This window comes from Lissotriton vulgaris, chromosome 5, assembly GCF_964263255.1.
Source record: "Lissotriton vulgaris chromosome 5, aLisVul1.2, whole genome shotgun sequence".
NCBI lineage: Eukaryota > Metazoa > Chordata > Amphibia > Caudata > Salamandridae > Lissotriton > Lissotriton vulgaris.
Genome location: NC_141693.1, coordinates 259002486 through 259074574, shown reverse-complemented (window position 1 = coordinate 259074574; position 72089 = coordinate 259002486). Strand labels below are relative to the sequence as shown.

The 72089-nt window shown below is 46.3% G+C and overlaps 1 protein-coding gene across 1 annotated transcript; it reads right to left on the bottom strand.

The window, feature by feature from the left end:
* Positions 1-20263: 20263 nt before the first annotated feature.
* On the bottom strand, positions 20264-51351 carry LOC147710644 (somatostatin-2-like). Its single transcript, XM_086920043.1, has 2 exons — positions 51060-51351; positions 20264-20654 (listed from the first exon to the last, which is right to left on the bottom strand). Exons 1-2 carry the CDS (start codon positions 51159-51161, stop codon positions 20430-20432), a joined length of 327 nt encoding a protein of 108 aa, XP_086776169.1. The 5' UTR covers positions 51162-51351; the 3' UTR covers positions 20264-20429.
* Positions 51352-72089: the final 20738 nt, after the last annotated feature.

The window sequence follows — 72089 nt, the reverse complement described above, 5'->3', positions numbered from 1 at the left end:
TTTAACCTGAGAGGAGGGAGCGGGATCTATGATTAAAAAGCCAGGTCTTAAGTTGCTTACGAAAAGACCAGAGAGAAGGGCTGGCTTTGATCAAGTGGGGCAGAGTGTTCCACAGCTTTGGAGCTGACACCAGAAATCTTCTGTCACCCCATGAGACAGTTTTAGTGCGAGGAACCACAAGATCAATTAGACTTGAGGAACGTCCAGACGTCTATTGGAGTTTTTACAGGAAAGGGGTCTGTGTGAAAAGCACGACTGAGTTACTCTAGTATCTAGCGTTAAATTATCGCCTTACCAAACGTTGGGCGCCATGTAGTGTAGTTCCTATATTCCCAATAGGCTCTGCGCATTGGAATAACATCAACGATAGTTTAGACGTATGACTGAAGTCGACTAGGTCTCTATTGAATATGTTAGACTTAATTTGTGAATGCCAGCTAGCTCAGAGGTCATTAGAAACTTTCTCGAATACACAAGAAGGGATTCGTTTCTGACAACCATATAACATGACAACTTTGTTCCCCAAGAATAAGGAATATATCTCCAGAGTCGTGGAAACAATAGATGGCTATTTCACTCAGTCAATCGTGCATGCTTAGTTTCACCAGAAGTGCAGAGAAATAGAGAGACGGGCAATTTCAATAAAAAGGTTATTTATTGAGCAGTCTTCTTTCTCATGCAAGAGAAGTGAATTGCTACAATCGCAATACTTGTCATAAAGTAAAGTGCGTACAGTAAAAAGAGTATTATGAAATAATACTGTGAAAGCATTTATATGGCTTCTAAGCCATAAGATACTTAAAATGGATAAAATACATACAATGATAAAAGATGACTAAACGTACTCAACTGGTGCTTCTAAGATACGCCTACCCCGGTGTACCTAACCTAAGCCTAGTACATGGGAAGGAGTAAGTGAGATGTAGCTTGAGTTTAAATAGTTTCTGCCAAGAATCTATCCAAGAATTCTCTAAGGGTCTAATCAGCTCCGTACCTTGTTTATAGAATGTCGGAGGGCTTGTATCTCTCTCTCAGGACTCAATCACCCAGTAACCCGCAAGGGTAGCCGGGAAACACCGGAGCTGGATTTCTCGGCAAGAGAAAAGACAGTGTCTCTCTCAGTGCGTCAGCTGGAGGGTCGGCTTCCTTCGGCACTCGCTACAGCAGGGCGTCGGGCAAGTAGTTCGTCGATCTGCTCCAAACCACTGTGTGTTTTGCTAGGGCAGATGCTAGTATATTTATACCTGGAATGTGCTGAGTTTGACGTAAGGTTGGACATAATACATCACTAAGAACTCGCAGTTCTTTTAGGACTCCAGGAGTTCTAGGACAAATCAATACAGAGCAGGGGAAAGTCCCGGACTGCTGGAAGTTTGGTCTCTCCAAGAACTCGTTGTGATTTCTAAGAATCTGTGGAAGTAGCCATGCCTTTTTTGCATACATTGGCTGTGTCTAAATATGGTTATGATTCTGATACCTATATAAGGATATGATAAGTTATACATATATAAGGGCATGAATCGGGAAAATTACACTCGAGCCCTAGATTCGTCTACAACACCATTTTCTCTGGGGCAGGCCGGTTTGCCGCTTTGTTGTTGACCAGAGTAACTTTATTTGTAGTTTCTGTAGGACTCCTAAAAGGACATGACAGCTGTGCAATGTGTGGATCAAGAGAAGCCTACAGAGGCACAACTTGTGCTTAGATGAGGCCAAAAGAGTAAGACTGTCTTAACTTGAAGCTGATGGAACTATGATTGGTTGATTGAAATATAACGCTGACACATGCTTTGCGCAATCGGGATTTGGTTGAAGATTATTGTTTCTATATGAAGAATCTTTCTTCGCTTTGCTTTGTTACATAAAGCCTTCTTAACCCCGAACTGTATGTGTGAGAAGAGGCCCTCTGAGATTTTTCATGGTCCATGCTTTTCACTGCTTTCCGATGTCCTTCATGCAGTTTGTCTAAGACTGTTTTCATGGGTTGGTATTGGTACACGTGTGTGTAGTGAAAATGTAGTGCTAATTAATTAAAACCATATAAATACATAGAAAAGAATAGGTTAAAATAGATAAAAGTGACATATCTGCCCTAGGTTTTGACATTATTTCTCGTGCAAATAATTTATATTGGGTCATTAAAACGTTCATAATTTTTTGCACACCTCCTTTTTAGCTTGCGGTCTGGGCTGTTAAAACAATAATGAATTGTGCGCTTGGAAATATATAGCGCTAATGGGCGATGCAGGTTATTATTGGTATTTCTGTGGCTGAGAACTTCTGCAGCTAGATAAAGCCACACTGCTATTCTCAAATTAGGCCATAATATTTGCGTTTGAAACCGATCCAATATGTTTTTTAAACCATGAGGGTCAAACCTTGCTCCCAGGCTGTCTTCAAGTTAAGGTGGGACAGAGATGAGTCAATGATCAAATGCCTACGCATTGAGCTTGCATGTGCAGCAAATTCGTGAGCATATATGTGTGCATGTTTTTTGTGTTGGTTGCATTTTAGGATGTTATATGTGTAGGTGCACGTGTATAGGTTAGAACGTAGGGACGTTAGTGGTTTGTGCATGTTTATGTTTGTATATGTATGTTTGAGGGAGGTTTGGTATCTGGATTTTCTGGGATATTTTACAAGAATTGTATCAGCTCTAGATTGAATATCATTGCCTATTGCTCAAATCCATCCTGCATAGGGTAATATTCCTGTCTCTGAGATTTCTTTTATTAATTCAACATGTCAATCATCTACTCCAAGTTTAAGAGCAGCTTTCTTTGGTCCCTCTAATATGTGATTTGTCTTTGGCTTCACCTACTACTTATCCTTCTTTACTGTTTTTAAATGGATTCTATTTGTTCATGTATAATTTATCATTGGCCTTCTTTTCCGATTTCCTCTTCACAATTTCCGTGGGGTCCCACAATGTCAAGGGAAGTCCCAGCATTGCTGGTGAGGCCCATTGTCAGGTTTCCAGGACTCTTGTTTTAACACTCAAGCAGTGTTGCATGATTTGTGCCTACTAGTGATCTTACCCAGGCCAGCCTCTAAGTCTGCCGAGCTGCGTGCACAGCGCGCTGCATGTAAATGTAAATGTAAATGTATAGGCATTTATATAGCGCACTACTTACCCGGAGGGTCCCAAGGTGCTTCGACCGCTGCGAAACCCTTCCTGGCTTCCCTGAGAGATGGTCCCTTAATGGGTATCTCCAGGGTGAGTCCAGGCATCCCCGGCGGTCTGGTGGGGTCGTTAGTGAAGATGAGGCAAGCTAATGCCCAGAGTTGCCGAGTGTGATCGCTGATCAGAGTGGGCACCGAGGCGAGAGAATTATCGAGTCCGCTGACCCTGGTCCAGAAACCTGCCGCGCCGGGATGTGCCACCCCATTAGTAATTATACAGGCAAGCGCTTGACCGCAGCACATGACAGCTGAGGCCCACAGGCCCTAATATACGTAACTTGGCATTTCAGTGAGGTGATGCCGCCCACAACACTGAAATGCGTTAGTATAATGCCTGATGCGTGGTACTTTGCAGGGCTGCAGGAGGTCACTAGCTCTGGAAAATTAAACATTGACACTGAGACAGGCTTACACTAATACTATGACAAGGACAAACTGACATTGAATCAAAAGTCATAGATATAGACACTAGGTCAGAAACACTGTGCCACTGAGACAGGGCACACTGCTATTGGACTAAGGACATGATAACTACATGATAATGTCACTCTGACACTGAGACAGGGACAGTGTTGTGACTTCAAGATTGCTCTGTTTTCTCTGTGGTGACATTCAAGGACTGTCAGTTAGATCTAAGCTAGCCTCCTGGACACACCACAGGGTTTACATTGGAATAAATCATCCAGCTTCATCACCCTGGCTAAATCATTCTACAACAATTTGGCGACAAGAATGGGAAGAATTGATTTGAAGGGTTTGAAAACTATCTAGAAGCACTTGGTAGAATTAACTTTCCACCTGCCTGGAAGAAGTCATTGTTACTTAGCGCTTTTGGCAGGGATGGTCAACACATCTTCAAGTACTTGCCAATTGTTATGGGAGCTCAATGTGTGGATTTTCCTGATGTCTATAAGGAAGACAAGATGAGGCTAAATATAAGATATGCAAAATCAGTTAAGATTGCAATGACTCGGCACAAGCTCTACACTTCCCCAAAAAGACAGAGGGAAAGTAATGATGAATTTGAAGCCAGACAACGAGAGTTTGTGATAAAATGTAAATTTGGTCCTATGTACAACAATTTGATTAACAATCAGTTAAACTTCCAATTTGTTAGCAAAAAAGGGTGAAAGAATGTCCGTCGGTGGCACATAATCACACCTTAAAGGAAGCTATTACAATTGCCTAGATTGTAGACGAATTGGAAACATGAATGAAGGAGATGTGGTGGATGGAAGGGCTCATAAAATCGGGAAGAGGCAGACTTGAGAGAAGGTTCTACAGATGTACACATGAGCAAGATGAAACACTTCCTCAGAGTAGAAATTCTGCCATAAAAATCAGAGAAGGAAGAACTCACTCCAATAGTATCACACACGTAGGGCAGAACAATTGTCCCATGTGTGCAGCTTTTACCATGGTCCTGAATGAAATACTGTTTTTCCCTTTAGCAAGGTAGGGTGGAAAAAGGGCAATTTGATCATGTCTGTTGTGATAGTTACAAAGTAAAAGATGCTATGTTCAAGGGAGATGAAGAACTCTCACAAAAGATCTTGAGTGTAAAAAGTGTAGAGGATGATTTAGACATGAAGTAGCTCTCATGGTGGACTCCGGTACATTGCACACTGTAGTTCCCAAATAAATATTTGATGTTACTTGACCTGATGTTAAGTTGTATCCCAAAGGTAATAACTCAAAAGTATAGCATGCAGCAGCATAGATGTGAGAAGTTTTATTTGAACAGACATCAAGTTCTTGAATCAAGTTATCAAGGGAAAAGCCTATATGGTCAAGTCTGCCCTGCCTATCTTAGGTTGGAGGCGTCAATATGATCACATATATATCATTTTTTTATCTAAAAGGCATTGACTAAGTCATGGTAATCAGTGACACAAGTGTGGAGGAAATTGTGTCTGAAACTCAAGGAGTGTTTGTATCCAAGTTGGGAACAATTGAAGTTACATGCACAAGATTATTCTTAAGAAAGATGCTACTCCTGTTAGACATAAAAAATAAAGGTGCATTTGATGGTGAGACAGGAGGTGAAAACAATGCTCAACTAAATGTTATCTTAACCGGTTGGTTAAAGCACTGCAGTGGTTGTCTCCTGTTATGATCACTAAGAAGGCTGATGAAGGCTTATGGGTTTGTCTATACCGACGGTGGCTAACCCCAAATATTGTGATCCATTATTTTCCCTTTCCAAGCATCAATGAGATGATGTTATTACTCAAGTATTGCTCGTACTTCTGAATGTTAGAATTGAGAAATGTTTACCATCAGATCCGTATTCATCTTGATTCCAAAGAACTCATAGCATTTATCAACCTCACATAAGGTATTTCAATTCACTTGTTTGCTGTTTGGACTGGCCACTATTGCTAGTTTCTTCCAGTGTATAATGATATGGGTGCTGGGTGAGCAGGAGAAGTTGCCTTTTTCCAATAAGACGTATTTGTTTGCTGCATGATTGATGAACATATTATGCTGTTGAATAGGGGTTCGAACAAACATTGGCCAGTGTGGGAATGATGTAATGCAGAGGTAAGTGCTGGGTTTTAGAAGAGGGGGTGGAATATTTAGAATATTATATCTTTGCAGCAGAGGTGAAGCCTACGGTAGATTTATTCAGTATGGCAACCGCTGTTGACAAGAATCAGCTCTAAGGGTATCTGGTGGACCCCGACTTTGAAGATCGCATATTATTATACGCGGACGACATTCTCCTTTACCTTACTTCCCCTCGGAAGTCGCTGGGGGTACTGTTTGATGTCCTCAGCTCCTTTGGTAAGAACTCTGGTCTGGTGATCAACTGGAGTAAGTCCTGTGTCTACTCGCTTACTGATGATACTCCACTCGTGCCGCGTAACTGCCCGATACAAATTTCACACTCCGGCTTCAAGTACTTGGGAATATATATCTCGCTTGACCCCGCAATTAGGTACCAGCGTAATTTGCTCCCTCCCCTTCTCCGGTTGAAAGCCGATGTGAAAGCTTGGTGTAGGCTGCCGCTGTCGCTTGTGGGCAGGGCAGCCCTATTCAAAATGATGTCCATGCCTAGATTTTTGTATGCACTCCAAAACACTCTTGACCTTGTGCCCACCAGCTACTTCCATGAGATCGAAAGCCTTCAAAAAAAGTTACTGTGGATCGGACGACCCCGTATTGCCTTGGCTAAGCTAACACTGCCTTGGTATGATGGAGGCATTGCGTTGCCTGACATCAGACGTTACTACTGGGCCTCCCAACTAAACGCGGTCAATCACGCTATGTATGGCCCGGTATCCAATCCGGCCTTCGCCATGGACAAATGGTTGCTCCCGGGCGGGAACTATCACAGGGCACTATATTCTAAGCAGTCAGGCAGGACATTAACGGGACCCACCAAGGTGGTGGTGCGGATTTGGTTTAGTGCGAACGCAGCTATGGGCTGGTCGGACATTGTTACTCGAGCGGCTCCACTATATGTTACTGAAAAGCTAGGCAATTTATGGACCACCAAGGGCTTTGAGAAATGGGACCTCATCGGGATTAGCAAGGTGGGGGATCTCTGGATTAAAGATAGGATAAAGACCTTCGATGAATTAAAAACTGAATATGGGCTCAGCGATAGGGAATACTTCCGGTACCTGCAGGTCCGACATGCGATTGGCTCGGTCTTCTAGACCGGTACCCTCATCCCGGAATCCTCACCCTTGGAAGACAGAGTGCTCGACAGTCACGTCCCGGACAGTACCATCTCTCTCATATATAAAAAACTGATAAACGACCGGACAGACCTTCTTCTACAGCTGCGGGAGGCCTGGACCAGCGATGGACTGGAGCTAGATGATGAGGATTGGCAGGCAGCGATATCCTCTCCTAAGGAGGTGGCTATCCCGGCCCGTCTCCGACTGGTGCAACTTAAAATTTTACGCCGCGTCTATGTGACAGGCCCCCGATTGTTATGTATGGGATACTCTGTGGATGGACTGTGCAAGCGTGGGTGTGGAATGATGGGTACCTTCTTCCATATTCTCTGGGAATGCCCCGAGGTATTATCCTTTTGGAACTGTGTGCATGATGTCTTGAATGAGGTGACGGGAGTTTCAATATTGCCTGAGTCCCGTAGGTGTTTGCTGAATGTGTGGGAACCCAACGATTACAACGTGGCTCAGACACAATGGGCCACTTTGGGGAATATGATCGCCAAATGAGACATTGCACAGATGTGGGGGTCCTCGAGGGCACCCAGTCTATCCGCTTGGTCAAAGAACATGGATTGGTGCATGTTTCGAGAAAAAACGGTGTATGTCGCATGGGGTAGACCCAAGAAGTGGGGGAGAATATGGAACCAGTGGAATCAGTACCGCGGAGAGATCTGTACTCCCCCTTTTGTAAATCCACCGGAGGTGCTGCAATCCCCTTAGCCTGATGTTCCTTCTGTGGTCTTGATTTTAGTTGATACACTATTTGCTTGCTCTCCCCTTCTCCCCCTTTTTAACTGCTTATAGCTTCATCTGTTGACACATAAGATTTTTTTAGGTGCGGTTCTCCCCATTCCGAAGGGATTACACATGTATACAATTCCTGTCTTGCCTTGTCAGTTATATATAATTTTTTTCTTTCTTATTTATTTTGTTGGTTTTCCCTTTTATAAAACACAAAAAAGAAAAACCTTATTTCTCCTATATCTCAATATGCATAGATATGACATGTAAGCTTAATCGCCACCGGACCCCCGGGTTGCCGGCTGAAGTGCTGTGTAATTGAATTATCCTATGCATTTGTCTATATTGAAGACAGCCGGCCCTGGGAGTTGTATGCTTCCTACTGTATTGTTATAACTGTCAATAAAGGTTTTTAAAAAAATAAATAAATAAATAAATAAAAAAATCAGCTCAGGTCCTTCATGGAATTGATCAAATACAACACAAAGTTTGTAGAAGACTTTGCATAGTAAACTGAAGATTTGCGCGTGTTGCTTAGAAAGAGTGTTCCTTTCTCAATGGCAACCGCTGTTACCAAAAGACCCAGCTCAGGTCCTTCATGGTATTGATAAAATACAACACAAAGTTTGTAGAAGACTTTGCATAGTAAACTGAAGATTTTTGTGTGTTGCTTAGAAAGAGTGTTCCATTCTCATGGGCAGTAGTTCAGCAAAAATCTTTTGACACCATCAAAAGAGCAATAGATGAAGCTAGGATTTTAACTACTTTTGACATCAGTAAGAAGACCGTAAGGAACAAGGGTCCCTAAGCGTACCTAAAGGAGAGTAATACTCTGGGTACACAATAAAATGCCCAGGGAGAATTCAATCAATATGTTAACCACTGATTTATTTGTATAGAAATTAAAATTGTTTAAAAGTTAACTCTTTGTTTCAATGTTTTCCAAACAGCAGGCATCTTGCTCCCAGTGACTGGTACAGACAGTGTCATATTTAATAGCTAAAAATACAGTTATTTTCTATTAAATGGAAGAAATTTAAGGTGAAGGAAAATGTTTCTATGAAACATTGTCTTAATATTTTCAAATATTAATACTTTAAATTAAGCCAATTAAGTCCTAATGTTTATGAAGCAAGTTTCTTCACTTTAAATTCCTCACATTTAAACAAATTGCTTTATTTTTCTGTTATAAATATGGCACCATGGCTACTGGCTACTTGGAGTGTTATGGTTTCTGTTTATAAAGACACTTTGACATGAGAGAAAATTAAACTGATGAGCGTTATATAATGCATCTATACTAATATAATAAAGAGAGAGCCCAAACCTTTGAGGCGGGTAATCTCAGGAACCACAGCACCAATCACAACACCCAATACAGTGTTGGAAAGGGCAGTTGCAGCAGAAGGACATAGGCTATGCAGACGCCCACCATATACATTTAAAAGTTAAAAGAACCATTTCAGCAAAGTAGTCCCTTGTGGGCGTGTCTGCGTTGTGCTGTGGGCGTGTGCTGGGGGCATGACAAATGATGGGGGCGTGTGGTACGTTCCGCCCTTCATGCCATGTCTCATATCGTGTGCTGGGGTCGTGGGCGTGTGCCGGGTGCTGGATTACGGGAAAAAAAAGCGAGCGTTGTGCCCAATATTTCATTGTTTTTTCTTCCCAGTTTCTGTACATTCCATCTCCGGGTGTCCACCCTGCTCCCTTTAAATACCCCTGCACCCAATAATCATAACCCACCCTTACTCCTTAAAGTACCCCAACACTCTTAAACACTAACCCATCTTAACCCTATAAATATACCCTGTACCCCAAAACCCAAACCTATCCCTAAACCCTAAAAATACCCCTGTACCCCCAAACCCAAACTTAGCCCTGAACCCTATAAATACCCCTGTACCTCAAAACCCAAACCTACCCCTGAACCCTAAAAATACCCATGTACCCCAAAACCCTAACCTAGCCCTGAACTCTAATACCCCTGTACCCCAAAACCCAAACCTACCCCATAACCCTAAAATACCCCTGTACCCCATAAACCAAACCTAGCCCTGAACCCTTAAAATACCCCTGTACCCCAAAACCCAAACCTAGCCCTGAACCCTAAAAATACCCCTATACCCCAAAACCCAAACCTAGCCCTGAACCATAAAAATAACCCTGTACCCCAAAACCCAAACCTACACCTGAAACGTAAAAATACCCCTGTACCCCAAAACCCAAACCTAGCCCTGAACCCTAAAAATACCCCTATACCCCAAAACCCAAACCTAGCCCTGAACCCTTAAAATACCCCTGTACCCCAAAACCCAAACCTACCCCTGAACCCTAAAAATACCCCTATACCCCAAAACCCAAACCTAGCCCTGAATCCTAAAAATACCCCTGTACCCCAAAACCCATACCTACCCCTAAACCCTAAAACTACCCCTGTACCCCATAACCCAAAACTATATCTGAACCCTTAAAATACCCAAACACCCCAAAACATATACCTCAGTACCCCAAAAATATATACCCCTATACCCATACTTACCTTATCCAAACATTAAAAAAAACATGCTTTTACCATTCATGCATATACAACGAATTTTGTTGTAAATGTATGCGTGGTAAAAGCATATAAAATGTAATGCCATGCATTATAATGACATTGCGGAGTCATGGTACTTTCGTAATGAAAGTATGCGGAGTCATGGCATGCGGAAAGAAAGTTGCGGAATAATGGGTGTTTACCCTCCCCCGGTAAGTACATTGGTGGCACGGCGGCCCACATCTCCAGCAACATACTCATATTTTTTCACCACCGATTTGAAAAATGCACAGGTCTCTCTCATTGATGGCCAGCACCGACATACAGTTTTAGACACATCTCCCTCCACAAGTTCTAGAATTGCGAACTTTAGAGCTGGGGAGCTACGTTTGAATCTCGGCATCAGCTCAACATCCTGTGATTCCAGGCAAATAGCTTTGTCTCCCCGTGCCTACCACAAATTAATGTGTTCTTCTGTAATGTAAATTGTGCTCATGCCATGTTGTCGAGTTTGCGCTATATAAATTTGCAAGGAAAAATAAAGTAGAGAAACTCGAGTTCACACACTATTGAACGCGCACTCTTAAGTGCATCAGCAGTGAACTGTGAATCGCAGCGTTTCACAGGCCTGTTACAGATAAGAAATGCTATCAAAACGAAATCCTACAAAACAATATACTACTGGCCGGCAGCAATTCATACCCGTACAACGTCGGGACGGGCTGCTAGTATAAACATAAAGTTAACTCTTCAGTTGTATTTTCTCCCAGTTCAAAGTGTTGCATTTACACACAGCAGGCATCTTGCTCCTACTGGCTCATAGACACGCTGCCCTATTTATAACTAAAAAATGCAACATTTATTTTCTAATGGGAGAAATGTAAGGTGCAGAAAAATGTTCCATCCAGTGCAGAAAAGTGTTCCTTGTTAGGAACATTTCTGCACAAAATGTTCTGCACTTTAAATTTCTCCCACTTAAAGAAAATGCTTGTCTTGTGCCACAAGTACATACTACACAGGCTCTCAGCCACCCATACACATATATCCCATACATCCCCACACAGTTCATACATCCCCACCCACCATGCACTCACTGAGGCACATGGCAGGACTCAGAGAAACTAAAAGCCCATATTCCTAACATTAATAATGCAGGTAGCAGCCAATGTACGCTTACAAGGAAGCCGGGACAAGGCCCAATAACCAACCTTCTTAACCCAGGTGCTCAAAGGCTATGAGAGATGCCCAGTCATAACCAGCCCCTCACACATCTGCTTTCCATCGCTCGTCTAGAGAAAATACATCAGCTCCTCCCCTCGAGTATTTGTAGCCCACACCTCGGTGTGAGGAGGGAACCCATATGATGAAGCGTGTCACCTAACGGTGAGTGAGGATTCTCATCCTGAAAGGATTGCTCCCTCCAGCTTTCGCTGACATTACATCACTTTCTTTTCTCATCCTCCTCCCTTTCCTTCCGCAGTCAGCTAGGCGTACCTTATGTGTTATTGACTTAGAGAAAGCTGTCATGTTAAGGGGGTGGGGCGTTGTTTTTTTATTTTCAGAAAAAACGCTTTGGTATTTTTTTTGTTGAAAATATATATTTGTTTTATTTTGCTGTACTGCTCCGTCGTGTTTGACCGAGCCATCCAGCAAAGTTACTATGCAGTCACAGGATTCACCTTGACGGCAGTTACTGTCAATCCTTGAAATGTCTGCCGGGCCGACAGACACTTCAAAATTTGCTGGTCGGCACCTCCACCAGGACAATAGAGCAATTTACTCCATCACCCTGGAGGAGGACAAGCTGACCTTTCAAATATATATCGACTTCTAAGTCAGAAGGCAATATTTTTGACCACGATGAACCTGGTTGGTGTATCAGATCCGCGCTCCATCATGGTTAGACTCAAATTGCGCCTTGTTCCTGGTATACTGCGAGTATTGATTACCATTGGTACTTTGTGCTTCTTGGCACTACTACTACTTAAAACTTAAAATATTCATATCTCCAGTTCTCTTAATTGGATTGTTATCATTTCGGTGTCGTTTTGTTTCTTAGATTTTACTCCAGTTTTGTAATTATGTTTAGCATTTCTATAGTTTTGTATTTCGACTTTATTACTGCTTTGGTTCTACATAAATGCTTTGCCCATTGCCCTAGGCTGAGCTTGCTCTCCGTAACCACGGATAGCACTCTCAAGACTCTCAAAGATATATTTTATAGATTGCATATGGTTACTGATGCCAGCAGTGAACTTACCTCAAGAGAAATTATAGAGTTTTCAGAGGGGTGTGCTGTCAAGCATGTTAGGACTTCTCGCTATAATATCAAAGCTAATGGTTAAGTGGAGCGGGCAACCAAAATGGTTAAAGGAGCAATGGAAATGGCTTTGTGCAGTGGACTGGATATGGAGAGTGCACTAAGAGATTTAGCCTGAGATTGTCACACTACTGTTAATCAACAAACACAGTATATGGTTTTTTTCACTTAACTTACTGCGCCACAACTGGTGCGGGCTCTATGGGCTTTGCTGCAGCCCCTCTTATCTGGTGGGTTTCCCTCAGCCTTTCTACCACTTCTTGTACACAGCCTCTTTTTCCTGGCACCATATTACCTCCTTCGAGGATCTTAACACTATCGAGCCCACAATATGTATTATGGGACGACTTCCTTTCCACATGTTGTACCCAGCAACGCTGCATGTGGGAAGGGTTATATAAACCAGAGTATTTAATATTCAGCATTGCTCCACAATATATATATTTCTGTTTCATACCTATTGGTCCAAAGAATTATCCAATGTAATGCCATCTCTGGTTTTTTTTTAATATTAATATATTTTCTTTTGCCTACCTAAGATGCCCAGTGCTTCTCTTTTGAAAAAAGACATGCACTTTATTTTACCAACAAGCTCAATACTACAATTAGATACTTGATGCTCGGGTGCGAGTTTTATGTGCTTCAAGGTGGGTTCTGCTAGGCTGTCTACCCCTCTACGCGTCTCTCCATTCTAGGGCTCAGTTCTTATGGAGTAGTCTCTAGATGAGGTGCAGAACTTCCCTCTTCTCTTAGCAAACAGTCACTTCTTGGGTCTAAGGAGCTCATATGGTCTCTCACCTATTCCTTTTCTGGCGGCGTCGGACCTCAGTACTCCTTCTTGGGGTGGATTAATCGGTTTTGCGTAGGGCCAAGCATATGGTACATTGCAGTCCCACTCAAGTAGGGTGGCTGCAGGTCATGTTTTGACTCTTCGGAGGGCAGTAGTGGCTTCTGGCGGTAGCCCTCATGCGGGCTACAGTGGTTTCCCAGCGCAGATGGACCTTGCGTGCTCAGTTGGCTTGAATCCTCAGGTAAGTGCACAGTCACAATGGGGCCTTCCTGCATGAAGGCGGCTTGATAGTCCTTTTCTCCAGAAGCATGGCTTCGGCAGCGACAGAGTCCTAATCATGGCGTACTTCTAGCCACTGTTTGGGCGGCGATGGCAGCAGTACCATCTGGTTCTAGGATCTTCAATGCCTCAGTTGCCAGGGGCTGATTCAACAAGCAGTGCCTCGAGGCAATGACCTCATTCTTCAGAGCAGCATAGTGCACTCTGCAGCCTTGGGGTCAGTGCAGGGCTAGCACTCACTCTGTGATACCCTGCAGGGCTTTAAGTGACCCGGGTCTCACCAGGTCTGAACACCAGCAGTTTTTTTAAGAGGGCCTCGAAACGGGTCTCTATTGGGCTCTGTTTTGTCCCCTGGCACCGGCGGTCCGTTTTTTTTCCGGACTGCAGTGACAGCAGGTACCTCGGTGTGAGCGTTGCAGAGGAAGTGAAATCCTTTAGAGAGTCATTTTCTCTCTGGATTTCCCTTCTCTTTTTGAAACTCAGGAGCAGCAACATTGTCGTGGTGTCACCAGGGCTTTATGTGGACGTTTTTTCAGTATTATAAACAAGCCATAGTTGCTGCTTATTTATCTTATGCAACTAGTAACCAATGACAAAGCCAACAGTCCTGACTTGTAGGTATGATGTGACTTGTTGTAGCATATATCTGGACGCAATGACAGGAACAGCAAAATACAAGTTGGGTGGCACACTATGCGAAGCACAGATTTTTAGCTTACGTGTTTTTAAGCCACGTCCTTAATTACATTGACCACGCCGATTTGAGAGACCACCAGCCCCACCCCAACCCAGTTCCCCACCCCCCAGTTTTTTCATCCCACTTAAAGCCCTGGTACCCTGGGCACAGGCTTTGTAGTCTTCACTGGGCTGCCAGGACACAAGGCACAGACTTAGCAGTCCTGCGGTCACGCTGTTCAGGGTTGCAGGCATGCTGCAGGTGCAATGGGACAGATGCTGATCCCAGGTAACAGTCGAGCCAAATGACCAGGTACACTTACTCAAGTGCAACCGTGATGCGGAGGTCGCTCGAATATGCCTCACAACGGCTGTGGTTACTCCGAGTACCTCTGGAACTGTTCTACAACTTCAATTATGCCAGTAACAAGCATTGAGATTCTCTGATGGATTCGTTTTTAGGGGATGGAAGGGGTTCAATGTAGAATTTAAGGGGTGGGATTCGTGTTAGTTTTTAGGGGTTGGGGGTTCGTATTAGTTTTTACGGGTTGGGGGAATTTGTGGTCGTTTTTTACAGGGCCGGTCCTAGCCATGGGCGGTATGGGCAGCTGCCCAGGGCCTCGTGCTCAGGGGGGCCCAACCGCCGGCCCCACAGTTGCGGGCAGCGGGAATAGCATGACAGCCATTAAATAGCCCTAGTGTTGCTGAATGGCATGAATGAATAACTGGCTGTCACAAATTCAGGATCATCGTCACTTCCAACTCAGGATGTAACTCGCACTCTGCCTACCAGGATGGGGCCCCACACAATGGCAACACCCCACCAGTCCTTGTGTACCCCTGCCAATCAAAGTGAAAGAAATACGTCTCTTTACAATTGGGCTCATGGAAGGGTGCCCCCCTCCTGGAGCCTCTAAGGGATGGCGTGGGAAGGCCTACGGGAGGGAGACACCTATCGGGCTGCCCATTCAGAGACTCCGCAGGGTGCCCATTGTCAGCACTTTAACCCATATAGGTTTAACTCAGCCCCCAAGCAATTGTCACACCTTCAGTCTGAAATGGGCTGTACAAGAGGTGTTTGGGGTGGCTTGGAGGAGGAGCTGAGGCCCAGTTGGAGTCTGCACAAAGCAGCTTCCCGAGATCAGTAGGTGTCACTTATGTAAATTTCAGGGGCCTCGCACATACCCTTTTGCCCAGGGCCCCGAAAATCCTAGGACCGGCCCTGGTTTTTTAGGGGTGGGAGGGGTTTGTGTAAGTTTTTAAGGGGTGGGAGGGATTGGAGTTAGTTTTAATGGAGTGGGGGTGTATTCGTTTTTAGGGGGTGTTCCTGATAGTTGTTTAGGGGGTGGTAGGGGTTCGAGTTAGATTTTAGGAGGCGGAAGGGGTGAGAGTTAGTTTTTAAGGGGTGGGAGGAATTAGTGTAAGTTTTTAGGGGGTACGAGGTAGATTTTAAGAATAGGGAGGGGGTTGATATAGATTTTAGGGGTTGGTTAATCATGCATTCCTTTATCACGAAAATTTGTGTTAAAAGAATGCGTGGTAAAGAAATTGTTGTTGAGACCGGGTCATAGTACAGACCGAGTGGTTTATGGATTCGTTGTTGAGGAACCTGTTATTCCAGCATACAACCGTCAGGGTTGCTGAATGTCAAGGTTGACTAGTTTTAATTCCATCAATTTGTTTTTCCTTCCACCACCGTACAATTCCTGTCTCTTTATCTCACTCTTGTCAGGTTCTATTCATTCCCAGCTTTCTCTATTCACTAAAATGTTTCTTTGTCTTGCTCCTACCTGCACCCTTTGCAGCCTTTCTCTCTCCTGATCTAGGTCGAAATCTGATGATGACAAATAAATCTTGGTCCCCAAAAACGAATGGCGGTGTGCATCACCTGAAACCACTGGCACAAATAAAGCACCGACTTCTGGCACTCAAATATATAACTGCAAAACAGGCAATCCACTGATTTCAATTCCTCAGCACCATAGGGAATCCAGCAGCTAGCAGCTGTTATTCTGATCGGTGGAGACAGATGAGAGCTCCAAGCGGCCCTGAAAATGAAAGGCATTGACTTATCCAAGAGCCGCATAACATAGCTATATTCGTAAAATATTAAGTGCTTTGATTGAATAGGTGACTGGCAGACATTGGGAAACAACGGTTGCCATGGCTACCAGCCTCGGTACCCAAATGATTTGGAGTTAGGACATTTCATTTCTGAGAGCTCGGAATGGCTGGAGGTGTGAAGTGGGAATCAGACACTTCAGAGGGGTGTAAAGACATGCAGTTAGGGAGATGTCAGTCTCCATCAGTCCAACCCTGTGGTGATGCCCAGTCAAGCACATGAGACACCAGCTGCGCTTGATCTTCAGATAGGTTTGTAGGAGCGGGCAAGGAGAGACTTACCAGTGTCAGCTGTCGACACACAGGGACCTCTAGTGAGTCACTTTTGAGAGGGGAAGGAAATGGAAGTGGATGGTGCACCACCGTGAGATACGTTGAGCCTCCTGGACAATTAGTTCCGAAATTTTAAACATAGGAACTAATTTACAGTTTGCTTCGGGCCTGTCAATCTCGTGGTGTCCCGCCCTATTTAGTGTATGGTGACTGTCAACAGATACCCATGCCCAGAGTCAGAGTAGTGGGCAGGGATACCAAAAACTACTTAGGGATTTTGGTTCAGTAAAATAAAAAGTTTGCCTAACCGGCCAAAAAACTTGGCAAAAGACTTGGCAAACTTCTCTTCTTTCAGTGTACACGCAGCTCGTTCACCGAAGGCACAGAGGTCCCTCCTTCCCAGGTCGGGGGTGGTGATCTCTAAACATGGCAGGCGCTCCTGGGTATGGGAGTCACGGCCAAAGTTTAACTGAACTCGTTAGTTACTGATGGACAAGGACCAGTTGGTACCTATTCAATGATTTGCCAGCACGTGGCACATGGTATTGCGAGTTGCAATGAAAAGGGGACCATCCCCTTTGCCTTTCGATTTGTTCGGATTTGCAAATATGTGCCTTTGCGAGTTGAAATTTCAATTGTACCCTGCAATTCTGGCTGGTCATAGAAAATATTTAAACATTATGGGGGATATTTACTAAGATTTTGTGCTGTGTTTGTGTCACAAAAGTGCCACAAATCGGCGCATAATCTTTTTTTCCCAATTTACTTTCCAGTGCTAACTTGCTTAGTCCTGAAAATAAGAGAAAAGTAATGCAAAGCAGCGCGTAGATCTGCTTTGCATTACTTTGTGCCATGGGGCGTACCAAGGGGGGAGCATGGGCGTTCCCTTGCAACCACCCAAGGTTTCTCACGCTAAACCCAATTTACTAAATAAAGTAGATTGGGTTTAGCGTGAAAACGACGCCCTTTTCAAGTAGGCGCAAGTAAGGAGGAATGCTTTCATTTCTCCTTCCTTTTTCGACTTGGCACTGTGCAGCACACATGCAAAGTGGCAAAATGGTTAAAGTGAGTCTGTGCATAGTATTTTGTACTGGAAGGGTTCCTTCCAGTACAAAACCTATGCTGGACTCACGGAGACACGCTTGCACCATGGCGCAAAGGTGTCTCAGTGACGCACAGCAGCTGATTTCAGTGCTGGCGCTAGTGAGAGGGGATGAGAGTGCCTTATTTTAGTAAATAGACCGCTCTCATCCTCTCTCCTTTGTACATAGAGCAGCATTTGCGGCTGCTGCAGTGCGCTACGTGAAAAAATAGTAACTCTGCCCCTATATACCGGCCTGATTGTCAGAAGATCTGAAACTCACACCCGCCAATCTTACTGACCAAGCTATGCCCCTGGGTATATCTTCTTAATATTTGGCATATGCAGATGTGAGAGTAGAACCCCCTTACTCCATGGCATTGCCAAAGTGTGCGTGGAACCGTTACTGGGTTACAGATGCGGATGTTGGAGTTTCAGCTCTTGGTAGGAGGCAGATCTAGGTGTGAGCATGGAACCCTCTAATGAGTGAGAAATCCGAATGCCGTTGTTGATTCCCTTAGGTTTAGATATGAGATGCTCCTGCTCACAGATAGATAAGACTGAGATGTGAAGGTAACCATGTGCTAAATTCACAGTTCTCTATTGGATTTTCAAGAATAAAGTTTGTTTATGTGTGTCCGGGACATAATTGAGATCCTATTGTGAGATTTTGGTCTATGGAAGAATGTTAAAGACAATAGGGGAGGGTCTTAGATACATGTAAAAGTCACACTGGGCAGAATGAATGTGAATATTAGACTCAGTGATGAAGCCTAAAGGGGGAACCTGTATGTTACACTGGTCCTAGGTAATGAGTAGTCAGACTCCTCAATGGCGCAAAGAGCGAATGTGAATAATATACTCCGTGATGGAGGCACTCAATGTGTCGGACTGTGACTCTAGGTGGTGGAGGCTAAGGGTGAGTGTGAATGTGAGAGATGGTCATTGTATGTGGCTGTGAGGCTCAGCAATGGAGGCCATAGCTGAATTTGAATGTAAAGATTATCCAAAAGAAATGTGTGAAATGTGAAATGTTGGGCTAACCAAGGGATGTTGTGAACAAGTGTAAATGTTAGATTCACCGGTGAAGGCTGTAGGTGACTATAAATATGTTGCTCACCTCCAGAGGCTGTGGCTAATGGGAACAATTTCCAAGTGTAGGCTTTGGGTGAATGCGGATGTTAGACTCAGAAGTGGACATTGTGGGTGAATGTCAGTGTTAGACTCACCAGTGGAGGATGTGGATGAAAGATAGACTCACAAGCAGGGGCTGTGTGTGTATAGGGAGGTTGGACAAACCAGTGGAGGCTGTGTATGAACTGTGAATATTAGACTCACCAGCGGAGTTTGTGGGTAAATTATGAATATTAGAACCAAGAGTGCAGGCTTTGGGTGAACATGAAAGTGTGCCTCACCATTGGAGGCTCCAGCAGATGTGAATGACTCCCAATTGGATTTTCTGGTTGAATAAGGATGTTAGACTCAGCAGTAGAGGCTCTGGGTGAATGCGGATGTTAGAATCAGCAGTGGAGGTTGTGAGTGAATGTTCGACTCAAGTGGAGGCTGCATGTGAATATGAAGATTAGATTAATCAGTGGAGGCTGCGGGTGAATGTGTAGGTTAGACTCACTGGAGGAAGCTGTGGGTGTGTTGAGAATGCTGGACTCCCTCATGAAGACTCAGGGTTAATGTTAATGTTTGACTCACCAACAGGGGCTGAAGGTTTATTGAGAGCGTTGGACTCCACAGTGAAGACTTCAAGTAAATGTTAGTATGAGGCTCACCAGTGGAGGCTGTGGGTGAATGGAGAATGTTGGACTCAGCAGGGAAGACTCTAGGTAAAATTTAGTGTCAGTCTCGCCCAATGGACGCTGTGGGTGATTGTGAATGTTAGACTCAGCAGTGGAGGCTGTGGGTGAATTCCGACTGCTGGACTCAGTGCTAAAGACTCTGGGTGAATGTTGGATTCAACAGCAGAGGCAGTGGGTGCATTGAGAAAGTTAGACTCCACAGTGAAGACTCTGGGTGAATGTAAGTATTGGGCTCACCAGTGGAGGCAGCTGGAGACTATGAATGTTAGATTCACCAGTAGAGGCTGTGGGTGTATTGCAAATGTTAGACTCCACAGTGAAGACTCTGGGTGAATGTTTAGTATCCGAATCAACAGCAGACGCTGTTTGGTGAACTGTGAATGTTGGACTCGACAGTGAAGATTGTGGGTGAATGTTCGTGTTTGACTCACCAGCGGAGGCTGTGCTTGAATTGAAAATGTTAGATTTCACAGTGAAGACTCTGGGTGAATGCTAGTGGCAGACTCTCCAGCAGAGGCTGTAGGTTAATTTAGAATATTGGATTCAATAGTGACCACCCTGGATGAATGTTAGTGTTATACTCAACAGCTGAGTCTATTGGTGAACCGTGAATGTTGGACTCCACGGTGAAGACTTTGGATGAATGTAAGTGTCAGACTTGCCAGTGGAGGCTCAGCGTGAACTGAGAATGTTCAACTCGCCAATGGTGCCCTGGGTGTTTTAGAGTCAGTGACAGGCAGACACAGCTTGGGCGCCTCTTATGCATGCTTTATTCTTCAGTGTACAGCAATAAATTCACAGACGCCATCCAGTCTTTAATGTGGGAAACCCATGGGATGCCGGTTTATTTACAGCTAGGTTCAGGGGTTTGTAGGCTTGAAGATCATTGCGGCCTGGGTCCAGGGCTCACAAGGAGGGAATGCTGGGCCATCAGCATGGGGTGAAGGTTTTCCAGAAGAAGTGCTGGCAGCGAGCTTTGCGATCCCGGGGTGGTAGCTGCAAAGACTTCCCATATTCCAGTCTCGTCTGGTCTTCTTTGGGCTCTTCGGAGTCGGCAGAAAGAGAAGAGTCTCCGCCAATGAGGTTGTTCTCCCTGCCATCCAACAAGCCCGACAGCACCTTCAGGAGGACATCCTTCTGCACCCGGGAGAGGACCTGCCAGAAAACACACCAGCATTAGGACAGAGGGAGCTTCAACCTTTGCACACAACGATCATATGGAGGCACTCAAGACCCGTGGCATTCTACTACAGACTGTGTCATTCCATGCAAATACACGAGATTCTAAAGCGTTCCAAGAGTACATGGCATTCCATTGGATTGTGTGGCACCCCTTGACATTCCTGAAAAAACATGGGATTCTGTGAAAAAAGATTCACGACATTCCAAAAAACCGAGGGGCATATTATCAAGACAGGCGATACAAATTATCGCAGATAAAACGGCGATAATGGGCTTGATAATATGCTCTATGGTATTCCAATTGAAGCTCAGGTTAGCTGTCCTTCATATCTAATATGGGCTTCAATTGGAATTCCATAGAGCATATTATCAAGCCCATTATCGCCGTTTTAGCGGCAGTTTTCTGCCGCCAAAGGGGCAATAATTTTTTCGCCTGACTTGATAATATGCCCACCAATTCTGCCATCTCTCGATGGTTTGTCAAACACCTTGTCCTTTCATAAAAGCTACTCATATTCTCTGGCAATGGTGAAAATCCCACTTCAGGAGCTATATTTACTTAATAAAAAATAATAATGATGAGCAAAGCGGCCCTAAAGGTTGTCCTGGTACTATGAAGACGAAAGAGGCAGAACTACAGCCATAAGGAAAAATGTATAGCCAAGAATTATTCATGAAAAGCACCGTTTTTTACATCTTCCTAAACTTTGCAGGATTGCCATGCTTCTGAGACATTGAGGCAACTAATTCCATGCATTGGTTGCACCATCAAAAAGTTGGCATAAGGAGATCTTAACATCCCATTAAGGTTTCGTGGTTATCAGTGGCTTGTTCATTCCGATGGGCCCTGTAATGGTAATTCCAGGGTACTCGTTACAGAGACCTAAGAATGTGCTTGAAGAAGTGCTGTTGAAGTAGTATAGGGTCTCGATTAAAGAATGCCTTATTGGCAATGCTAAAGCATTTAAACCAGTTTTGCTTTGCTATGGGCTGTCAATAGCTAGATGACATGTTGAATCCTTCCTACTTTATCCAAGAATCATTCTTGTGCAGTGTTTCGAATAACCTGCAACTTTCTGTGCACATATGGGTTAAACCTACATGCAATCGGTTGTCGTAGTCCAAGCGGGACTAAATAGCTGCTTGCAGTTTGGTTTTACACGCAAAATACAGTTTTTATAAGGATTCTACCTGTGCAAAATTTAATTGAGGAGAGATTATTAGTGTAAGGTTTAAGATTCAGATTTTGATCAGAAAGGAAGCCTAGATTTCACATAGTTCCTGAGGGGGGTTGGTGGTCTCCACCAATCAGACCCCACCTCTCTCTGGTTCTTTATTACTATAACTTCTATACTATCCATGGTTACTAGCAGCTCAATGTCAATCACACAACCATCTGCTGACACCAAACATTCCTCGAGCCACTGTTGGACACTTTCCACATTATCCTCCATGCAGTCAATTAGTTGTATATCTTCAGCGGGGGCATAAGACAGAAAGCCAAATGAAAGCATAAATGTCTTTAGAGTTCTAATCTAAATATTGTAAAGACTGACGAGGGAGCCCTTAGCGACAACACAAAAGTTATTTATAAAAATTGTGGGGGGTGCTCTTGTGGTGCAAAGTGATGCGAGGCACTCTTTCAGTTTACTTTCGTTAAAAAATCTTGTGGTCGCAGCCTTGCTGAGCACCCACACAGCCCTTTGTAAATAAGGCCCACATGTATATATCGTATTGTAATTTCATTTATATAGCGCTTACTACCCCTGACGAGGCGTCAAAGCGCTTTTTTGGTCATCTGTTTAGGTGATGATCTGCAGTGTCTTAAACCGGTCTAGGGCACTGCCCTCCTACCCCATCTCTGCCTGACGATATAACAGGATAGGGTGAAATACAGTGTCAGAAGTTGCGGACAGAGCAAATATAAACCAAATTGATGATCTTCTTCCATTGAGCGTCATCTGCAAGTTATCAAGTGAAGGTGTCAGTGCTGACTCAGTACCATGTCTAGACCTGAAACCTCCAGAGGGAGGATCCTTCTATGCGATCCATTAATTATTTGTTTACAAAACTTTCTATTACTTTTGAAGCAAAAGGCAGCAATGAAATGAGCCTTTGACTCCTGTCCCAACCAAAGCTCTGGAATATCATGGCGGAAATGAAAATAGAACAGCCCTAAATTGATTTTATGCACCAATTATAGTCTAACGCCTCTGCAACAGTTCGGTATGGGAGGAATGGGGAGCGAACCCGCCTCTTAAACATCTCAAGGGGGGTAAGGCAAGGTTGCGTCCTCGCACCGTTTTTATTTTCAATTTATACAAACAGTGTGGAGGAAGCGCTGATGAGGGAAAATCTGGATGTCCCCATTATTGACTCCCAACGCATTCCCATGCTGGGGTATGCTGACGATGCCGTACTGCTTTCCAGAACAGGTTTGGGCCTTCAACGCCTCATCACAGCATACGCGGCCTTCATGAACACCTTAGACTTGAAAGTCAATCAGGCTAAGTTCTTCATTTTAATTGCAGGGGCATGGAAAAAGGAAAATAAACCTTCTTTCTGCATGGGTCCCTCAAAAATCGAGGCGGTAAACACGTTCCCCTACTTGGGAGTTCTTTTTGATCTGGTGGATGGTAGGGGTTTGCTTACGGATAGGAGTTTGGCAGCACTCAAAGCATTCTACGTGAAACTAGGCTCCCGACCTCTTGACCCCATAAAAAAGATTTATCACACAAAGACAATATCAGCTGTGACGTATGGGGCTGGGGTCTGGGGGATGGTCCCCGTGGACACCCTCCAGTCAATCTACACTAATATAATAAAGAGAGAGCCCAAACCTTTGAGGCGGGTAACCTCAGGAACCACAGCACCAGTCACAACACCCAATACAGCGTTGGAAAGGGCAGTTGCAGCAGAAGGACATAGGCTATGCAGACGCCCACCATATACATTTAAAAGGTAAAAGAACCGTGCCAGCAAAGTAGTCCCTTGTGGGCGTGTCTGCGTTGTGCTGGAGGCGTGACAAACGCTGGGGGCGTGTGGTACGTTCCGCCCTTCATGCCATGTATCATATCGTGTGCTGTGGGCATGTGTTGGGGGCGTGGGTGTGTGCGGGGCGCGGGATTATGGGGGAAAAAAAGCTAGCGTTGTGCCCAATATTTCATTGTTTTTTTTCCTAGGTTCTGTACATTCCAGCTCCGGGTGTCCACCCTGCTCCCTTTAACTACCCCTGCACCCCATAATCATAACCCACTCATAACCCACCCTTACTCCTTAAAATACCCCAACACCCTTAAACACTAACCCATCTTAACCCTATAAATATACCCTGTACCCCAACCCAAACCTATCCCTAAACCCTACAAATACCCCTGTACCCCAAAACCCAAACATAGCCCTGAACCTAATACCCCTGTACCTCAAAACCCAAACCTACCCCTGAACCCTAAAAATACCCCTGTACCCCAAAACCCAAACCTAGCCCTGAACCATAAAAATACCCCTGTACCCCAAAACCCAAACCTAGCCCTGAACCCTTAAAATACCCCTGTACCCCAAAACCCAAAAGTACCCCTGAACCCTAAAAATACCCCTATACCCTAAAACACAAACCTAGCCCTGAACCCTAAAAATACCCCTGTACCCCAAACCCCATACCTATCCCTAAACCATTTAACTACCCCTGTACCCAATAACTCAAAACTATATCTGAACCCTTAAAATACCCAAACACCCAAAAACACCCAAAAACATATACCTCAGTACCCCAAAACATATACCCCTATACCCATACTTACCTTATCCAAACATTAAAAAAAACATGCTTTTACCATTCATGCATTCATGCATTTACAACGAATTTCGCTGTAAATGTATGCGTGGTAAAAGCATATAAAATGTAATGCCATGCGCTATAATGGCATTGCGGAGTCATGGTACTTTCGTAATGAAAGTATGCGGAGTGATGGTATGCGGAAAGAAAGTGGCGGAATAATGGGTGTTTACCCTCCCCGGTAAGTACATTGGTGGCACGGCGGCCCACATCTCCAGCAACATAGTCATATCTTTTCACCACCGATTTGAAAAATGCACTGGTCTCTCTCATTGATGGCTAGCACCGACATACACTTTTAGACATACCTCCCGCCACAAGTTCTAGAATTGCGAACTTTAGAGCTGGGGAGCTACGTTCGAATCTCGGCATCAGCTCAACATCCTGTGATTCCAGGGAAATCGCTTTATCTCCCCGTGCCTACCACAAAGGAATATGTTCTTCTGTAATGTAAATTGTGCTCATGCCATGTTGTCGAGTTTGCGCTACATAGTATTGCAAGGAAAAATAAAGTAGGGAAACTCGAGTTCACACACTACTGAACGCGCACTCTTAAGTGCATCAGCAGTGCACTGTGAATCGGAGCGTTTCACAGGCCTGTCCCAGATAAGAAATGCTATCTAAACGAAATCCTACAAAATAATACTGGCCGGCAGCAATTCATACCCGGACAATGTCGGGACGGGCTGCTAGTTGAAAATAAATGTTTTAAGTCACTGAGATCATATTTAAATTACGTTACTCACGTGGAACTGGGTCTCCCATATATCGCTGACTCAATTTGTATGGCCCCGGTTTTGTTGTGGCTCTCAATTTGACGTAGGGATTCAGTCCCCCTTAATAAAAAAATTATTAGTTATTTGCAAAAATTTGAGAACCACACTAAGAATAGATGGCTAAATGATGTTGAGCAGGAACTCAGTGCCTTAAGTCTGATAATGACCCTGATTCGTGCAAGAAATTTCCTAGGCACAGATTGGTTGAGGTTATTAAATTGAGGGACCAACATGATAGACAAGAGAGAAGAATTACCGAGCACATTTGGTACAGATGTAACAACTGACCGCGCCACTGGTAGAGAACGAGTTCTCTTATCTAGCAGAGGTCTCGTTCTCAGCCCATCAGTTCATTCTGATGCAATTCCTTTTTAGGTCTCGGTAATATCCGGTCGCAGACCGGATGTCCGAGAATTATTGTCTCTTAGTGTGGCAGCTTAAACCCGCCTCCCTCGTCCTCTCTCCTTCATTGGCTGGCTTCCTAAATGGAGGCCAGCCATTGGAGGAGAGATCCATCACTCCGATGTAGCCCCGTCTTTTTCGGATTTGGGGGCGTAAATTTTGCTGTTCTTTAGACAGTGACGTCGCCCGTCACTCAGAACAGCAAAACACACGCCCCCAAATGCGAAAATGACCATGCTTTCTCCGAGGCATTTCTGCTTTGCCTCGGAGAAAGACGGTGGTGATTTACAGAGCTGCTCTGCTCGTCCCGCTCCCCCCTCCCCCCACCCCCAGCAAATCCAACAGACCCTCTCACTAGCCCACCTCTGTATCTGACTCCAGAGGCAAAGCACGCTCAGATGTACCCTTCTTCGTCCCGGTCCTTCTCCCACCCCCTCCCTCCGCCCGCAGCTCGAGCGTCGTTCTTTTCCTCTTCCTCGTCTTGTTTTCGATGGCAGCCGAGTCACACAGCTCCATCCCAGCTGCCAGTAAAACACCTTTGTCACGCTGGGGAGTTTAGGACAACTCTTCGAAGCACCTCGTTCCCAGTCCTGAAAGGTCATTTAACAAAATTAGTGCAGCCAAGAGTTTTATTCTTAATTCCGTTCGAATTAGAATTGTGAGTGAATACACTTGAAAAGAACACCGTCGAGAAGGAAAGCAAGGAACTATAAATGTTCTGTCCCATGACATTGAGTTATCATGAATTTAGAGTGTAAATCAGCATGTTTTAGTGTATCAGTATATTTACCAGAGGACGTCAGCCGATAGCAAGTAAACGCCCACCGCCCTGAGCAGGTCGTGCACGCCCACCCCCACCGGCCTAAGGTGAGAGGCTGAGCTGGTCGCGCACGCCCACCCCACCGCCCTAAGGTGAGAGGCTGAGCTGGTCGCGCACGCCCACCCCACCGCCCTAAGGTGAGAGGCTGAGCAGGCCTCGCCCGCCCCCCCCTCCTAAAGTGAGAGGCTGAGCGTGCTCCTGCTTCTACATTATTTAGCAAGCATTGATTCCCCCCACGCACGGAGCAAGGAGACAGTGAGAAGGAACAGGACAGCTCACTAGTGAGCAAGTGCTAGTGACTAATGTACTGACTGTACAAAAAATCGGCCCCCGCCCCACCCAGCAACAAACCCACCCCTGGCAGCCTACCGGGGGATGGCCCAGCTCCCACTCCAAAGCGGCTAGAGCTCGTGTTCCGAGGATACTAGCGCCTCTACTTCTTTCGGAGAGTGTGAAACCTCAACTCCCAGCATGCACACTGTTGCGCACTAAAGTGCACACTCACGCCTTTGAGGCGCTTTACATCTCTGCCTTTGTTTCCAGTCTGCTCGAGCGGCCCTTGACTTGGCCCCCATCTCGGAGGTGGGCACTTGCCGCTCTGATACGGTTGCTCCCCCCTCCCTGTAGCCCTCAGAGGGGTCACCCTCCACCACACCCATCCTGCCCGAGAGAAGACTGTTCTTGCAACCAACCGTAAGGGTCTCCGGCGCCTTGAGCCCCGTACGGGTGAGGAGTGGCGCTTTACAAGAAATCTGATGGACTCTTCCCCTCACGTGAGCCGCTGCATTCTTGCAGTGCAGGGTGATTTACAGAGCTGCTTTGCTCGTCCCCCCTCCCTCCGCAGCTCTCCTTCGTCCCGGCCCCCCCCCCTCCCCCTTCCTCCGCCCGCCCGCAGCTCTCCTTCGTCCCGGTCCCGCTCTCCCCTCCCCCTCCCCCAGCAAATCCAACAGACCCTCTCACTAGCCCACCTCTGTATCTGACTCCAGAGGCACAGCACGCTCAGATGTACCCTTCTTCGTCCCGGTCCCTCTCCCACCCCCTCCCTCCGCCCGCAGCTCGAGCGTCGTTCTTTTCCTCTTCCTCGTCTTGTTTTCGATGGCAGCCGAGTCACACAGCTCCATCCCAGCTGCCAGTAAAACACCTTTGTCACGCTGGGGAGCACCTCGAAGCACCTCGTTCCCAGTCCTGAAAGGTCTTTTAACAAAATTAGTGCAGTCAAGAGTTTTATTCTTAATTCCGTTCGAATTAGAATTGTGAGTGAATACACTTGAAAAGAACACCTTCGAGAAGGAAAGCAAGGAACTATAAATGTTCTGTCCCATGACATTGAATTATCTGGAATTTAGAGTGTAAATCAGCATGTTTTAGTGTATCAGTATATTTACCAAAGGACGTCAGCCGATAGCAAGTAAACCCCCCCACACACAAAGGGACTCATCCAGTCTGTACTGCTAGGCCCCGCCTCCGTAGCACCCATTCATTTTGTGGTCAAAAGTCGAAACCTGATTAAGATTACATAGTAAATGCCGCACACAATTCGTTCAGAATTACACTACTTAAAAGGTTTTCCCTATTTGCGTATGTATTAACAACGTTTAATTTGATAAATAAGTCTCATAGACCCTTTTTTAAGATATCTACTTACAAATGATTATTTTTTGTAAAGAAAAATTAAGAGTGCTTAAGAAGCACTTAGGTTGTTCAGAGGCTTGCCCTAACCACATATGGGTTCGCTACAAAACAGTCGATCCAATAGCATGTCCTGACTCTGGGTGGACTGCTGGCAAGGTACGTGAAGGTTTCCTTTTTCGAACTCCACTTCCTAAAGCAAATACACCGCATCCCTTCATGCTGGGAGCTGATTTCTCGCGGATACCGAGTTAAAGCTGACCTTGGGTGCATTCCAAGGCTTTGAAGTGGTGCTTCCATCGGGAGTGTCTCCAATTAAAGTGCTTGACTCCGCTGAACAGGGCTATCTGCTGCAAACCTGGCTGTAATAGTTATACAATCTTTCAAAAGGCTGCCATTTAAATGCAGTGCATCAACTGCATTGCATCCCTGTTGCATGCTCACTCCCGAAAAGGGGTTTGCTACCTTTTAGTTTGGTATGCTGGAAGTTCAAATGCAAGGGAAGACTGGAAGAGCCCCATCCAGAGCACAGGTTGAGGATGCCCATACTTTTCTGTGAGTAACTGTTGAAGGTGTGATGTATTTTGTAGCACAGCATTTCACGTCATGCTTTTTAGCATAGCAAAGACATGAATATAAGGAACCACAACCAGAAGTGAGACTGGCAAATAGAAATCCCTACATACAGTCCCTCTACTAAATGATACAAGATATTCTAAGGACATGTATTTCTAAAATATCAGATGTTGTAATATTTAGGACACATACTATTATAATACAAGTTGATTTCTAGTCCTGGGAACCATCGATGACGTCACCGGGGCTTGCCTGAGAGCTGCGCACTGATTGGTGCAGCGCTCGTTTTATTTACAACTCCAAATTCAAATGTTATTTGCACTATAACTGAAATTAAAAAAATATATAGAGATATAAAAATGGAGGCAGTGTCATGTCATTTGTGCATGCATGTATGTTGGTACATGTACATGTTCGAACTAGTTAACTATAGCGGAATGATGCATGCTTACTTGCGCACGGCAGCGTTTTTAAGAAAAATCTGCTTTTTTAAAATATATATTTTTGCTGATGGTGTCCGGCAGTGGCGCGTAAAACATTACCAAAGCCAGTAGGTCAAAAAGACCAGGCCTGTTTGTTTAGCCAACGGATGTTCGAATACTCTATTACTGGTGTGAAGAGTATCTCTACTGTGAATCAGGACTTCTTTAAACTATTAAATATCAAATTGGGTTTTTTCCAGGCCGCACTTTTTTTTTAATGAGCGTTTGGGAGCTAGTGGCTATCGAGAGTCCACATAGACTATTTATTGATGCAATTATTTGGGCTTTTAGGCGTGGAAGGGCGATTGCTTTTGCAGTGTGCCTCGTGTAAATGAATAAAGTACCTATGCTGGCTTGCATAGCGTTGTATGCCTGGGCAAAAAAAAATGTGTTTTAAGGGTGAGGCTACAGTGACCACGCACTGGGGGCGTTCTGCATGCCAGATGTAGCTCATGGGCAGAAAAGAGAGCTAAGTGCCTCTTCGGACAGGAAGGTTAAATGCACGCGGCGCTTCCCACTTCCGGTTTATTGCTCCCTGCTCACTGGCACCGCGAACCAAGTGTTTACAGTGCCAGTTGCTGTGTGCCGCTCTGTTTAGCTGACGCCAACATATAAAGCACGGCACGGGGACAGTCGTGTGCCGTCAGGTCGCAGTAAAAACAGACCAACGAGAAACACCCCTAGCTGACGGGAACCGAGGCCCTGGGCGCTCGAGGCACGTCCTGCTGCAGGCGGCGAGGAAGGAGGAGGAGTGCAGTGGTCCGAAAGAGGAACCCGACCCCGTGGCGGTAACTGACCCCTGGCAGCAGGGACTTGCTTCTGCTGCTCCTGCTGAGCCCAGCCGGGCGCGCGCCTCTGGTGTCACAGGGCTGCCCTCGGACATGGCAGAGAAGATCAATTCCAGAATGAACGCGTCACGCTTTCTCAGCGCCTCCCCATACCATGTACTTCTGCCTCGACAATGCTCTGCTCAACGCCCAGCTCATGGTCCTGTTGAAGACTTGATCCCATAATGAGAAGAGCTTTCAGGCGACTTCTGACTGCCACCTTCAATCTATTCAGAATGTGGCCTTACAGCCAGAGCTGCTGACATTAGACCTGGGGAGCCGGGTCGGAGTTTCCCCATCAGCTCTTTATCTCGTGAGCGTCTCAGCTATTCACGAAATCTTCCCATGGCTAAGAAACAAATGGGTGTAACTTTGTGTAATGCGAAGCGGCTAAAAACCCTCTGTTGTGCTATCCAAAATGCACAGAGGTAAATACAGAGTAGAGTGCTGTGGAGTGCTGTGGAGTGCTGTGGAGTGCAGTGTGCTGTTGAGTGCAGTGTGCGGTTGAGTGCAGACTGCAGAGTGCTGTTGAGTGTGTCTGTGTGAGGGTGGCTCTGTGTAGGGTGTAGCTATTGGCATTGTCAATGACAATGCCATTTATATAACGATTAAGCTATTGGCAATGTAAATGACAATGCCATTGATTATTTAAAAAAAAAAAGAAATGTCATGAGCAATGCTAATAGCTCTACCTTTAATGATGCCGAGACCATTGCATTGTAAATGCTTGTTGAATCTGATTCCTTTGATGTTGGGGTATCCGGCCTGAAGATTCATACACTCGGATTTGCCCCTGCGATTCTATGTCACCACAAAAAGCTCCACATCTGGTACTCTTTTATAGTGTGTACACCCAGGAAAGAAAGAAATGTATCATCCCTATTTTGCAGAGGAACCATTTTCGGCAATGTCGGGTAGCTCTGTATTACTTAAAATCATTACCTAACCCATTGGTATGTTTTGCTGTGGCATCCTGTCTGTGGGCGTGCATATGGAAGAGGAACCGTGTAACTTAGGGACAATGTTTGGGACCCCTTTTTCCCTCAGAGTTTCCTAGCTCTTTTATCAATTTTTAATTCAATGTATTTTGCACGATTTTAACCACGTAGTACTTGGGGCCAGAACCTGATTAGGGTGGCCTTACTTGATCTGAAGTTTGTTTTTATGTGATTTTATATTGTGGTTTTATGTATTGTTATGTACTTATATGACCTTTTGTAAAAAGATCGAATAAAGTTTTATGAATGAATGAAATGGGCGGTAAATGGTGTAGTCAAAGAGGATCAACACCAATTTTGCTAAAAAACCCGTTTAACAGTTGCTTACTTCTAGGCCTTTAAGACCAATCCATTTAGCCGTAAGAAGTTATACAAAGCAGTGAGTTCTGAACTGATCTGGCAAGTTTAATGTGTTTGGAAAATTACAAGTGTCAAAAGGTAGACTTTACTCTCTTAATTTTTGTTTTCCATCATACATGGCGAACGATCTCACAATTTTTCAGTCTTTTTTGCTATGAGTTTAGTGTATTAACGAAAGAAAATAATTTCTAGGAAACTAAATAAAGTGTCCACTATTTTATCATATTTTGTAATCATTTCTGATAATTTAGCACAAAAATCCACTATTGGAGGTGACAATGACACTGTCCCAGAGGTGGCTGAAGAGAGCTAGCTAGCTATACACATATATATAGGGAACAAAAAGGTTAAAAGATTAGCTATAGTTAGGAAAACTTTTTTATTATTGCCAGTTTAAACCCTGTGGAGGCTCCAAGGCAGTCAAAATGTTGGGCCCCCCTCGCATATTTTCTCCTAATATCAAATGCACAGGATATTTTTACAAACTGGCAGCTGCCAGAAGACGATCTTTTAAAAGACAAAATATTATGTGAATCTGATGTCTCTGGTTTATGTGATTTAAGTTGTATTTTGATCCATTGTCACAGGGCCCATAAAAGGAGTGGGGCCCATAGGCTGGTGCCTACTTTGCCTATTTGGTAATCCGGAACTGATGCTGGCGGGGAAGGTCGCAGGGCTGATAGGGGAGGGAAACATAGGGCATTTTGGTGGGAAGATTCTTAAATCCAGAGGGAAGCAACCCTCATTCTCAATGGTGTGCGTGTGCTAACAAAAAGACTGTGGACATTTGAGCACACCGGGAGCACCTCAACACTGATGGGTGGCTTGGGTGTTCAAGCGGGAGGAAATAAGAGTCTGCTGTTACTTGTGCAGTTGATGGGCACTTCGCGATCACCTGCAACAGACTGGCTGACCTTGCAGAACATGAAGAAATCTCACACAGGAAGAGACAGGAGTGGTCTCACATAGATCATTTCGAAGACGTGGGTCCTGTGGTCTCCATGCCACTGGAGTCAAGCTATCCTGGCTAATGAGGGCTGAAAGTCCAAAACTATTCCCGGGATGCTTGTTTCCAGTCCAGGAAGGACCTGGCCTGGCAGTTCGGGCTGGACTGTTCCCATTGAGTGCAGAGTAAAGAATGATTTGCATATGACTGGGTCCAAACTGGAATGGCATGGTGAGCAAAAAAACTATGGATTTAGGCCCAGATCTCGGTACTGGGGTGAATGTATGACATTGTTCTGCATTCTGTCCATCAATTATTCTTTTTGCATGGAAGCTGCCAAAGCAGCAGTGCTGCGCCCAAGTCATGAAAACATCACATCCCTATTAGGAATAAAGGACTCCCCAAGGAAACCGCAGATTGTGTAAAGGCAGGGGATGACCTCTGGTGTGGGCATCTCACCCAGCAGCCTTGGGGGACCAGGGTAGCACAACGCCATCCAGTGGTGAGACTGGAGTCTGCACAGGTACAGCACCGGTGACAATGGAGGCTAAGCAGTGCTTTCAACAACATGGCGTTCTAACTGGCCCTGGGACAAATGTTCGAACTCTAGGACTTGAAAAATATGATTTAGAGAGCTCAAAGGGAGCGGATATCTGCCAAACACCTAAAGCCCCGGCCAAGGATGTCAATAAAACAGGCATTCTCCCCGCCCACCCACCTCACCCTTACAGGTCTCACTGTGATCCTCGCAGGAGCTCAGGCTGTGCAGCTCGCCTCTTCAGCAAGCCACTTCCCTGGGAAGAAGAAGGCACACTAGACCCCCCTTGCATACCTTAGTTTAGAAGTAGGGATTGAGCATACATTCCATAGTTTCTCGGGGCGGGAGTAGTGTTAGTATAAAGTGTGAGTGGTGGGTTAGTTGGGGGTAGAGTGGGGGTGGGATTGTGCTGTTCGCACATAGGGATAGGTGAGGCTAGGGTGGCAATTAGGATAGGCCAGATAGGAGTAAGTAGGGTATAGTGTAAGCTTAAGTGTGAGTGGTGTGTTAGTTGAGGGCAGGTGGGATTGCGCTGCTCGAAAGTAGGGATAGGTGTAGTTAGTGTGGTAGGTAAAATAGGGCAGCTAGGAGTAGGGCTCGTGTAGCATGCACATTATTTGTGAGTGGTGGGCTAGTTGAGGGTAGGGTGGGGTGGGATTGTGCTTCTGGAGAGTAGGTATAGGTGGATCCGTGTGGTAGGTAGAACAGGGTAGCTAGGAGTAGGGCTAGTATAGTATGAGCATTATGTGTGAGTGGTGGGTTAGTTGAAGGTAGGGTGGGGCTGGAATTGTGTTGATGGAGAGCAGGGATATATAGGGTTAGGGTGGTCGGTAGGATAGGGCAGCTAGGAGTAAGGATGGTGCAGTGTAAACTTAAGTGTGAGCGGTGTGTTAGTTGAGGATGGGGTGGGGATTAGGATGGTACTGCTGGGGAGTAGGGGCAGGTGGGTTCGGGTGGTAGGTAGGATAGGACAGCTAGGAGTAGGGCTAGTGTAGTGTGAGCATTATGTGTGAGTGGTGGGTTAGTTGAGGGTGGGTGTGGGGTGGGATTGTGCTGATGGAGTGTAGAGATATGTCGGGGAAGGGTGGCAGTTAGGATAGGGCATCTAGGAGTAGGGGTACTGTGAGTATAGTACTTTGGTGTTAGAGCTGCATTGGTTGGGGAGCAGGGGGTTTAGGATAGTGCTGCCACAGAAGAGGGATGGTTGAGGGTTGGGTGGAAAGAAGGATCCTGCAGCCAGGTGCTGTTGGAGTATATTCTAATAAATACTGTGAAACTTTTTCCACATGTTTTGCTGTGCTGCTCCTGTTTTCAGTGGAAACTGTGTGTACATTCTCCCCTGACGCCTGCAGCATTGGCATTCAGATACCCTGTCCTCATTGCCACTTGAGTCCTGGTTGACCTCATCTCCCTCGCCTGCTGGGGTGCGTGCAGTAGAGGAGTCTGATCTAACACTGCTCGTCTGGCACATGTGACAAATCTTCACAGTGAGTGTGGGAAGGTCGCTGGCTATGTCTCTTCAGTGGTCAAGAGGCAACTCTATGGCATCACTTCTCCAGGTGTCTGCTTGGCTGCAGGCTCGTGCACATGATGATTGATGTACAGGTGTGAGCAGTAACATTTGGGTGACGGACAGACATTACAAGAAGATGTGCATGAAAGTGCTTTAACTGAATCTGTCCACATACATAGTAAAACCAATTCTACCTGGCCACGTCAATACGCAGCATTCAGGCTAAGACACACCCTGTTTCTCGAAGCATCTGGGCAATCCGACATAACCTATTGGTTTAGATTCACGTACGCAGGCATGTCCGTGTGCCCATCAACACCCCCTTCCCTCCTCTTCAGCTATTTGGTTGGCATTGCCAGTTCATACATCAATAGTGCACTCATGTATTTTTTTCCTTAGCAGTTTCTTTTTGTTACTACTTGCCACTCGTAGTCGTAGTGTGTGGGCTGCGGACCTTTGATTTGCCCTGATTGTGTTGCCGGGACTTTGCTGAGACTTCTACGCCGTGCTGGGTAGCGGGACTTCTGCGGTGTGCTGACTGGCGGGGCTGCGAGCTCCAGGATCCTTTGCGGGCTGATACCTGCCGCACCTGTGAACTCTTCCCGCCCCCACCTCCACCCGCTCCGAGCACATAAATGACTCGCGGCCCCCGCTTCACGGGTGCCGCTCGTAGTCGTAGTGTGTGGGCTGCGGACCTTTGATTTGCCCCTATTGTGTTGCCGGGACTTTGCTAAGACTTCTACGCCGTGCCGGGCAGCGGGACTTCTGCGGTGTGCTGACTGGCGGCACTGCGAGCTCCAGGATCCTTTGCGGGCTGATACCTGCCGCACCTGTGAACTCTTCCCGCCCCCACCTCTACCCACTCCTCGGTTATAATCATGCTCTCAGACGCTCATCGCGGGACGCGCGCAGGACCAGCCGGGCTAAGCCCGGGCCAAGGGCGGGCCCGTTCTAGCCCGTTACAGACCGTGTGAGACCGGACCGGGCCCCTCCTCTAACTCCTCCTACTATATGAACTGTTCATGAACTGTATGTATGCTCCATTTCTCTTTTTATAGACTTTAAATATATTTAAAAAAAAGCTTTGAATTGGGATTGTACATCGTGCTTACGCTAGTATCATGACAACACGAGGAAGCAGGAGCAAAACAGCTGCAGGAGGGGCTCAGCTAATAGGCCCCTTAGATAATTTCATTATTAGGGCAAACTCCTTCATAGATCAAGGTATCTCCCTTATGGAACGCAGAGTATCCCAAGACTTAGCTCTGGCAAAAAGATCTTCCATGGGCCATTTTGCGACCACTAGAACACCTGAGCAGGTTAGGGAGTCCGGCCCGATAGAAGTTCGTGCTGATATGCATAGCCTACCAAATGTGGTGGATTTATCAGCATCACAACTGCTATCTGATTCTCAATTAAGTTCGGAACTGGAAAAGACCCCAGAACTAGCTATGATCACCACACCAGAGGAAAAAAGACAGCTGAGGGGAAGGAGGGAGGGGGCCGTACAGAAAAAAAGGGAAAAACCAAAAATAACAAAGGTCAATGAGATACGTGAGTTACCCAAAAACCAGGGGGAGAAGTCAGACCAAACTACACAGAGAGGGCAAAAAATCAGGCATACGGAGCCTCCAAACCTCATGTCAAATGAGATCTTGGGACATCGAAGTATAGAGGCATTGGTCAACTCGGCAGGGGGAAGCAATGATAACGAGGTTGATAGCCAATTTCTTATAAAAATGGGAGAGCTATTTAAATTCTATCTTTCCCCAATAGAAACTAGACTACTGCACATTGAAACACAGTTAGTTGAACTGACTGCCCTTTCAAAAAATCCACCAAATCATGGGCTACCAAAGATTGGGGGAAACAAACCGATCATTACCAAACCAGTAGGTTTACAAGCAAAAAAAACCAGCTGCTGCAGGGGTAAATGTAAAATCGAAAACACCTACAGTAATAGAGAAGAAAAGTGTAGAAAAGCCCAAAGAATCCACTGCGCAGACCAGGCAGGAAAATAACACTCCTAAGGCCCCCGCTCCAAATTCTAATAGAGACTGGAATAGGGGAGCTTCTGATGGTAGATTTGCTGTTAACCTGCCCCCTGAGGCTAGCCCTTTCGTGGTGGTGATGACTGGCATCCCGGAGTTGGTAGACCCCACAGAGGAACCTAGCTGGTCATTAAAGAATAAGGTCCAACATTGGCTCAATACGAACCGACCGTTCCCACCTTATTGGTCGAGTAAGATCCTAATGGTACGTAGGGCTCCCTGGGTGGGGCATGGAAGGAAATCAATTCAGGGTGACTGCGTTCTGGTTAATTTCGAGGATCCACGTACGGTGGATCATATTTGCTCATGGGGAACCCCAGGTAAAGATGAAGGTAGAGAAACTAAAACGACTCTCTTTTTTTTTTATCCCCCTAGGAATCGTACTGGCCCAATCTATGAAGGGAATTGGCATAGAGTGGGCCATCGAGACCTGGGAGGAGACTGGGAGGAGTGGGGAGGCAATCTTACTAAAAACCCTACCAGGGAGGCAGCCTACAGGGATAGTTGGAGAGGAATCCCGACTATAAATATGTACAGCTGCCTGGAGATGGTTGATTGACCATCACCGACAAAGGGACTTTCGATTGGCTGTCGGGAGTTGACCCCACCCCCCCAGCGGCCAGCCCTTTAGCTAATGACTCGCAATCGCTAAAAGTCATTTTTTGGAATATCGCGGTCCTTCGCCCCAAGGTTGAAGATGGAAGCGCCCTGAATTTTCTGCAGAAGCATAACGTAATCTGCCTCCAGGAGACATGGTCTATGACCGAACTTCATCTGATAGGATATAAAACGTATTTCACCTCAGCATTAGCAGGAATCATGGGCAGGCCCAAAGGAGGACTGACTATTTTTATAGCCAACACAATACAAGGACTGAAAATAACCGTAGTGCAGCTGGATGTAAATTACCAGCTTCTCTACCTCTCTTTTAGCAACAAAGAGATTATCCTTCTGCTTAATTTCTATAACAACCTTTCGGAAGGACAGGTCTTGAAGGTCTTGCTTAACCTGCGAGATAAACTCTCTCAGCTGACACAGGATCTTGGAGACAGAGTAAGTGTAGCATTGTATGGGGGGGGGGATTTTAATCTGCATCCTTGTTCACGCAGTAGTAGTAACATTTGTGGGTTGATGGATGAATATGACGGCCCCATCGTCCATTTTAAACATTCTAGCATGGGGTCGTACCTGAATGAAGTCCTCTCAGCGTTAGGTCTCATAATAGCTAATAAAGTGGATCCGACTTCATATCAGCTCGAACCAATATTCTTGGGGCGGGGGCATGAAACAACAGTTGACTATGTTTTACTATCGAATGTTCTGGCCAATAGAGTCATGAGTTTTGATTTGTTAGTCAACACACTAAGCGATAATTCTGCCCTCAGCTTAGAACTTCATTTAACACACTCTCAGCCTTCCTCACAGACCATACTAAGTGCGCTAGTTCAGAACACTTTCCATCTAGACCGGACCAATGGATACTCCCTGAGATGGGAGAAGGTAGATCCCGGGGAAATAACCAAAAGTCAAAAGCACCCTATCCATTTATTCTTAAATGCTTAGACTTAGCAGCCTCAGAGGGGGAAGTTTTAAGTTATTTTGCGGTAATTCTAGTAAAAATAAATGAATTACTGACAGTAAAGATCCAAAGAGATCGACCCAGGAAAGTAGGGTGGTGCAACCATATCTGTACGGCAGCCCACACAAAACTAAAAGTAGCATTGAATAAAACCAACAGAGACCAACAGGCAATAAGTACGCTTAGAAAAGATTATAATATTGCACGAAAGAAGAGGAAGGGTGAAATAAAACAAGCCCTGTGGGACCAACTTCATAAATGCTCCACAGACAAAGATAGTGAGGCTTTTTGGAGAGTGGTAAAATCCCCCTTTCTAATAGAAGACAAAAACCTCCCAAGAATAGAAGTAGCTATTGAGGAATCAGTCTGGGTGGCCCATTTCTCCAAAATATTCCAGAAAGGCCCAACATTAACAGTGACTGATGTAGCTTCCACTAGTAGCCCCCCTGTGGTTTTATACCCTATCCCGCTAGAATTTGACATTTCTGAGGTGCTTTAGGCATTAAATGCTAGTAAAGATGGGAAAGGCCCGGGACCTGACGGGGTTCCCGTAGATCTATTTAAACATAATACGGATCTGTGGGCCTCAATGTTGTCCAGGGTGTTTAAGGCAGTAACGGAGAAGGATCTGTTGGATTCCTGGACCAAATCCATCATGGTTCCAATATTTAAAAAAGGAGACCGGCAGGAGGTCTCCTGCTATCGCCCGATCTCACTGCTGGATTCGCTGGGCAAGGTAGTGGGCAGAGTTGTGCTTGAGTGTCTCCAGCAGTGGGCTGACCATGGAGGGGTCCTCTCCGACCTTCAATTCGGGTTTCGGGAGGGCTTTGGTACAACAGAACAAGCCCTGAACCTATCAATGTTGCTGGGTAACTATGTTCACGCAAAGCGGGGAAAGTTATACATGGTTTACGTTGATTTGTCTGCTGCTTTTGATTGTGTCTGTCATGTAAAGCTCTGGTCTGTTCTGTCACAAATGGGAGTTGATGCTCCTCTTGTAGATTTTTTAAGGGAGTTATACTCGAAAGCCTCTGCGAGAGTACGATTTGGCATAAAAGGCGAATTATCTGCGTCGTTTGGAGTAGAGCGTGGAGTTCGTCAAGGTTGTGTCCTGGCCCCCTTTCTGTTTTCACTATATACAAATTGTCTGGAGGTGGCAATGTTGAGGGGGGGCCAGGATCTACCGCAAGTAAGAAAACGTCTGATTCCCGCTCTGCTCTACGCGGACGACGCCGTGATACTGGCTCGTACCCCATGCGAATTACAGAAGGCTCTGGACAGGTATGCAGACTTTATGGGGAGCCTAGATTTACATATAAATATAAAAAAGACTTACATAATGGTAGCAGGCACAGGGAAAAAGGGGTTAAAGACATATTCCTTAGCAAACAAAAACTCGAAACTACGGCTCAGTATCCCTATTTAGGCATCATAATTGATGATAAACTGAACTGGAAAACCGCAGTTGAGGCAAGAAAACATCTTTTTATGAGAGCTATTGTAGCACTCATAAATTTTTCCCAAAAGCTGGGCAAAAGGTCTCCGGTAGAACTGCTAAAAATCTATAATGCTAAATGTCAGGCAATAGCCCTGTATGGGGCGGGAGTGTGGGGGCATGCTAACATCAGTGCCTTGCAAGTGGCAGAGAACACATTTTTAAGATTCCTATTAGCGGCATTTAAATGCGCCTCCACGTTCGCATGCCATACGGAACTGGGGATTCCGTACTTGGTGTATTTGGTAAAAATCCAACCACTCTTACTTTGGCGACGAATTTGGTTATCTGAAAAAAATCTACTAACTAAGCAAATCATTGCAGATTGCATGTCATTAGACCACTCACTGAAAAATAGTTGGCTCTTGTATGTGAGAAATTTTCTGGTTGACTTAGGGCTAGGGACCTATTATACTACACCTGAGATGATCCGTGAAATCTCGAGGAAGGATTTGAAAGTAAGGGCACTGGGCCATTTAGAAGAATTACGAATTGCCAATGAAGCAACGAAGGCTTCTGTTCAACATTCAATTGCGGTCCAGACTATCCTGTCAATCCAGCCATATCTAACACACGACCTTAAGGTATTTGAGCTACTTCTTTTGACGAGATTCAGGCTAAACATCTTTCATCGACTAGTTGCTTTCCCAGTGAAAAATAGCTGGGACTCAATTCTTTTACCCTGCCCTTGCGATGATATTTCAGAGCAGAAAACTATACATACCGTCCTGTTTTGTAAGTTTTATCACGGCCATCGTAAGCTTTGGTTGATACCTTTGCTAAAATCGTGGGGTATCAGACAATGTCGCCCAGCTATGTTGCAATTGCAGTTTTTAGATTCCGAATGTACTTGTAACTTGTACTTGTAACCACATCGTCAATTTTCTGAAATATATTTTTAAACATAGAACAAATTTGTGATAAGTCTTTTATCTGTGAAATGGATGATTTTTAGAATGTCTATGTATTAGATAGTATAGTTAGGGATCCCCAATGATGTTATGGATAACTGCGTTCAAAATGAATTGTAACAAGTTTTTTTAATGGTGTGTAAAATATGTTTTGTATCTGTGATGCTGCTTTTATGGTTTTCTATTTTGCAAAACCGAATAAAGAAAGGATATATATATACTACTTGCGTCACATCTCATCATTTGATACTGTTAGAAATAGGTTAATATTGGTTTGGGCGGCACCATATTCAAGGACCTTTCATCAATCAGAATTTGGAAGCACTTATTGTTGAATCCTGTCTTTATTGACTTACCTTGTCTACAAAACAGAGACATAGTATCCAGTGACAAATCATTTGCAGGTAATGATTTATGTCTCAATGCAACAGACTTTTGATTTAGAAAATCATGGTGAATATTAATTCATGCACAAAGTACAAAGGCAGATGTTTAATATCTCATAATGCAACAGCCCAGGTTTGTTCTAAAGTATAAAATACTTTCTCGAGGAATCAAATCCTCAGGGGCAAATGTATCAACTTTTGTTGTGCTGGAAAGTAACCTTAAAAGTAATGCAAAGAGTACTTTGCACTACTTTGTGTTACTTTACTTCAAGAGGACTGCCCATGGGTGGTAGTTAAGCGTTCCCCAATATCACCCGTGGTGTTTAATGCAAAGCCCTATTTTCTAACACTGGCTCAAGATGGCAACAGTGGCGTAGCTAGAGCTTTTGCCGCCCATGGCGTTCTGGCGGTTTCCGCCCATGGACAGGCGTAGGTCAGATCAGGGGGGAGGGAGGAGGGGGGCGTGGTTACGACTATCCCAGAGTCTGCCACCTTGTGGCGGTCGCAGGTAAGAGATGGGGGGCGCCGCCACCCTCAAAACTGGTGCCGCCTGGGCAGACCGAACCCCTTACTACTCCACTGGATGATAAAAAGAAGACATTTTTCATTTCCCCTAACTTTTCACATCTTGCATGTGTGCTGAACTGTAGAGTGGGAAATGTTCTAAAGTATGTCCAAGCATAGTATTTTGTACTCGAAGGGTATCCTATCAGTTCAAAGCCTATGCTATCCATCAGTAAAACACCTTCACCCTATGGTGCAAAGGTGGGTGTGTGTGGCGCACACACCTATATTCATATATACCTAAAGTCATACTTACAGATTTAGAAGAGCAATTAGAGGGTCATTAGTGGTCAATATAGACACCGTTTAGGTGGTGATATAATCGAACCTTTTCACTACCATTCTGCTCAGACCTGAAGGTGTGGTTTGGTGGTAATTCTCCGTCTCGTGTAGGTTCTTGTGCAACCTGTTAAGGGTGTTCTCTCTTTGTGCACCTCGTAATTCCGCAACTAGGTTCCATGCCAATTTCACTTGTGATCTTGCATGGGTTATAGCTGCCTAAAACCAGCGTTAGAAGTGGGCGGGGACGGAAGGGCACGGCGTGCCCTTACTTCTTAAAATTATGTTAGTCCGTTCCCCTACTTCTTAGTTTTGAAAGAGCGTACCGGGGACTGTAAAATTGCCATACTTTAAAGTACACCTTTTTTTCTTTTTCACGCATGAGTGGTGCAACGTGAATATTCAGAAGGCCTCTGCACTGCGCCCGGCCTCCTCCCCTTCCCCGCTGGGTCTAATGGGCCTGCAAAGTGAGACTGAAAGGGTCATCAGTGTCGCATAGTGCGAAAACGGCTACTCTGATGGCCCTGCGGCTGCTGTGAGCCCGTGATCACACCTCATTTGTGAGGACGCTGCCAGCAAGTTTACATGCCAATTTAAAGCTGCTATTAGTTGGGTTTTGTGGCAGTGATATTCACAGTGTTTACCTGCGGAAGCAACGTTCATCAATGCCTACCAGACTGTTTCCCGGCAATCGGAGGTGCACCGGGCCGTTCTCACGCCACTTCTAGTTCTGTTGACATACAGGCCCCGGTGTAACACACACCATTCCAAAGATGTTTGAGAAACCCAAGGGCAAGAGTGGTTTTGCACCCATAACCAAACGAGTAAGCTCATATTTGGAAGCAGTATTTACACCACCTCCTGACCCATGTGCACATGATTTGGCAGATTTAATAATTGCATGTACTAACAGATTCGCCCCCCTGCAAAGCCCCATTGATAATGACGCCATCTGTGCCGACAAATCTTTTCCAACTCAAGCAATGACCGCCCCGGCGTTTGACCCCAGTATTTAGGAGTCTGTTAGTGATTTAAGAAAATATTCCAATGTTTTGAAGTCTATGACTGGTGACCTTATGGGGATGATGAAGGACAGGAGCAGTGATAGGGCAGGAGCAGTGATGGGGAAGGAGCAGTGATGGGGCAGGAGCAGTGATGGGGCAGGAGAGGCGACAGGGCAGGAGAGGAGACGTGGAAGGAGAGGCAATAGGGCAGGAGAGGTGACCGGGCACAAGAAGTGACGGGCAGGTGACATGACAGGCAGGTGATGTGACGGGCAGGTGAGGTGACGGGCAGGTGAGGTGATGGGCAGGAGAGGTGAGGGGGCAGGAGAGGTGACGGGGCAGGAGAGGTGACGGGGCATGAGCTAGAGCAGTAACCGGGTGTGAGCGGTGAAAGGACAGCAGCGGTGAAAGGACAGGAGAAGTGAACGGGGCAGGAGCAGTGAACGGGGCAGGAGCAGTGAACGGGGCATCAGAAATGAACGGGGCAGCAGAAATGAACGGGGCAGCAGAAATGAACGGGGCAGGAGCAGTGAACGGGGCAGGAGCAGTGAACGGGGCAGGAGCAGTGAACGGGGCAGGAGCAGCGACAGGGCAGGAGAAGCAACAGGGCAGGAGAGGAGACGTGGAAGGAGAGGCAACAGGGCAGGAGAGGTGACCGGGCACAAGAAGTGACGGGCAGGTGACATGACGGGCAGGTGAGGTGACGGGCAGGTGAGGTGGCGGGCCAGGAGAGGTGACGGGGCAGGAGAGGTGACGGGGCAGGAGCAGTGAACAGGACAGGAGCAGTGAACAGGACAGGAGCAGTGAACAGGACAGGAGCAGTGAACGGGGCAGGAGCGGTGAGCGGGGCAGGAGCGGTGAACAGGGCAGGAGCGGTGAGCGGGGCAGGAGCAGTGAACAGGGCAGGAGAGGTGACAGGGCATGAGCTAGAGCAGTAACCGGGTGTGAGCGGTGAAAGGACAGCAGCGGTGAAAGGACAGGAGAAGTGAACGGGGCAGGAGCAGTGAATGGGGCAGCAGAAATGAACGGGGCAGGAGCAGTGAACGGGGCAGGAGCAGTGAACGGGGCAGGAGCAGTGAACGGGGCAGGAGCAGTAAACGGGGCAGGAGCAGTAAACGGGGCAGGAGCAGTAAACGGGGCAGGAGCAGTAAACGGGGCAGGAGCAGTGAACGGGGCAGGAGCAGTGAATGGGGCAGGAGCAGTGACCTGGCAGGAGAAGTGACAGGGAAGGAGAGGCAACAGGGCAGGAGAGGTGACTGCGCACAAGAAGTGACAGGCAGGTGACATGACAGGCAGGTGAGGTGACGGGGCAGGAGAGGTGACGGGGCAGGAGAGGTGACGGGGCAGGAGAGGTGACGGGGCAGGAGAGGTGACGGGGCAGAAGAGGTGACGGGGCATGAGCTAGAGCAGTAACCAGGTGTGAGCGGTGAAAAGACAGGAGCAGAGAAAGGACAGGAGCAATGAAAGGACAGGAGCAGTGAACGAGGCAGGAGCAGCGAACGAGGCAGGAGGTGCGAACGGGGCAGGAGCAGCAAATGGGGCAGGAGCAGTGAAGGGGGCAGGAGCAGTGTCGGAGCAGGAGCAGTGATGGGGCAGGATAGGCGACAGGGCAGGAGAGGAGACGTGGAAGGAGAGGCAACAGGGCAGGAGAGGTGACTGGGCAGGTGACATGACAGGCAGGTGACATGACAGGCAGGTGACATGACAGGCAGGTGACATGACAGACAGGAGAGGTGACGGGGCAGGAGAGGTGACGGGGCAGGAGAGGTGACGGGGCAGGTGAGGTGACGGGGCAGGAGAGGTGACGAGGCAGGAGAGGAGACGGGGCATGAGCTAGAGCAGTAACCGGATGTGAGCGGTGAAAGGACAGGAGCGGTGAAAGGACAGGAGCGGTGAAAGGACAGGAGCGGTGAACTGGGCAGGAGCGGTGAACGGGGCAGGAGCGGTGAACGGGGCAGGAGCGGTGAACGGGGCAGGAGCAGTGAACGGGGAAGGAGCAGTGAACGGGGCAGGAGCAGTGAACGGGGCAGGAGCAGTGAACGGGGCAGGAGAGGCGACAGGGCAGGAGAGGCGACAGGGCAGGAGAGGTGACCGGGCACAAGAAGTGACAGGCAGGTGACATGACAGGCAGGGGATGTGACGGGAAGGTGAGGTGATGGGCAGGAGAGGTGACGGGGCAGGAGAGGTGACGGGGCAGGAGAGGTGACGGGGCAGGAGCAGTGAACGGGACAGGAGCAGTGAACAGGACAGGAGCGGTGAACTGGGCAGGAGCGGTGAACTGGGCAGGAGCGGTGAACTGGGCAGGAGCGGTGAACGGGGCAGGAGCGGTGAACGGGGCAGGAGCGGTGAGCGGGGCAGGAGCGGTGAGCGGGGCAGGAGCGGTGAGCGGGGCAGGAGCGGTGAACAGGGCAGGAGCGGTGAACAGGGCAGGAGCAGTGACGGGCAGGAGAAGTGACGGGCCAGTAGAAGTGACGGGCCAGGAGAAGGGAGGGGTCGGGGGAATTGACGAAGCAGGAGTGTTGATCGAGCAGGAGTACTGACTGGACAGGAGCAGTGAAAGGGCAGGAGTAGGCGTTTCCCAGGGCGACTGGAAGGGTAGGGGGCAGGAGCAGTGAACAGGGCAGGAGAGGTGACAGGGCATGAGCTAGAGCAGTAACCGGGTGTGAGCGGTGAAAGGACAGCAGCGGTGAAAGGACAGGAGAAGTGAACGGGGCAGGAGCAGTGAATGGGGCAGCAGAAATGAACGGGGCAGGAGCAGTGAACGGGGCAGGAGCAGTGAACGGGGCAGGAGCAGTGAACGGGGCAGGAGCAGTAAACGGGGCAGGAGCAGTAAACGGGGCAGGAGCAGTAAACGGGGCAGGAGCAGTGAATGGGGCAGGAGCAGTGACCTGGCAGGAGAAGTGACAGGGAAGGAGAGGCAACAGGGCAGGAGAGGTGACTGCGCACAAGAAGTGACAGGCAGGTGACATGACAGGCAGGTGAGGTGACGGGGCAGGAGAGGTGACGGGGCAGGAGAGGTGACGGGGCAGGAGAGGTGACGGGGCAGGAGAGGTGACGGGGCAGAAGAGGTGACGGGGCATGAGCTAGAGCAGTAACCAGGTGTGAGCGGTGAAAAGACAGGAGCGGAGAAAGGACAGGAGCAATGAAAGGACAGGAGCAGTGAACGAGGCAGGAGAAGCGAACGAGGCAGGAGGTGCGAACGGGGCAGGAGCAGCAAATGGGGCAGGAGCAGTGAAGGGGGCAGGAGCAGTGTCGGAGCAGGAGCAGTGATGGGGCAGGATAGGCGACAGGGCAGGAGAGGAGACGTGGAAGGAGAGGCAACAGGGCAGGAGAGGTGACTGGGCAGGTGACATGACAGGCAGGTGACATGACAGGCAGGTGACATGACAGGCAGGTGACATGACAGACAGGAGAGGTGACGGGGCAGGAGAGGTGACGGGGCAGGAGAGGTGACGGGGCAGGTGAGGTGACGGGGCAGGAGAGGTGACGAGGCAGGAGAGGAGACGGGGCATGAGCTAGAGCAGTAACCGGATGTGAGCGGTGAAAGGACAGGAGCGGTGAAAGGACAGGAGCGGTGAAAGGACAGGAGCGGTGAAAGGACAGGAGCGGTGAACTGGGCAGGAGCGGTGAACGGGGCAGGAGCGGTGAACGGGGCAGGAGCGGTGAACGGGGCAGGAGCAGTGAACGGGGAAGGAGCAGTGAACGGGGCAGGAGCAGTGAACGGGGCAGGAGCAGTGAACGGGGCAGGAGAGGCGACAGGGCAGGAGAGGCGACAGGGCAGGAGAGGTGACCGGGCACAAGAAGTGACAGGCAGGTGACATGACAGGCAGGGGATGTGACGGGAAGGTGAGGTGATGGGCAGGAGAGGTGACGGGGCAGGAGAGGTGACGGGGCAGGAGAGGTGACGGGGCAGGAGCAGTGAACGGGACAGGAGCAGTGAACAGGACAGGAGCGGTGAACTGGGCAGGAGCGGTGAACTGGGCAGGAGCGGTGAACGGGGCAGGAGCGGTGAACGGGGCAGGAGCGGTGAACGGGGCAGGAGCGGTGAGCGGGGCAGGAGCGGTGAGCGGGGCAGGAGCGGTGAGCGGGGCAGGAGCGGTGAACAGGGCAGGAGCGGTGAACAGGGCAGGAGCAGTGACGGGCAGGAGAAGTGACGGGCCAGTAGAAGTGACGGGCCAGGAGAAGGGAGGGGTCGGGGGAATTGACGAAGCAGGAGTGTTGATCGAGCAGGAGTACTGACTGGACAGGAGCAGTGAAAGGGCAGGAGTAGGCGTTTCCCAGGGCGACTGGAAGGGTAGGGGGCCAGTTTAGTTTGGGGGGACCGGTTTTGTACAAGTGCAGGAGTTTTAAAAACACTGCAAAGTTATTTGTATATTCAGCAGGTTTCGGTCAACAATACAAGTGCCAAGATAACTTTGGTGATCAATGTACCTGCTGGAGGGAGATGGGAGCATGTTTTGTCTAGTGGCTATTTTACTCATCTAAGGTAGTGCAGAGGGGTAATATGCCTGCTGCAAAGAACATGTACCATGCATATCAAAGAGCAATATGTTATGTGTATAGTTCAGTGGGTACTGCTTTGTGTTCACTTCCCGAATAAAAGGACACTTGAATACATATGGCCTGGCAGTTCGGGCTGGACTGTTCACATTGGGCGCAGGATCAAGACTGATTTGCATATGGCTGGGTCCAAACTGGAATGGCATGGTGAGCAAAAAACGATGGATTTAAGCCCCGATCTCTGAACTGGGGTGAATGTATGACCTTGTTCTGCATTCTGTCCATCAATTGTTCTTTTTGCATTTGTCACCCCGAGTGGGACAGGTATGCTCAGACATGAGTCCTGTGCTCTCCATGCCAATGGAATCAAGCTATCCTGGCTGATGAGGGCTGAAAGCCCGAAACCGGTCCTAGGATGCTTGTTTCCAGTCCAGGGAGGACCTGGCCTGGCAGTTCGGGCTACACTGTTCTCATTGGGCACAGGATCAAGACTGATTTGCATATGGCTGGGTCCAAACCGAAATCGCATGTGAGCAAATAAACAATGGATTTAGGCCCATCTCTCTGCACTGGGGTGAATTATGATATTGCTCTGCATTCTGTCCACCAGTTGTTCTTTTTACTATATTATGATTGAGCAGCCAGCTGGCTGACATGAATATGAAGGAGCCTTTGTGGGTTTCTGTGAGTCTAGATTCTCCTGAAGAGTCCCTTTCTCTTCTGAGCCCTGCTTAACACATGTGTATAGGAGGAGCCCTGCATTCATGACCTCAATGTTTGAGACAAAAAATAATCATGGATTTCTGAACAATGAGAGTAAAAGCATTAAGGTAACATGTTGTTCCTGCTTATATTTCACATGCTTTACATAAACCTGTATTCCCTATGAGTGTTTGCTTTTTCCTGAATTAAACCTCAAACATGTTTATCCATTGTTTTAATTAAATAACGTTATAAGCTGTAACTGGTCAGTGAAATGCTAAACGTACTAAAAATTGATATGTTTTGCTATTTCTAGCCACACCCCTGACTCCGCCCACTGATTCAATCTTCGGTTGTTCCCGCCCCCTGATTCTCCACCCACAGTTCCCCTACTTTTTTTTCCTCACTTCGACCACTGCCTAAAACCATGGTAATGCCAGTGCCACTCAACTCATATTGAAGGCTTAAGTATTCCTATGCATTAAAGTTGGTTTCTCTGTTAAAAGAATTATTTTACTCATATTGCATCTTTGTTGTTATTTGCACGCATTTGTCTTCCAGTGCTGTACTCCTCGCTGCCCTTCCTCGTGCGGCTCTTTCATTTTGTTTCTTTCTGCTTTTTATTTCACCTCCCTATTGTCGCCCTTTCCCCCCTTACTCCCGCCTCTCTCTGTTATTCCTCTTTTCTTTTATCTCGCCTTTATCGCTTGGCTTATTCGGAATTGCTGCCCTCGAGCCTCGTTTCCTTCCCTCCCCGCGTGCCCGCTCAATCCCTCATTTCACCCCGGCTCACAGCTCTGGACAACTCTTACAGTGGGCGAGGTGTTTAGTTCAGCGGCTTTGCTGTGCTCCCTGCTCTGCCAGTCTCCCAGATGTAGTACTCGTCCCACTCCCTTCTCAGGTGTGATGCTCAACCTGGCCCCTCTCTGTGCCTCCCGGGTGTGGTACCCCCCACTTGTATCCTGTCCGGTCTGGTAGCCCCACTCCGTGTCCCTCCTCCTGTGGAAGTCACGCCCTGTATCAATGCTTGATGTGGTACTCGCCCTGCTCTCTCAGTTCCAGGCTTGGTACCAGCCATGCTCTGCCCAGCCCTGGTGCCTTACTCGCCCTTCTCTGCCCCTTCCAGGTGTGGTGCTCTGTCTCTCGGTGCCCCCGTATCTCCCTCGGCTGTTGATGCTCCCTGCCCCTGTGACTCTCTCGGGTGCGGACTTTGCCCCTCTGAATCCTTTGATGTGCGGTACTGTCCGTGTGCTGTAACCCACTGCTCCCGTGTCCCTCTCCGTTGTTGCACGCACTCTGCTGTGGCCCTGACTGGTGTGATGCTCACTGTCACTGTCTCCCTCTCGTATGGTGTCTACGCCGCTGCCTCTCTTCGGATGTGACACTCTCTGCCCGCCCCCTCTTCTCTTGTATGCTCCGCACCGCTCCCTTTTCCCTTTCAGGGGTGGTACTCACTGACCCTGTCTCTCTCTCGTGAGTGGTACTCACTGCCCTATCTCTCTCTCTCATGAGTGGTACTCACTGCCCTGTCTCTCTCTCGTGAGTGGTACTCACTGCCCTGTCTCTCTCTCGTGAGTGGTACTCACTGCCCTGTCTCTCTCTCTCATGAGTGGTACTCACTGCCCTGTCTCTCTCTCTCTCATGAGTGGTACTCACTGCCCTGTCTCTCTCTCTCTCATGAGTGGTACTCACTGCCCTGTCTCTCTCTCGTGAGTGGTACTCACTGCCCTGTCTCTCTCTCTCTCATGAGTGGTACTCACTGCCCTGTCTCTCTCTCGTGAGTGGTACTCACTGCCCTGTCTCTCTCTCGTGAGTGGTACTCACTGCCCTATCTCTCTCTCTCATGAGTGGTACTCACTCCCCTGTCTCTCTCTCGTGAGTTGTACTCACTGCCCTGTCTCTCTCTCTCTCATGAGTGGTACTCACTGCCCTGTCTCTCTCTATCATGAGTGGTACTCACTGCCCTGTCTCTCTCTCGTGAGTGGTACTCACTGCCCTTTCTCTCTCTCTCATGAGTGGTACTCACTGCCCTGTCTCTCTCTCTCTCTCGTGAGTGGTACTCACTGCCCTGTCTCTTTCTCGTGAGTAGTACTCACTGCCCTGTCTCTCTCTTTTGAGTGGCATTCACTGCACCTGTCTCTCTCAGAAGTGATAGTCACTGCCTATTTCTCTCAGGATTGGTGGCCACTGTGCCCCTCCCAGAAGTGGTACTCACTGCCCCTGTCTCAAGAGTGGTGCTCACTGCCCCTGTCTCAGGAGTAGTACTCACTGTCCCTGTGTCTCAGGAGTGGTGCTCACTGCCCCTGTCTCGGGAGTGGTACTCACTGCCCCTGTCTCGGGAGTGGTGCTCACTGCCCCTGTCTCGGGAGTGGTACTCACTGCCCCGGTCTCTGGAGTGGTACTCACTGTCCCTGTGTCTCAGGAGTGGTACTCACTGTCCCTGTGTCTTAGAAGTGGTACTCACTGCCCCTGTTTCAGGAGTGGTACTCACTGTCCCTTTGTCTCAGGAGTGGTGCTCACTGCCCCTGTCTCGGGAGTGGTACTTACTGCCCCGTCTCAGGAGTGATGCTCACTGCCCCTGTTTCGGGAGTTGTACTCACTGTCCCAGTGTATCAGGAGTGGTACTCACTGCTCTGTCTCGGGAGTGGTACTCACTGCCCCTGTCTCAGGAGTGGTACTCAGTGTCCCTGTCTCTGGAGTGGTACTCACTGTCCCTGTGTCTCAGGAGTGGTACTCACTGTCCCTGTCTCTGGAGTGGTACTCACTGTCCCTGTGTCTCAGGAGTGGTACTCGCTGCCCATGTCTCAGGAGTGGTACTCACTGCCCCATTTTCAGGCGAGGTACTCACTGTCCCTGTCTCTCAGTAGTGGTGCTCACTGCCCCTGTCTCAGGAGTGTTACTCACTGCCCCTGTGTCTCAGGAGTGTTACTCACTGCCCCTGTGTCTCAGGAGTGTTACTCACTGCCCCTGTCTCTCAGGAGTGGTGCTCACTGCCCCTGTCTCGGGAGTGGTGCTCACTGCCCCTGTGTCCCTCTTAGGTTTTTTAACTCACTGCCCCTGCGTCTCTCGAATTTTGCTCTCCCCGTCTCCGTGTTCCGGTCAGGTGAAGCGTTCCCTGCTCGTCATTCTAGAGACACCCCACTTACCACGTACCACTCACCTGTGGTACTCACCGCCCTGTATCCCTCCGCGGTACGGTACTCACCTCACCGGGTCCTGGGCTCATCCTTTGCTCCCCGGGCAGGACGGAGCCCCTCACGCTCCAGGCCAGCAGCAGCGCCGACAGCAGGCTCGGCAGCACCCGCATGACGGCAGTCGGAGCCGGGAGGAGTGATGACAGGAGCCGGTGCAGGTGATGGGAGTCAGCGCTGGTGATGAGAGTCTGTGCCGGTGATGAGTGGCAGTGCTGGTGATGGGAGACGGTCTTGTGGTTGGGGTTCGCCTGGCAGAGGGGGGCAGTCGGTGGGAGTTTCGGGTGATGTTAGTTCTTGAGGGTGGACGGGGGTCGTGCCGCGGGTGAGGGGCGTCGGCTGAAGTTTCTCGCGGATGATGCGCGGGCGTCGGTGAGTGACTCCTGAAGGAACACGGAATGCCTCGTGTAGAGCCGAGCACTCGCACCTGCCCGTGCCGCCGGCTGCAGCTCGTTTTATACCACACCTGATGCAGCCGAGGCGGCCCCCGCTCAGAGAGGCTCAGGAGCCTCCCACCCCCAAACACACACACACACACTTGGAGCGCCTCACACCCTGGCCAATGAAGCTTTATTGCCATGAAACATCAGAAGTCTGTCTAGCCAAAGTCGGGTGGCAAAGACACATCAGCGGTGCGCTTAATTTTGTTTTTCGGGTCCATATACACGGCGAGGTTTCAGAACGGGCCAGACAGACTTCTGGTGTATCCTTGTGTGAAAATAGATCTTGAGACACTCTATTATGAACTATGAGGATTAGACGCACCCTGTGCCCTGTGAACAGTTGACTTATTAAGAGTTCTTCAGACTGAATGAAATGCGTATCCAATGTACTGTTGGTCTACTCCAGGGATACCCATGGATCACTGTCCATACATGGAACTTTTTTTATAGGATCTTTCATTGAATTTTTGAAACATATCAAGTCATAAATGAAAAAAAGATGCAGTTCCCTTTTGCTTACAGAGTGAATCATATCAATATACAGTACACCATTGGAGGGAGGGTACAATGGTGTTAATTCTGTCAGGGCAGCACAGCATGTGGGCTCAGCCATTCATCACACACTCTGCAGGTGTACATGGTAGTCCTATAGTGAACCTGTAGATCATATCCCAGCAGGATGACATCAAATCCCCCCCTCCCGTGTCATCGTGCCTAAATGAGTTATATACCCCCACTTGATGCAGCCGGTGAAGCCCCCTCCTTATTTCAGGCCGGCCAAAGGCCACACGTCTTATCATATTTTGGAGGGCATTCCATGGTTCTATACACCTCCATTTCCAGCAGGCCGCAGCAGCTCCTACCCATCTTCCACATCCCAAGGGTTGCAGGTTTCTCTGAAACCCTGCATCCGGGCAGTGTCTTGTTTGGCCACCAAGCATCCTCCCTAGGAACGACTGCCAGTGCCTTTGGCCACTTTACTCCTCCATCAGTCCCAACCAGGCCAGCTAAGCCTTCCCGCCACTGTCGCTAGAGTACACTCTATCCGGGACCAGAATTGTATGATGGGTAGGCATTCCCAAGTCACATCCAAAAAACATATCCCGCTCCCCAGGACAGCGGAGATAGCTGGGATCTGGCTTCCACTAATGTAACTGGGTTAGGTAAGGGTTCTTCCATGCAATATTTGTTCAAATGTCAACAATTTGCATGGATACAAATACAATGTAAAAATATCTGGGTTTTAAATTCCATTAACCCATAACAAACGAGGATCCAAAACTTCCATAAAGCCATAATCTGCCCCAAAGTTTATTTTTCCAATGCTTAAAAAACGGATCACTGAAACACTATCGATGTCAACAATATCGAATTACAAAAATATCGAGGAAAAAATATAGAATACCAAAATATCGACCACCTATCTCCAAACAGGTAAGTACAAAAATATCGAATAGAAAATATCGATGTAAAAAATATAGGGGCATATTATCAAGGGGTTTATCTCCGCTTTTTTGGCTTTAAAAGCCAAGAAAGCGGAGATAAAATTATCTCCCTATTACCTAGCTGTCGCTAACACCAGTTAGCGACAGCTAGTAGGAGATAGCGACCATCTTGGGCCCCACTTTGCATGTCAGTGATATTTATCACTAATGATATGCAAAGTGGGCGTGCCAAGATGTTAGCGACTGAAAACAGTCGCTAACATCGCTATCTCCTATTACCAACTTTTGGAGATATTCGCGCTAAGCGTGAATATCTCCAAAAGCTAACACCTGCCCTGAGCAGTTCTCAGCCATGTTATCCAGTGGGAGGTGGATAACATGGCTAAGAGCATTAGCTCGGTAATGCATGAATATCGCTGACTTTTCAGCGATATTCATGCATTGCAGCGATTTTTATCGCATTTGCGATAAACCTTGGTAATACCAAGGTTTATTTGTGGTAAAAATCGCCGCAGCGGTACATTTCTGTCTCTAACCAAGCAATAGCGATAATTATCGCTATTGCTTGGTAATATGCCCCTATAGTTAGTCAAAATATCGAATTTTTTAAGATGCTTTAAATTATTTAAAAATTAATGAAATAATAAATATAATTAACTTAAACATACTTAAAATACTTAAATAACCTTAAAAATAATAAATAATTAATGTAAGTTAAAAAAAATACACATTTATTTGTTAATATATATATATATATATATATATATATATATATATATATATATATATATATATATATATATATATATATACATAATATTAATTTAAAAAATGACAATTTTTTTACCGTAGGATAGCGGAAAGGGTAAAATGTACTATTACCACTCCAGTGAGTGCAAAAGTAGGTAAAGCGTTGGATAGCGTAAGTGTAAAAATTACTATTCCCACTCCAGAGAGTGCAACAGTAGGGAAAGCATTGGATAGCGTAGGGGTAAAAATTACTATTCCAAATCCAGAGAGTACAACTGTAGGGAAAAAGTTGGATAGCGTAGGGGTAAAAATTACTATTCCAACTCCAGAGAGTGCAACAGTAGGGAAAGCGTTGGATAGCGTAGGGGTAAAAATTACTATTCCAACTCCAGAGAGTGCAACAGTAGGGAAAACGTTGGATAGCGTAGGGGTAAAAATTACTATTCCAACTCCAGAGAGTGCAACAGTAGGGAAAGCGTTGGATAGCGTAGGGGTAGAAATTACTATTCCAACTCAAGAGAGTGCCACAGGAGGGAAAGCGTTGGATAGCGTAGGGGTAAAAATTACTATTCCAACTCCAGAGAGTGCAACAGTAGGGAAAGCGTTGGATAGGTAGGGGTAAAAATGACTATTCCCACTCCAGAGAGTGCAACAGTAGGGAAAGCGTTGGATAGCGTAGGGGTAAAAATTACTATTCCAACTCCAGAGAGTGCAACAGTAGGGAAAACGTTGGATAGCGTAGGGGTAAAAATTACTATTCCCACCCCAGAGAGTGCAACAGTAGGGAAAGCGTTGGATAGCGTAAGGTTAAAATTACTATTCCAACTCCAGAGAGTGCAACAGTAGGGAAAGCGTTGGATAGCGTAGGGGTAAAAATTACTATTCCAACTCCAGAGAGTGCCACAGTAGGGAAAGTGTTGGATAGCGTAGGGGTAAAAATTACTAGGAAAGCGTTGGATAGCGTAGGGGTAAAAATTACTATTCCAACTCCAGAGAGTGCAACAGTAGGGAAAGCGTTGGATAGCGTAGGGGTAAAAATTACTATTCCAACTCCAGAGAGTGCAACAGTAAGGAAAACGTTGGATAGCGACAGGGTAAAATTTACTATTGCCACTCCAGAGAGTGCAACAGGAGGGAAAGCGTTTGATAGAGTAGAGGTAAAAATTACTATTCCCACTCCAGAGAGTGCAACAGTAGGGAAAGCGTTGGATAGCGGCAGTGTAAAATTTACTATTCCCACTCCAGAGAGTGCAGCAGTAGGGAAAGCGTTGGATAGAGTAGAGGTAAAAATGACTGTTCCCACTCCAGAGAGTGCAACAGTAGGGAAAGCGTTGGATAGCGTAGGGGTAAAAATTACTATTCCCACTCCAGAGAGTGCAACAGTAGGGAAAGCGTTGGATAGCGTAGGGGTAAAAATTACTATTCAAACTCCTGAGAGTGCAACAGTAGGGAAAACATTGGATAGCGGCAGGGTAAAATTTACTATTCCCACTCCAGAGAGTGCAACAGTAGGGAAAGCGTTGGATAGCGTAGGGGTAAAAATTACTATTCCCACTCCAGAGCGTGCAACAGTAGGGAAAACGTTGGATAGCGGCAGGGTAAAATGTACTATTCCCACTCCAGAGAGTGCAACAGTAGGGAAAGCGTTGGATAGCATAGGGGTAAAAATTACTTTTCCCACTCCAGAGCGTGCAACAGTAGGGAAAGCGTTGGATAGCGTAGGGGCAAAAATTACTATTCCAACTCCAGAGAGTGCAACAGTAGGGAAAGTAAATACTTCATATATAAATAAAAATAAATTAAATGTTAATACCAATTACTAATTAATTAAAAGTAATATTTTTTTTATATAATATAATAAATCAATTAAAAATACCCCAAAAAATTAATTATTAAAAAGTATTACCTATTAATACAAATTATTTACTAATTAACAATTAATTAATTAACAATGAAAAAAACAATTAAAAATTTGAACAAAAAAAAAAATTAAAATATTTAATTAATTACTATTAAATTACTTCCCACCCTATTCCCCTACAAACCCACAACCCGCAACATAAAATAAATTAATAAAATTAACATAATTATCAATTAATGAATTAATTTAAATAAATTACCAATTATATTTTATTTAATTACCAATTAAATATTTTAATATTAATTAATTCAAAATAAATGCCAATAAATAATTAAAAAATTTAAATAATTATAATTAAATTACTTCCCACCCTATTCCCCTATAAACCCACAACCCGCTACAGAAAATACAATAATAAAATTTACATAATTATCAATTAATCAATTAATTAAAATTAATTACCAATTATATTTTAATTAATTAATAATTAATTCAAAAGAAATACCAATAAACAAATGAACATATTTAATTAATTATAATTAAATTACTTCCCACCCTATTCCCCTATAAACCCACAACCCGCTACAGAATTGTATTACGCAAAAATAAAATACCATAAAATAATTAATTAAAATAAATTAGAAAATAAAAATACACTTTTCACACATATACTAACATGAAAAATACTTTAAAAAATGATATATTAATAAAAAATTAATATAAACTTACCTCAAATTCGATATTTTTGTTGTCTATATTCTGTCCATTCTATATTTTTGTTGTTTATGTTCTGTCCATTCTATATTTTTGTTTTCTATATTCTGTCCATTCTATATTTTCGATATTAATGCTAATCTATTTGATATTTTTGTAGTCTATATTCTGTCCATTCGATATTGTGTCCATTCTATATTTTTAATTCGATATTAATGTAAATCGATATTAAAAACTCATTATTTTGACTGTATACCTTAAAAAACATATCGGACTGCACAATTCTTCAAAAAATTGCATTTTATTTCTTTATGCAGATTTATATAGCGCAAACTTGACCCAAAGGTATTGGAGCGCTTTGCATAAGCACCAGTTACGTTACACAAGGACACATTCATGTTTTTTGGTAGGTACAGGGAGATTTTAGGCCACATGCAACAAAGAATGGAATTGAGATTCCAAATAGCGATTTTTAGGGATTCACTATTTAGGAATCGCAATTCCTTATGCATGTAGGAATCGCAAAAAAACCTGCGATTCCCACAAATTCCTTTATAGCGACTCGCAAATTGCTATTAAGGAATGCCTAGAGGCCCATAGGAATGAATGGGATGTCATTCACAATTTGCAAGTACCAAATAGGCACTCGCAAATTGCAAATGCAATTTGAAGGGTGCTCGGGGGCCAAAAGGCATCAAGAAAATGCAATTTTATGCATTTTTCTAGAAATTGCAAATTACCATAAACTTGAAGTTGATGGTAATTTGCAATTCCAAATTGCAAAAACGCAATTCCCGAATGCATGATGCATCGCATTTAGGGCATCGCAATTTCCGATTCCTTAACTGCATTTGCAATTAAGGAAACAGCAAAAAATTGTGATTTTCTTAATTGCAAATTCATTTAGGCTTGATGCATTGGAAATAGCATTTCACCGGTATCTGCGAATCAGCCGGTTTGCAACCGGTAAAATGTTTGATGCATGTCCCCTTAAGTGATTTGCTCCTTGCGACATTCCTGATGCGTCATATTTAATTATGACGCATCATGTCGCAAGGAGTAACAGATACGTCAGTATTTCTGACATATCTGTAAGCGCAAAAGTGACGCATTGCTGGAGTGTTTCACAAAAGTGACGCAACTCCAGCAATGCGTCCTTTCACATGGGGCAAGCCCCGTGTGAAAGGGCCTGCGTCAGTCTTACGCTTGCTGTGAGGCAGGCACAAGATTTTGACGCAACGGTATCCTAAAAGTGACGCAGTGAAATCTCATAGATTTCACTGCGTCACTTCTACGACCCTTTCTTGCGTCAATACGCCCCCCTTGCATACATTATACCTGGCGCAGGTATAATGTGGCGCAGGAGTTTACAAAGTGACGCATCTACCTAGATGCGTCACTTGGTAAATATGGCGCAACAAGGCACTTTTTTTACGCCACTGGTGCGTCACAAAAAGTGACGCACCGGCGGCGTAAAAGTGATGCACAGCCTCATAAATGAGGCCCCTGGACGGAATGCCCGTAACATGGGCAGCTGAGCTCAAACGCGCTGCCCCCATTCTTAGAGACCGCAACAGCCCTCTCACCCGCAAGCACAGCGGGAGAGCCTTTGCTTCTCCGCTAAGGTCACGTCAAAGTCATCGAATCCAAGCGAAACAAATCAAATGAGCGGTCACCCGAGCAGGCTGGCCCTCTCCAACTGTGGATAATGCAGTTTTCGGCTGGATGCTACCACCTCCCGCCTGAGCACTGAAAGGTACCAAGGTTTTTTTCTTGTCCCCAGAGACCTTTCTGAGAGAGGAAGCAGACAAAGTGATGAGCAGAGATCGGGCATTAAGGAAAAAGAAAAAAGGACATGACAGAAAAGTTACTTACCTGCGGCAACAATCTTTTTGGCGATAATCAATCTCCCTGCAGATTCCTCACCTGTTGAATAACCCCAGAGGGTACCAGACTGGATCCAGACTTCAGAGCTCTCATGTTGCCAGTATGGGGTGCTAGCTTGGTATCGACACCAGAAGTAGGGTGACCAACTGGCATAGGTGCAAATTCAGGACAGTGAGTGTAAAAATTCAGGACAAAGGGACAACATTCAGGACAAAAGGTCAAAATTCAGGACAAAACTTTGGGGAAAAAGGTACGTTTTACAGACACTTCAGAGGTGGTTGCGCAATAGTATATAAGTAAGTAAATAGACAACCACCTAAGTACACGTCAAAATAAGTTTTTATTAGGTTGAGGCAATCGTGCACTTCACGTTTTTTCAGTATGGCCGCAGCTTGCTACCTTAGATGACTCAAAATTCGCATCTCGCTCCAGCAGGTACATTAGTCACCAGACAATGGTGAACCGCACCTGAATACAAGTGAGGCCGCTTTTATTGTTGATTGAAAACTACTGGATATACAAGGAACTTTGCAGTGCCAGACCCCAGTAACCAAACCGCTCACCCCCCTTTCCAGCCTCCCAGGGAAACACCTGATGCCTGGTCCGGCCAGTCCTGCCTTTTTACCACCCTCCAATGGTGCCCCTCATCTTCACTTAGACCGTCTTTCATGTGTATTTCATTTCTTTTATAGTGTTACTCATCCCAATTATGTAGGGCAGGGTGTCGGAGTGCGCTACATCACACACATTTTATAGAGACAATGACTCATATTAACGTGAAAGTCAATGTATAGGAAACGTTACTTAAGATAATGGGTGCTACAGCGTGTAATCATTCTTTTATCTATCATTCAGTCTTTCACCATTCATTCTGTCCTTCCATCTAAGTGCCCATTTATATCCAAACATATTCAACCATTTGCAAATCTATCCACCATATATCCTTCCATCCATCATTTCACTCATCCATCCCTCCATCCACCCTTTCACTCATCCATCCATTATTCATCTACCCACCCTTTTACCCATCCATCCATACAGTCATCCATCCACTCTTCCACCCATCCATCTATTCACTCATCCATCCAGCCATTTACCCTTTCACCCATCCAGCCATTCATTCACTTACTCATCCATCCACCTAGTCACTTATCCTTTCACCCATTCACCCTTTCAGTCATTCATCCTCCCTTTCTCACTCCATCCCCCTTTCACTTATACATCCATTGTTCCCACCCACCCATCAATCTACTCATCCATTCATTAATTACATCTATTGATCCTATTACTTATTAATCCTTTCACTCATCCATCTATCCGTTCTCTCATCCATCCACCCTTTCACTTCTTCACTCATCTATCCATCCTTTTGTCCATCTACTCCCTTTCAGTCATCCATCCATTCACCCTTTCACTTATCAATTCAATCCATCCATCCTTTCACTCATCCATCCACCCATTCACTCGCCCATTAGCTAAGCTTTCACTCATCCATCCATCCATCCATCCTTTCACACACCCATCCACCCTTTTACCCATCCATCTACCCTTCCACCCATACATCCATCTATTTACCTTTTCTCTCATCCATACTTCCACTCATTCACTCATCTATCCATCCTTTCTTTCATTATCTATCCATTCACCCTTTCATTCATCCATTCATCCTTTCAGTAATCCATCCAGCCATTCACACATTCCTTCACTTACTTACTCACCCACCTTTTCACATTATGAGCTGAGCCTTTGTCTGCAGAATTGCAGACAGAAGAGGCCCATCAAGAACTCCACCTTGCTGTAGTTCCTAAAGCAAGGTGTGGGGTGGGGGGAAGTTCACTATGCCCTTGCACATAGGCAGTCTGAAAACGTAGAAGTCATGAGTCATGCATGATGCACAGTGACAGGATGTGAGGTAACTGTGACATGGTGTTGTTTCCAGGGCTTTAAGTGGTGTATAAAAACTGGGGGTCTCTTCAAAGGGGGTGTTCGATGTAATTAAGGGTGTGGTTTAAAAAAACCGAAGCTAAAGTTGGCGCTTAGCATAGTGTTCCGCCCGACTGGTATTATGTTGTTTCTGTCATTGCATCTAGATATATAATACAGCAACTATCATTATACCAACAACAAGCCAGGAATATTGGTTTTGTCAATGGTTGTTAGTTGCTTAAAATAAAAAAGCAGTAACCATGGCTTTGTTGAATATAACATTGAAAATACTTCCGTTCTAAAATGATGAGACAGTGAAAGAACGATAACCCGTTTTTTAAAAGTTATTTTACAGGCTTCTTTATATAAACTGTTAATGCCCTGCTGTACACTGAGGCAGGAGGAGGCCGCCACATGCTTTACCAGCCTAGACTGCCCCATTGTCATTCTGTATGTGGCAATTACCCGCAAACAGAATGACAATGGGCGGGATGGGGCTGCTCTTGTGTTCCAGGAGGAGTGTGAGGTAGCCCCATCAGGGGGGGTGAGGCCTCTCACAAGGGGGTAATACTGCTCCTTGTGATGGCAAAAATTAAGGACAAAAGACGTCCGTAAAAGGGAACCTCACGGACAACGGACGTGAGGTCCAAATTACGGACTGTCTGTGAAATTTACGGACGGTTGGTCACCCTAACCAGAAGTGGCACCGTATGAGGTTATAGAAGCCATTTAGCGCCCACCAGGGCGCAACAATATCTGTTTCTATCCAATTTTTCCTAGCCTTCGAGGCAAATGAACGAATGAAATCGAAGAGTAGTGGGTTACAAAAATAGATTTTGGGATCTAATTAACATTCCCTATAACACATCCATCCATCAAACAGTGAGGTGGGCAGGTCAGTGAGGAATCTGCAGGTAGAGTCGGTCAGTGAGGAATCTGTAGGTAGAGAATCCAAAGATTGTTACTACAGGTACATAACTTTTTATTCTGCTGGAAACTTCTACCTCCAGATTCATCACCTGAGGAATAGATTCCATAGCAATACCCTGCGCCGGAGGAGGGTTGATGCATGGCTAGACAAGGAAATTGTGCAATAAAAAAAATACGTAGCAAAGTGGCCTTCCCGACAGAGTTCAGAATCCAGACAGTAATGCTTGGCAAAGGTATGTTGGGACACGCACATTGCTACTTTGCGGATTTCTACTATAGGAACATCCCTCGCAAGTGCAGAAGCTGTGGCTTTGGCTCTGGTAGAATGAGTTCTCATACCTTCCAGAGGATCCTTCTTGGCCAAGGCATTGTAATGATCCATCGTGTAAGGGTTCGCTTTTGCACTGACTTCCACTTCTTGGCAACATAGTCCTCAACGAAGAGCTGGTCATCCACTATGTCCTTGGTGGGATCTAGCCAGTGGCAGACCACCTTCTAGAGTCCACCCTATGCAACGATTCCTATTCCTTAGTGAGATGGGGAAGGGGGAAAGAGGGGAGGATGATGACTTACCAAGGGAGTCACCACTTTTGGTAGGAAGGCAGTTCTGGCTTACAACACCAACCTGTCAGGGGGAAAACAGAAGTTAAGTGTGGACAGTAACTAAGAACTTGTAACTTGTTCTCCCGCCTGGCTTGAAGTGATAGCCAGCAAAAACAGTTTCGAATGTTAACATCCTGAAGGGACAATCCTGCAGGTGCTCAAGCACAGTCCCCATAAAAAAATGTCAGAACCAAATTCGGGCACAGCAAACAGGGTTTGAGGATGCATATTAGTCAACCCTTTTAACATCACATAACAACAGGGATTTGAAAAGGGATGGCTGATCTGGAATGCTGTCACTATAGCCAAACACGAATTTTGGAACCACAGCCAAATACCCCATGACAGTATCTATTCCGCAACCTTTCCGGGCAAGAGAAAGTGCATATTGCAGGATTTGAGACATTTGGCCTACAAGGGGACTACATTCTTGTCCACACACCATGCAACAAAGTTGCTCCATCTCCCAGAGCAAGCAAATTTGGTGGAGGGGATGACACATTGACCAGATGACGTCCACTGCATCTGGTGGCAGCTGAAAGGAGCTTATATGTTCCCATTGGATCTCTAAGCATGAAGGTGACGGTCTCAGAGATTGAGATGCAGAACCATCCCCTTCGACTAGGAGAGGAGGTCTGGTGGGATGACAGCTTGACTGGGGGACATGGAAAAGCACAGGAAGACTGTATATCACACCTCCTTGGCCAATGCAGGGCTATGAGAATGAGGTGGGCCTGGTTTTGGCGTATCTTCCACAGAACCTAAAGAATGAAGGGCATGGACGGAGAGGAATGCATAGTGCAGTGGAAAATTCCATTTCAATTGAAACAACTCCATACCCCATGCTCTCCTCAATGAATACTGGAGGGCAATGAGCTGCTGTCATTGAGCATTTAAACAGTACTTATCAAGTGTGGGTTGTCACTTGTGAGGGTATCCAGGCACTGGGCTGCAAGTTTCAGTAAAAGAGTCAGGTTTTGTGCTACCTCCTAAAGTCTGTCAGCGAGGGTGATGCTTAGAGGTGTAGGGGGAGGGCGTTCCAGGGCTTGGTTTTGAGGTGGAAGAAGTATTCTCTGGTGTGGCAGCGTTCTCATGACAATCCTATCACTGTGTATTTGTAGGTAAGGTTCTTGAAGTATTAGCGCTTGTAATTAACTCACTCTTCGTAGCAATGTGATAGCTACTAAGAAGGCTGTTTTTAGCGTGAGCATATGCAGCGTAGCTTTGTGAATAGGCTCAAATGGTGCCTTCATCAATTGCGTTTCAGAAAAGGGAGTGGTGATGAACAGAGTGTCTGAATTAAGCAGACCACTCTTACCCAGTCCAAAGATCAGGGCTTGATCCATCACCGTTATTTATCTCACTGCACCATCCCAGCTCAGAACCTGGCTATATGCAAATCAGTCTGTCCCTGGCCCAGTGCATCATGGGAACAGGGCAGACTAAACTACCAAGCCAATTCTTCACCAGAAAGGAGACAAGCTACCGGGGACCGGTTTCTGGCATTTCAGCCGTCTTCGGCCCGGCTTGCTTGAATCCTGATGGTGCAGTGAGAAAGGGACTCATGTCTGAGTATACCCTGCCACACCTATAGTGGCCAAAAACGATTCAGAAAAGGGGGTGATGATGAACAGAGTGTCTGAATTAAGCAGACCACTCTTGTCCACCATTAGCGTGGAAGGGTATACTCAGATGTGAGTCCCTAGCTCATTGCACCATCAGGATTCAAGCAAGCCGGGCCGAAGACGGCTGAAATGCCAGAAACTGGTCCCCGGTAGCTTGTTTCCTTCCCAGTATAAGAATTGGCTTGGTAGTTTGGTCTGCCCTGTTCCCATGATGCACTGGGCCAGGGTCAGACTAATTTGCATATAGCCAAGTTCTGAGCTGGGATGGTGCAGTGAGCTAAAAAACGGTGATGGATCAAGCCCTGATCTTTGTACTGGGTAAGAGTGGTCTGCTTAATTCAGACACTCTGTTCATCACCACCCCCTTTTCTGAATCATTTTTGTCCACCATAAGCGTGGAAGGGTATACTCAGATGTGAGTCCCTAGCTCATTGCACCATCAGGATTCAAGCAAGCCGGGCCGAAGACGGCTGAAATGCCAGAAACCGGTCCCCGGTAGCTTGTTTCCTTCCCAGTATAAGAATTGGCTTGGTAGTTTGGTCTGCCCTGTTCCCATGATGCACTGGGCCAGGGTCAGACTAATTTGCATATAGCCAAGTTCTGAGCTGGGATGGTGCAGTGAGCTAAAAAACGGTGATGGATCAAGCCCTGATCTTTGTACTGGGTAAGAGTGGTCTGCTTAATTCAGACACTCTGTTCATCACCACCCCCTTTTCTGATTCATCAATTGCGTTAGCACTACGGTGAGGTTCCATGCTGTTGCTGGCACTCTGTTTAGAGGTGCGATTCTTTTTGCTCCTTCTAGGAATCTTTTTACCACTTGGGAGATGAAGAAACTTTTCCCCATTTCTCCTCTTGTGTAAGCCACTATTGCAGCTAAGTGTACCCTTAGGGATGTGTAGCTTAGTTTATTCTGTAGTAGATGCGTTAAGTATTTTAGTACTGTTAATTTCCTTGTAATCTTCCTTTGTAGTTTCTCTCTAATGCACCATTCGGAGAATCTTTTCCATTTTGCTACGTAGCACTTTCTTGTGGTAGGTGTCCTTGCCTCTTTGAGTACTGCCATTGTGCTTGCCGGTAGTTTGAGGTGTGCAAACTCTAGGGGGCACGTGCATCAGCCTATTTAGGAAGTGCAAACGGTGCGAATCGGTAAATTCGGCCGTTTGCACTTCCTAAATACGTTTTTGGGATGCATGAAACATTTTTTCAAAATTCTTTTTTTTTTGCATTTCCTAAAAATGCGAATGCATTTAAGTTATCGCATTTGTGCGATTCCTTAAATGCAATGCATCATTTTTTAAAAAAATGCGAATTTCGATATAGGAAGTGCAAATTAACACGAGGTTGACCCTCGTGTTAATTTGCGAAATTGTTTCAAAAAGCACAAAAATGCATTTTGAAAAGTGTCATGTTACAGACACACATGTCCTTAGGGCATGTGTGTGTGAAACATGCACTTTAAAATACATTTCAGGGGTGCAGGGGGGGTCCTTTGGACCCCCAACTGCACCCTTGCAATGCATCAACAAATTGCGATTTCCTAAAAAAAGAAATGCAAAACGGCATTGATTCCTATGGGCCTCTAGGCCCATAGGAATCAATGTAATGCCATTCCTTAATTGCGATTCGCAATTAAGGAATTGCAAATTCCGAAATTTAAGAAATCCTAAAAAATTTTAGGATTTCTTGATGCATAGGATTTTGCAATTCCTAAATAGCGATTCCTTAATTTTCGCTATTTAGGAAATGCAAAATCCTACAATGATGCATGTGCCCCTAGGTCCTCAGGAGCGATGCTGCTAGGCTAAGGCTCTCTGGCTCTGGGTGTAGTACTCTTCTGTTTTGCATTGTTAACAGGTCCTTTCTGGCGGGGAACCTGTGTTTGGGCGTTTGTGCCATCTCCATGATCTGTGAGAACCAGGTTTGTCTGTCCCACTGAGGTGCTATCAGTATTAGCGCCATGTTGCTGGATCTGCATTTGTTTAGTACCCTGTGTAGCAGTGGTATTGGTGGAAAAGCGTAGGCAAATGTCCCTGACTAGCTTATCCATAGCGCATTCCAAAGGGACTGTTTGCACGGTACCCTGGATGCGAACTTTTGGCATTTTTCATTTTGGTGTGTTGAAAATAGGTCTATTTGCGGAGTCCTCCGTTTGTGGACTATCTTCTGGATTTCTTGTTGGTTGATTTCCCATTCGTGGGATGCGAATGTCTGTCGGCTGAGCCTGTCTGCTTCCACATTGTCCTTCCCTGGTAGATGTAACGCTAACAGGTCTATTTGTTTTGGAATTACCCATCTCCATATTTCCTGTGCTAGCAGAGATAGTGTCGCTGACTGTGTCCCTCCTTTCTTGTTGATGTAGAACATGTTAGTTGTATTGTCTGTTTGCATAAGTACCTTGTGTCCGTATAGCTGTTTATGAAAGGCTTTTAAGGCTAGGAATACTGTTTTTAGTTCTAGGTAGTTGATGTGCTTTACTGCATCCTGCTGTGACCACAATCCCCTTACTTTGAGGTCATTTTTGTGCGCTCCCCACCCCATCTGGAAGGCGTCTGTTGTAATGGTTATTGTTGGAGTTGGTTGTGTGAATGGTCTCCCTTGAGCTATGTTCTGTTTGTTCCATCACGCTATTTCTTGCTACACTGCTTGCGTGACAACCACTAGATCCTCCCAACTCCCCGTCGCTTGTGACCATTGCTGCTGGATCCATTCTTGGAATGATCTCATGTGTAGGTGGATATTTGGAACCAAATGTATGCATGATGCCATCATTCCCATCAGTTTGCTCACTGTCCTCACTGTCAGAGCTTGCCCCTTGTGGTAAAGACGTGTCTCCTTGCATATTGCCAAAGTACTCTTTGCACCTGGGATCACCTTGCTCTGTATGGTGTTGATCTCCGCCCCTAAGAATATTTTCACCTGTTCGGGTTCTATTGATGAATTCGCCCAATGGATTGAAAACCCCAGTTGGGCTAGTGTCTGTATCACTACTTCCATGTGCCCCTTGCACTTGTTGTATGAGTTTGCTTTTATCAGCCAGTCGTCGAGGTACGGTTATACATGTATTCCCTACCTCCTTAAGTGTGCTGCTACTGCTGCCAGGCAATTTCTAAAAACCCTTGGTGCAGATTTGAGTCCGAATGCCAGCACTGTGAACTGGTAGTGAGTTTTGTTGATCATAAACCTGAGGAGGTGTTTGCTGTTGATAGGGATGTGCAAGTAAGCGTCCTTTAAGTCGGTGGTTGCCATGTAATCTCCTTCTTGTAGCTGTGGTACGACCTCTTGGAGTGATGTCATCTTGAACCTTTGAGTTTTTATGAACCTGTTTAAGAATCTTAGGTCTAGAATTGAACATAAGGTTCTGTCTACCTTAGGTATGAGGAAGTAGGTGGAGTAGACCCCTTGTTCTGTTCTTTCTGTGGTACTATTTCTATGGCTCCTTTCCTTAGTAGTTCTTTTGCTTCCTGCTGAAAATGTGTACGCTCCTTTGCTGAGAGTACTCTGCCTCTTGGCTTTCTGTTTGGAGGTGGGTTTTCCAGGTCTATACAGTACCCGTATTGTATGAGGTTTAGTATCCATTTGTCTGTTGATATTTCCCTCCACTCCTGTAGGAAGTGTTTTATTCTGCCTCCTACTGGTGTTGTATGTTGGAGGAACTGTTGCAGATCTTGATTCGTAGCTAGTCTTTGTGTTGACTCTTTCTGCACCCCTTGAGATCTTGGCCAGGTGTGCGCTGGTTCCACTGATGAGTCACTTGGATGAGGGTGGCTGACTCCCCCTCTACCTGTTACCACTTCCTCGGCCACGCCCTCAAAAGGATTGCCCTTGGGGCTGGTACTGCCAGTTTTGTAGCTGCTGTCCCTGCTGCTATCCCTGGTTACCTCCTTGATAACCTTGTTGGAAGGTCTGAGGTTGTGCCACCGGTTGGTGGTTCACCCTACCTGTTGACCTCCTTGATTGTGTCCCTCTTCTCATACCTCTGAACTGCAGCGTCCCCATGGACCTAGCTGTTTCGTTGTCCTTTTTCAGTTCGTTCAGTTTGTCATCAACTGGTGTGCCAAATAGTTGTTCCCCATTGAAGGGTTTGTTGAGGATGTTGTTCTGAACTTAATTTTTGAAGCCTGATATCCTTAGCCAGGCATGCCTCCTTTCTGTGATCCTCAGCATCATCTGCCTGCTTAATGTCTCCGCTGCGTCCAGGGCCGACTTCAGACATGTATTTGCCATGTTTTTCCCTTCTTCTACCAGGTGGCTTGCCATTCTCTGGTAGTGCTCTGGTATGTGCTTAAGGAGTTCACCCATTTCTTTCCAGTGCTGATATGCGTGCCTGTTGATGAGCGCATTGGAATTGGTGATGAGTCTTCCTACCCATTAGGTCCATTTTCTTGCTCTGTTTGTCTGATGGTGGGCCAGAGTTAGTGGGTATATGTGCTCTCTTCCTAGCTGTGGATGCATGATCGAGTCGGCTAGGACTGATGACCTAATGTACATGGGGTCCTTTGAAGAATGTTTGTATTTCTTTTCTGCTCGTGGAGTTACTGCTCTACACTTAGCAGGCTCCATGAAAGCTTCCTTCCCCTGGTCCAGTACACTTGGGTGCATGGGCAGGAACTGGCTTCTAGTCTGAGATGGCAACAAGGCCTTCAAGAAGAAGCAAGACTGGGGTTTTTCTTCCTCTCGCTGCAATACATATGTGTCTGCAGTTCTTTTGATGACTTGATTGTAGATCCCTATGTCGTCCAGCGGCGAAGGCCTCAACGGATAGGACTCTACATCCTCTTCCGGGGATTCGGCGTCGAGATCTTGCCACTGCAAGTCCTGAGCCTCCGAGGACGTCGAGCCCTTGTAAGTTTGCTCGTCTTCCCCCCCTCTGCGTCGCCGTAGTACAGCTCTTCCTCTTCCTGTTCCTCTCCAGGTTCAGGTGTGGTCGGTGGTTAAAAATCCTCGACGCACATTCCGGCTTCGGCCGTGTGTTTCGACGGAATGCTGGAGAATTTCATCTTTTCGTCTAAGTCTCTCTTGCATTGTCAGATGCTTGCCACTTTGGCCTCGAGCCTTGTCTTTTTCTTTTCCATCCCCGCCGCGTGTTCGGCTTCGTGGGTTTCGGCTTTTCTCTTCGCGGTTGTCGGTGTCGAAGGCTAAACCGTTTTCGGACCTTCATGTTTCGACGTCGAGGCCTCTTTTTTCGTGGCTGCTCTTTGGCGTCTTTCCCTTGTCTTGGGATTTTGCCGTCTGGGAGTCCTTTTCATAGGGACCAACGGGCTGCTTGTCCTTGGATGACGTTGTTGACGTCGAGTGCTTCAACGGCCCTGCTCCTTTCGAGGACTTTGACTCGCTTCTGCAAGTATCAGTGGAGTGTTTGTGGTTTGATGACTCTCTTACCGCCTTCGGCGTTTTCTTTTCAACCTCGATGACTATGGCGTCCTCCAGTCCTTTGGCGATGTTGTCTATCTCTCCGCAAGAGAGTCCCAAATCTCGGAGCGATGAAGGTGTCCCCTGCCCCTGCATGTTGTAGTTTGCTCTTCTTTGCCTACCCCTTACTCTGAGGGTCTTCGGGGGGAATGCTGCACAAGCATTGAAGTCCTCGCTTCGATGGTCGAGCGGCAGGCAGAGATTGCAAACCAGGTGTTGGTCCTTTTGCACGTACTTGTGGTGGCAGTTTGCGCAGAATTTAAACTGAGTTTTGTCCCTCACCGCGCCCAGGAAGCCCAATGTATGCACATTCTCCATAAAAAAACGCTGAATTCTTCGATGTTCTCTCTTCTTTTGCCAACTTCTGTTATCACTTGTCCTCCGGTGTCTTCTCTGGTGATATTTTCGATGGTTTTTCAATTTTTCGTCGATTCTTCTCTCCAAAGTTTTGGAGCTCCTTCACAGTTGATCCAGAGTCAACAGTGGAAAAAAGAATCTGACGATGGCGACTAAAGGTGGGAGCTTCTGGAGGACCACCTGGGCCACGAAAAAAAAAAAGAGACGAAATACTACAATTCCCGACCCAAGAACTAGATGGCAGAATAATGCACAGCATAGTGAATCCAGAAGGATTCACGCGGTAAAACCTGCATTTCTAAAAGAAAAAGCAACCTCATGTTCCTTACGTGACACATGATATCCAGGCAAAAGATCAAATTGAAAATAAAAAAATACACTTGCAAACAAAACAGAATTGTGGCATTTATCATACATTCTATTCAACCCCACCACAACTCAATAATATGCAAAGTAAAACATTAAATTCTTAATGCCAAATCCCATCCATAACATATTTAAATAGAATGTCAACATTAGTCTATATGTTGCATTAACCATTTTGAACACTTCATGATGTAGCCAAAATTCCTTGCTAGCCGTGTTTGTATTTAAGTTTTAGTCTGCTCAAAGGTTACAACTTTAACCATTTTTGCCACTCAGTTCTTAGTGGCAGTATGACGTTCCCCCCTCATCAGCCCAAAAAAGTCTGGAAGAGACATGATGAATCACAGAGGTATCCAAGGAAGAGCTAGGCGTGGGAGTGCAGTGTGATCCCAAGCCGCACCCTCACCTGGGAGGGCCACCTCGGCGATCAGCAAGGGGTCACTACACAAAGAGGGTACCTACATTCCGCCATTACTGCTGAAGAGGATTCAGCTTCCTCCTTGTCAGTGCTGGTTTATTTGGTTGTGCCTGTCCCCGGTGCTGCTGTTTTAACCCCTTCGCTGCGGCGGCTATTCCGCCGCAGCGCTAAGGGGGAGGCGGGGCAGCGCGGCTCTCCCGTGCTCGTGACGGAACCGCTCCGTCACGAGCCTCGGGTGAGCTGTGCTTGTGACGGAATGGTTCCGTCACGGCCCCGCCCGCTCTTTAGAATGCCCAGCGCAGGCGCGGAATTCGCGCCACGCAGGCGCGGCGAGCGGGCTGTGACGGAACCGTTCCGTCACCAGCACAGCCCACCCGAGGCTCGTGACGGAACGGTTCCGTCACGAGCATGGGAGGGGTTAAACTTAGTCGCCCTCCTCCACTCTGCTATGCTGCCCATTACTGGCTGCTGCCACTTTGGGCATTGTATTCTTTCTGACATCTCCCTAGTACTCCTTCTCCTCTTCGCTTACAGCTACACGCCACATCCTGCTGCTGCTCCATTGTTAAAATGTCCCAATTCCACAACGAGCAGGCTCAAACGCCATACCCTGCTGCTACAGCAGCGGCTTCCCGGAAGTGGTTTAGGTGTGGCACATGACATGCAGCTTAAGGAAGCTGTTTCTCTATTTGTTATTACCTATATAAAATGCTGGCTGAATATTGAGTCCAACTACTAGCTTTTCTGAAGATTCCCAGTATAGCTTTTTTCATGCAATAACTAGAAGGTTCATGCAACTACAAGAAGAATATCAGATCTCTTTAATTCATCCCTCAATACCCGTAAAAGATTGTGGGTTAGTAGGTCTATCTTTGCAAAATAGTATTATAAAGAAATAGGAGAAGGCGGGGTATCACACACTTGGAAAATTTCTATTAGCAGGACACCTAAAAACCTGGAAGCAGGTAGTGACTGATAAAGTCAACATTATACCCAATCTTATGTTCTCCTATCGTCAAATACACAATGATCTTCGGTCCTATACTCAGACTTCCAGTACCACTAAGGGTCACATTAGCAAAGCACATTTCATTAACAGAGTGAATAAGGGTAAGCAGCTGGTATCAGACTTTATATTTGTATCTTCACGATGCAACAGCTTTTTTGGCTTATTCCTCTTGCTCACAATATATAAAGAACAGTATGAATTATGCTAGTTGTGGCAAATTCAATCTGTTACCCATAAGGCATTGTGCGGAATCCGTATTTCAGTATTTATTTATTTATGTATTTAGTCAATAAAAACCATTGCACAACCATTCATCCCTTACATTTCATAACATTTGATTTAAGCTTGGGTTTCTGACATGTCTTTTAAAGCGGACCTATAAACTCCAAATTAAAATGAATATAAAAATGTACTTAATGCAGTTCTTGTGAGGCCTTGACTCAAATAATTGTTCTTTAAAAACGTGCTACTCGGAGCATGCCCATTTTCCTTAGGTCTTTGTACGGTCCTGTTATTTGAAGTGAAAGAGCTAATGTTTAAAGTGCTATTGCGCTGAGGTACATTTTAGTTTGAATGTCTTCTTTCACGTTTTCCCAGAGTTTAAAGTGCGCTGTCTTTGTTCTTTTGTTTAATCGCTCCTATAACACTAATTTCCATTGATTGACCTTCGGTTCTTTTGCTCAGAGTAATTACCGTTCTTTCTTTGTACGTTACGTAAACCATGGGTTTAAGTGCAGATGCGATGTGACCATTATCTGGTTATGCTTCCTAGTTGTAGTTCTTTGTCGAGGTGCTGGTGCCCTAAATTGATTGTGCAAGACTTTCCCCCAGATTCATCAAAGTCACATTCTGCGAATTCTAAATTGCTAGAATTACCAAATCGCAATTTAGAATTCGCAGAATGGGATTCATGAAGAAATGCAATTAAAAAAAGCAAATCGCAATTGGCCACAATTGCTGTTTGCGATTTTGCTTAAATCGCAAACAAATTCGCAGAAATCGCCCTCATTCCGTGGAGAAATTGCGATCTCGCAATTAGCGAAATCGCTAATTGCGATCTCGGGAAGTCACATTTCGAGCACAGTGATGACATCACAACCAGGAAGCAGGCAGTTCCCTCCCTCATTCAGCACACTGAGCCTGAAAGGGGAAGCGGCACTGGCCAGAGCTCTACTACAGACCAACTTCAGCTGCAAATCAGGAGACAAACCACCCCAGAAAATGTCCCAGGAAGCTGCAGGGAGCAGTGCCACAGGAAGAAAAAGAAAAATCAAATTTTCCGAGCAAGAATTGGAATA

Excerpts from the sequence above, each read along its gene's own strand:
- LOC147710644 (XM_086920043.1), bottom strand. The coding sequence starts at position 51,161 with ATGCGGGTGCTGCCGAGCCTGCTGTCGGCGCTGCTGCTGGCCTGGAGC. Across the intron at positions 20,655-51,059 it reads TGAGCCCAGGACCCGGTGAG|GTCCTCTCCCGGGTGCAGAA; the intron begins GTGAGTACCGTA and ends GTTTTCTGGCAG.